Genomic DNA, 72,089 nt, shown 5'->3' with positions numbered 1-72,089 from the left:
ATATATATATATATATATATATATATATATATATATATATATATGGCGCATGGTGTTATTCTTCCAGTTCGAAGATGACAGTGAAATCATTAACTGGTTTTGTTTCTGTGAGTACACGAGTAGCTGATAAGGCCAGTTTCTGCTCTAAGCTGTCTACGGCACATTTGTCAGGAGATGCCACTTGGGTTTGCTTGATCAATAGGGGATATGCTATAGCTCTGAGGTTGACGTTGATCGTGCCTCTGCAATTTTCTTCCGTTCTAAGTCTGCTGCTTATGTATGGATAAGACTGCGGCAGGTAGAGCGATCCTGTGCGATATCTTCCCAAGATTCAGGGTCAGTGATGAAGTTTTTCAAGGATGACTAGAGGAAATCTAAGAAGCGTTTCTTCTGATCACCATGAAATGGCTTTTCCCTCTTTTAGCTCGCCTGAGATCTTCTTTGGAAGTTGCTTTTCTGACATCTTGATGACGTAGCCGGCTCATCCCATCCGTGATGTAACCCAGTTGAGAGTGGATACCCATAGTGCCTGCCCGTACATCTAGCTACACTGTTTGCTACATATCTTCGGATAACCAAATTAGGATGCTCAATAATCAAAAATAAAAATATGTGAATGTACTAAAATTCGAACAGACAAACATTCCGTTCAGATATAAGTATCAGATCTGTGGCACTATCGTAGGGACCGCTTGCAAGAAGAAAGCTACTGTGCGAAATATTGACCAAATCTAAATCCTTGACAGATAGCAGGGTAGGGGGATATGGACGGATAACTTGTTGTAGGCAGTCGTGGCACAGTGGAACTGCGGCTTGCTGGGATGGCTATAAAAAGTGTCCACACCACAAGTTACATATAATGAATGAATTAATACATGCAATGAACATCCGTAGCTGTAACTTGTTATGATGTTACGAATGTTCTTTAAAAGTAACCATTCAAATGGAAAATTCCACTATCCCTTGAATTCATCTAGTTTGCCACGTAAAACCATGATAAAGTCAGGTTGGCAAAGTCAGGTATACAAAATATATATATAGCCCTAAAAAAAAACGGACACAAAGCAAGCAAAAAATATATATTAAATTTACATAAACCTTCCTTCATAAAGAAAAAGAACTATTTATAGCATAAAACGTTCCTTTACATATTAGTAAAATATACATATGGTAGTATTATAATACAGACTACATAGGAAGATGTCTAATGTCAATATTGCATTCCTAAAACATCAAATTCCATTTCAACAGTATCTTAATTTTGGTTTTTCATTTTGTCAATGAAAGTATGGGATTTGCGATAACTGTTTACAATAATCGAAGAAGGTTGTTGTTGTAGGGTTTAACGCCATTTTTCAGCACACGATAGGCTATACATGGCGGCCAGTATTAATGGTGGAGGAAGAACCCGGGAAAACACCGGAAAGAACCACCGACCCTCGAGAAGCTACTGGCAAGCTTTCTCACATACCCACACTGGCTGAATCCGAGACTCGAACCTACGCAGACAGAGGTGAGATGGCAGTGATCCGTAACGGAGAGCGCTTTAGACCACTCGGCCACTCGGGGCCCCTAAATCGAAGAAGGAGTTGAACTAATATATACTTCAGAATGTTGCATGGCCAATATCAAATTCAAATATTCCTCCTCGATTGTAGAAATATTTATCTGGTGCCTTTTTGATTTTTTGTGGCTAAATAGCACATTGGATGATCCGCGCCATTTTCAACTCTTGACTCTTTACTCCAACAACTACTACATCACTTGCATCAACACACATTTTAAATAATTGACTGATATTTGGACCTAAAAGATGTGGTGGACTTGTAAGTATGACCTTTAATTTGCCAAAATTATTCCTTGCATTTGCCAGACCAATGAAATTTTGATTTATTATTGAACACATTTTGTACTGGCTCGGCAATTATGTGGAACTTTGAACAAAACTTCCGATGATATCCTGTCAAACAACAAAATCGCATAATTTGCTTTTTACTAACAAGCACTGGAAATTCAGAGATCACATTTAAATTAACTTGACCTTGTTCCATAATATCTCCTAAATATGTGACACAAGCACGGCAAAACTCACTATTAGGTTCATTAATTGTAATTTTGCATCACTGAGTCGACCAAATAATTTCCCAAATGATCTTTCCCGGTATCGTTGCCGATCATGGCGTCATTGATGTATGTGTCATGATTATCTAGTCCAGATGTTATCATGTTCATTAAATGCTGGAATGTTGACAGAATTTTTCACACCAAAAATAGTCACCTTATACTTATAAAGTCTGGATGCCGAAATGTCGTTTGCTCTTTTTCTCGGTGGAATTTTATATAAACCTTTTTCAAGATCAAACGTAGCAACATATTTTGCATTTCCAATTTTGTCAATGCAGTAATTCGTGGCATTGGAAATGAGTCCGTTTTGGTGTCACTGTTGGCTTTTCTATAGCCGATACACATGCGGTACGTATCATCTGGTTTAGGCACAATAACACATGTCGAACTCCATTTACTATCACTTGGTTCCATAAAGTCATTCTCCAGCAAATATTGTATTTCTTTCCTCAAGCATTCCTGAATGAGATGATTCGTGTTGTAAGAATGCTTTTCATAGGGGTAGAATCTACAATCTCAACGTCTGGATAGATTACATTTGTTCGTGGAGGAAAATCAGGAACCAAGTGCTGATATTCACTTTTATAGCTGCTTCAATTCACCCATTTCTTGTGATTGTAGATGGTCTACGTTTACTCATAATGACATCAATTTTCAATCTGTAACAAACGGGGACCTTTGTGCTTCTGTTTCGCTAATAGCCCTCTGAAACAACCAGATCTAACGATTTTGTGCTGGTTCGACAACGATTCTCTTTTGTCACCCTTATTACAATGGAGTTAATGAGTAGTAAAATGAAGATCACTCTGACGAATATCAATTGATTGTTTAATATTAGGAGCGAAATTGACCTCATCGAAAGACTGACCAATATATGTGACAGCTAAAAGAATAATTAACATATCAACATCATTCTCCAGAACTCTTTTGCATTAGCTCTAGTAACTGCATGAGCAGGATATAAATCAGGGACTTCACTCTCAAAAGGATTAACGTTTACCTCAAGGTTTGTCAGTTTCAAGTGGATTCTCCAAGAACGTATCTTCAGGAAGGTCAGTGCCTTGCAATAAACAAATAACCTCCTTAAGTAAAGAAGTCACTACTCCATTGTCGCATGTCCAGAGACCAGGATTTGCTGGCAAATTGATACAGTGGAGAGGAACATTAACAAAGTGGCACTCTATTCCCTTAACAAACACACTTTCACTAGAATACATCTCATATAAAGGCAAAGTAACTGAAAAGAACGACTCCGAGAAGCTCATGCGTCAGTTAATATTTTTTATAAAGATATGCTTGGCAGAACCACCAAGAAGTGATATAGAACCTTTCGACAAGAATGGTTCATTAGTCTCCAAAACAGAATAAGTCTGGGGTTTGTTTTACCCATCAAAAGTATTGCTGTCAATATAAGAGAGTGACCTTGACCTCGTTGAAATAAGAGCGTTTGGAATAGCCCTGTCTTTATTCTCGTGCTTATTGTTAACAGATATCAGTCAGAAATAACGAGTCCCATCCTTTATTAATAAGTGTACGTAGGAAGAGATAAGGATTGCTGCTCAGTATTATCAGATATTTCATTTCTAAACGTAGTGCCAGATTGAGATTTAGAAGTACTAGTATGAGCCTGTGACGATGTGTATAAAAGAACTGCTGAAAGGAAGACGTATTTACAAATGAAACTTTGTGAGTCAATGGAATAATTATCAGCTGTACGAGCAGCATTTAACAAAGTTTCCAACATTTGTTCATCAAGACAGGTCTTGACATCATTTTGGATGCGACTCTTGAAGTCCTTAATTGACTCGGTCTATCCAAGATTCTGGGAATCTTTATCAACCTTCTTGGCGGAGTTCCACATAGCAAATACTTGTTTTTCCCCTTGCAAATTCGAGACGGGTTTGTCCAGTTTCAGCATCAGATATAAACTCATAACCCTTCAAGATATATTCTTTAACAACATCATAATCAACACTTTATTGAATCGATATGAAGTGGAAACTTCACGAACTTGTAATAACAAAGTCCAATGTTCTCTTACCCATTTCAAGATTGCAATATTTTTATCACAGTGAGGAAAGTATTTATCTGCTTCTGTTTCTTAAAAACGGGGTACGAACCTAAAATTTCTGGTAATATAGAAACTTGATTTTGTGTGCAAAGGGAGGAAAGTGCCCCACTTTTAACTCCCTGAATCTAGATTGCATTTCTTTTTCTTCTTTCTCTCCCTCTGCAGTTCCCTGTCTTATCTCTGCGGCTGCATTTTTCTCCACTTTTCATGTTTCCAAATTTACCACTCCTGTGGTCTAAGTGGTTATAGCATCCGCCTTAGATGCAGGAGGTCGCGGGTTCGAACAGCGGCCTAGTCATACCAAAGAGTTATAAAAGTGGTACTAACACCTGTTTCGCTTGGCCATCGCCATTAAGAGGCCATTGTTAGGACTGTTCGGCCTAGTGCCAGGACAATGTGACTAGGTGGGATATTATGCGTTATGTCTGCGGCATGATATCATAGTACTATATATCACTATAAACTGCCATTGCAGGCGTCGTAGCGATATGACTAAAGTACTAAAGCTACATTAAAAATCCAAATCACACGAACACGTTTCCGAATCAGCAGTAATTCCTTTAATTTTCTATCAAAACCTAGAGGCAGGCTTACCAATCAAACCCAAAGTACTATCATCCAAAATTTCCTTTCTCACAAAATACTGAATCAAGATATTTTTAACTCATGTTTTGTTAAAGATGTTTTGGTTTTAAAAAGATCATAATGTATAGCATGCTCATAAAACTTGTCCTTTTGCATAGACTCCACCCCTCCCTCCGTATGTAGGACTTCAAATAAAGTTCACCACTTTAGAAGACAGAGTGAATGCTTGCTGGTTTCACGATAGATTTCTCAAGTGTGCGAAATTAAAAACTTTGCAAGAAAAGAAAACAAAAATTCCGAAACAACGTCAATTTAATTTTTTTTAAGTCACTTTGTAATATCTCTGAAATGCTTCAACGAAATATAGATCCCGGACGAACCATTGATTTCGGTTTCGACTATAGGAATTAGAATATGTAACAGAAAAGAAGCGAAACGAAATAAGTTTAGTAAAACCAGCACAAGATTCTTTTGTTTAGAATACAAATCGAGAATTCAAAAAAACACAGTATTGTAAATTAAATCCTGAATGTGAAGTATAACAGGGTATCCAGTAATGCTGTGATAATTTTCTAATAGCATTGCCAGTGGCATCCTTATTTGAATGTGATGCACAGCATAGCATACCGCAAAGCTGTGATAATTTTCTGCATGTATTGCCAATGGATTCCATATAATCAACAGTTTCTGATACTACTTGTTCAGTTAGCCTCGTTCTGGCAAACTCAAGCATGCATATAATTTGAGAGAAGTCAATTGATTCGATATGTATGCCCCATGTTCCCTCTCTGAGCCTCATTATAAGGTAACTATTATCTGTTATTGTGGTAGTTAGGGTCCGGAAGTAATCTATCATTGCCGACATTTTTTTTATAAGAACTGATTGGTTGCATGCACGAGTAATACTAAACTGTTCTTGTTTCGATATGCGAATAGCAAAGCAAGCCACAAGTTCTCATTTATTTCGTTTATAATCAGCAAACGTATTTATGCTTACTCATTCATACTGTCAAAGTTCACAAAGTGAATAGTGAATCCCAAATTTTCTTCCTCTCTTTGGACTTGAAATCATTGCTCATGCTCAAATAATTCGATTTGAATATTCATCATTTCGATTTAAATATTCATCATTTCGATTTGAATATTCATCATTTCGATTTAAATATTCATCATTTCGATTTTACTTACGTAATTTTGACGTTTACTTTATTATCATTGCTTATATTCAAATACGTATCACGTTTATATAAGTGCATAATTATCTTGTGAATTGTTTTCAAACGCACGCAATCCTTTCATGAAACTGTTTCAACAAAGGAGGCAAAGATAGAATAGCCTGAACTGGAGAATAGCTAATAATAACACACTTAAGATTCTAAGAGTTATTTCCCTTTGATCTATGTTTTAAATATCATCATGCAAACAAATTTCAGTTTCTTTTGTACTCTACTAATTGTTCATCATCGAAGAGTTTAGAACGTATGCAGTGTATTTAATAAATAAAGTTAAAAGTGTACTCGTTTTATTCTAGTTGTTTCTTTCAAACAAAAATTATTACTTTGAAACATTCATTTTGCAACTTCGGTACATGAAATGTAGCTTAACAAATTCTTCGAATCCCGAAATGTGTGTGTGTGATTTGGAGTTTTAACGTAGCTTTAACAATGTATCACGAAATGAAATTGTAATATGAATTTGGAAAATAATCAAAAGTGTACACTTACATTCATGCATCCAATGATAAAGTTTGAAGGTAATACAAGGTGGGTTTATTTTGATTTTGTGCATGACACTTTTGCCTCCAGCTCAATTAATTTTGGATATTAACTCAGTGGATTTTATTATCAACACAATGTCTTAGCGGTTCTTTCTAAATACTGTTTTGTCACAGCATCATCGATGTTACCAAGGTCTGCTAAGTTTACAATTTCATCTATACCTTCATATTGAAAGTTTGTTGCAATTCAGAAAATCATGGCTTCAAACCAACACTTCTATGTACATATTGATCTGACCTATTTTTACAATTTGTAAGCTCATCTTTTCTTGCAAATGTAGTATCATCCATATATATATATATATATATATATATATATATATATATATATATATATATATATATATATATATCTGTAACAGGACTATATGTTTTATATTTTATATATTCATGTTTTAATTAGGCAGAAGTAGGTATTTTAGTATTTTATGTAATTAATGTTCATTGATGAGTGTAATAAAGTCATCAGTTGCAGTTATTGTGTTATTCTCATTTTACACATATTTAGCCATTTAGGCAACGTTGAACCAGGATGACCTATTCGAGTTTTGTTCACTCTGAGCCATGAAACTACCCTGATTACTGTTCATGCTGGGTTGTTCTATAGTATGACAAGTGGTAAGTAACTTTCTGATTGGTTAGTTTGCTACTAATGCCGTCCATACACAAATATGGGGACAATATACAACATAAACACCACGAACAACACACGCTGAACTTTACTGACTCTGGCAGAGTCACTAATATAGCAAACAGATAAGCAAAATAAGGGGAAGAAAACTACCTCAAAGTTTATATAACGTTAGAGGGAGCCAGTAGTCTCCTAAGTTCTTGTGAGAAAATGGAAATCAGGCCCACTGCCAGCCTAGGCAAAGGGAAGATAGTACATTCTCTCCAAACCTCAAAGGGATAATCAAACCAATAACATTTGACGAACGAAACAAAGAGTAACCCTGCTAAATTATTTATACTATTTTATTAATTTTATAACACAAACATTTATAATACATTGGTGGGTGGACAGGGAGAACCCATAGCATACAACACTATTTGGAAAAAACCAGGGTGCCACTTCTATGTCCTAACCAACCATATGTGTTGGGATGGGGCTAAGAGGTGTTAAAACCTTTATAGGAGCAAATATCCAGCTGTATAGGTAATGAAATTTAAGTATTCTTTATTACTATTCGTTTTATGACAGAATTGTTTCATACTTTAGATGTTTTAGAATTTATTGTAAATTCTACACAGAGTCAATACCTAGGTTATACAACGCCATATTTGCGGGGCCCCGAGTGGCCGAGTGGTCTAAAGCGCTCTTCGTTACGGATCACTGCCATCTCACCTCTGTCTGCGGCGGTTCGAGTCTAAGATTCAGCCAATGTGGGTATGTGAGAAAAGCTTGCCAGTAGCTTCTCGAGGGTCGGTGGTTCTTTCCGGGGTTTTCCCGGGTTCTTCCTCCACCATTAATTCTGGCCGCCATGTATAGCCTATCGTGTGCTGAAAAATGGCGTTAAACCCCACAACAACAACAACAACAACAACGCCATATTAGAAATACTATAGTCTGGTTCGAGTTACCTATTTGTTGTAACTGAACGGACAAATTGAATTTAATTATACGCTGCATGCATTGAACGATTAATGTAATGAGTAACGAATTCGTGTGCGCGCATGCGCACCATATATCAATGCACAAGTACTTAACCGTGCCGTATGTACTACACGGTTCAGTTATAATTTTAGCTGCCTTATACATGGTTTAATGTAGAGTCACAGAACTCTGTGTGGTTTCTTGTGACGTGTACGCTGTGTCTGGTGACGTTTGCTCGGAAGAGTGTACTGGTGTTCTCAATGCGAGGGACCAAGGCTTCGCGACCATCGGGTCTGTGTTAAATGTGAGGGCTCTCGAGGGATCCTTCAACAGACTGAGAGGGGCAGACCATGCGTGGGCGCTTCTCTGACCGTTGACTAGAGCGAGTGGAACGGGAGTTACATCTTGGACGTCAAATAGGCGCCACGATAGTTATATATATTATGTGTTCCATGTTATTTTCACTATTGCTATCTGAGCAAATTTACATGCATTTCAGTATCGTCATATGATCGATACATTCAAATTTACATGCATTTCAATATCATTATATGAACGATACATTCAAATTTACATGCATGTCAATATCGTTATATGAACGATACATTCAAATTTACATGCATTTCAATATCGTCATATGATCGATACATTCAAATTTATATGCATTTCAATATCGTTATATGAACGATACATTCAAATTTACATGCATTTCAATATCGTTTTATGAACGATATTAAAATTTACATGCATTTCAATATCGTCATATGATCGATACATTCAAATTTACATGCATTTCAATATCATTATATGAACGATACATTCAAGACTTTGTTTATATTAGGTGTAGATCATATACTTTTATTTTGTTGATAGGTGATAGGACTTAATTCACGTTTGCTTGAAATTCCATTTGTTAAATTCGTGTTTGAGTTTTTTTTCGTTGAGTTAATTGTTGATAGTTCCATGTTAGGAACTTTATAATTTTCCTTATTTTTTTGTTTATAATGGTGTCAGATTTGTTAATATTTAATATGCGTTTATAAATAAAGATCTTATAAACACAGGTGCTTTGAGTGTCTTCAATAATCTAGTCCCAACCCGGCTTCATCTTGTGACAGTCATTCGTATTGAATGTACTGTAAACAGAATCAATGTATACATGCAGAACAATAATGCACTGATGACGGTATTATGACGGTATTACTTATAGTTGTAGTAAATTCATTTTTCTTGTATTTGCAGGTTGTAAGAAAGGAGGAGAAATGTATTTATCTCCATTTACCAACCTCGTGCACAATAAAACCCAATTTCTTATAACAAAATCTGGACTTGTATTTATTTTATGAGCAGAAGGCAAGAGCTGTAACATACCTATAAAGATATAAAGAAAGAGGATCCATAAATAAGTAAATAAATAAATTAAATAAATAAAAGAGCGAGATTAAAAGTGAACATCACTTTTCTTAGAGAGTCAATGCGGATGCGACGACGAATTGTTTGGCAAATTATTGTTTGCAGCTGTTCAACGACCCATGGAAGCGCATGTATATCAGTAAAATGTGTTGTCAAGTAAATCCTTTTGACTCCTCGATATATTTATGAATGGTATCGAAAATGAATGTTGACTTCATATGGAAGCGTTGAATATAAAGGCATTTGAAGTTAAATTAAATTATCATATGGTATGAGTTTCTGAAATTACTTCGATGTGTTATTCTTCCTACTTCATGAAAGAGAAAACCAGAAATAGGTGTCGTGTTCTTCTACCAATCCACATCTAGAGAGAGATGATTAGTAATATTTTTTTTTAAGTAAATGTTAATTAAGTGAACTGTAGTTTGTTCCAAGTCGGGCATGAATAATTTGAGATTTTCTTCTACCACAACAAACGTGTCAGATCATGAATGGCGCGATTATTTCACGTGATTTTGGAGTTATTAATGCCGAGCCTTAATTGATAATGTATACAAGTTTCCAATGGTTGAAGGAAGAAAGGTTGTTGTTGTTGTTAAACGCCATTTTTCAGCACACAATAGGCTATACATGGAGGCCAGTATTAATGGTGGAGGAAGAACCCGGGAAAACCCCGGAAAGAACCACCGACCCACGAGAAGCTGCTGGCAAGCTTTCTCACATAACCACATTGGCAGAATTCGAGACTCGAACCGGCGCAGACAGAAGTGAGATGGCAGTGATCCGTAACAGAGAGCGCTTTAGACCACTCGGCCAGTCGGGGCCCCAAGGAAGAAAGGAGTTGCGAAGACTTGTTCCATGTTGTGCTAATTTGATTGTGTTAACATTACGAAATCAGCTGGGGGAATCAGAGATCTGAGATAGGGAGCGCTTGAACCATTTGTCATTTTATACAAAATAATAAGTTTGTGTTCTTATGGATTCAAGATTTTACCATTCTATTTCGGTGTAGCGCTTCAAAAGATACTGTTTTTGCACCAACCACAATTCTGGCTGCCACATGTGTATTTTTTCGAGTTCTCTTTCCTATAGTAAGTTGCAGTTGTCCCAAACCACATTGCCATAATCCAGAATGGGTAGTATTGTTACGTGTTTAGGCTCTCATAAACAGAGCAAGAAAAAAAGTGAAGACAATAAGCTTTGTAAAATTTTAACAAATGTATTTCCCCAGAAAAACAAGGTTAAATGAGGAAAGGAACTTACGGTTTTGAGAATCAAATCCAAACATAATCCAAGAATTAAAAAGTTAAGAAGTCCTAGCAAGAAATTGTTCTAATGAACTTGAGTTCGAGTCCCAGCGAAAATCCGAAATGGAAGGCGATGATGTAATCTAGCCAGTTTTGTATTGACGTGACAACAGTTCTTTGTTGTACCACAGGAAATAAGTTTCCAGAGTTTGAATTTCGAATACAATTTCAATGAATGTCTTTGTCCAAGAATTCTGTATGAGCACTTAAATATTCCCAGGGAAAAGAATTGATCTTTTAGAATGCAAATAATTTGAAGAAAAATTAAAACGTAACTCCAACTGGTAACAAAAAACCCACCTTGATATCTAAGTGTTTAAAAGCCCAACTGACTAAATTCTCTATAGAAGGTTATAGACTAATTTAAGACGCAAAACAGATTCCCGTATGAGGGTCACGTGATCACATTCCAGAACAAGGTAGAAGCTTTAGATCACGTATACCCAGTACAGCCTCAATTTCACTCTTTAAATCACACATTACGAATAAATAAAAAAAAGGAAGTACTTACTCCAACTGTTACTAATTCTGTATCAATGTCAGGAACTATGCCAGCATATAGATAGGAAGTTCTATTATTAGGTAGTTAAGAAAACAAAAACAGTCAGGTCAAACTAATTTCTGGAAATTGTCAAATTCCAGTTAACAAAAATTACATTACTATAACATGTAATGGAATTTAAAAAAAACAAACAATTTACACCTAACAAATAGACAATTAAATCAAATATAAATTAAATCAAATATACACATTATTATAAGAGACGTGACTATAGTTTCTAAAGATTTCCTGTCAAATAGGAATTTGTTTATGCATTACAGTAATTCTTTACCATCGACAGATCTACAAGATGGCTGACAGATCATGGAAACCTAATACCACTCCACTGAATATTCAAGGAATTTTGGTGTAATAACGTACGCATGGCAATATTAAAGTAGTGTAAGTATAACTAATCTGTATAAGCAATTTGGAAATATGACCAAAACCAAAGGATTTCAGGTTCTACAAAATGGCCACCAAACAGACTAGATTGAACTATAACCACCGTCCACCGTATCTAAACAACAAATGACATATATGAATAATGACACAAACTCAGTGCATATTGCTAGTGTTGTAAACGTTTATGAATATGGACTAGTCATATATAAGGATTTGATATTGTTCTTTATCAACCCTGTTATAAATAAGCTGAAAACCAAGTTTTCAAAACCATGAAAACACATTTCAATGCCAGCCTCGGTGGTTCCCTACTGTGCGCATGGAGCTAGCTCATTGCGTCATTCCCTGACTTTTGTATGCCTGATATACCTGAAGATATGAGCTGCACACAAGCTATGCAAGGAAGCCATGGACAGAGTGACAATAGTTGTGCAGATGATGAATTGGACTATATCTAATATGTCTGACACTCATCAAGAGTTCCTTAGGGTCAAACATAAATATAGTCTCGCCGTGTAAACAGCTCCACATACGTCAGGTGTTTTAAAACATAAATTGGATTCTGAACTTAAATAAGTCTTAAAAATGGTACAAACTAAATAACGCAGGAGAATAACACCATGACAGCTACTTTGTTTATGATCACGTGTTATATTATCAGTAGACATAAACATGACTAGAAAACTCAAGCTAAAGTCATTTTTACGCCAACATTTACACTTAAGCACAACATTTGTTACCAAGCATGTAACAATTTCTAAAGCCTTGGATCTAAAGGATCCAGACAACAAAATCCACAGCGCCAGGCAAGTTGCACGTTCCATCATTCAAATCGTTACAATGATGGCTTAATCCAAAGTGATTGGTCCATGTGTATACATCAAAGAACAAGTGGGAACTTGAAGGCCCAAACTGAATAATTAAAACAACAATTACGTGCTAACAAATCTGCACAGTGATTGATTAATGTACAAGCAACCTCATGTGAAACAGCAATCTAGAGTGATCCCCAAACAACAATAGTGTCAGATGTTCAGAAATTGATTCCCCGATTATGCCTGCATTACGAACAACACCAATACGAGCCTCACACATACAACATAAACAATAGTACACTCCCTTCCCTCCGCTCAGACAAGTCTGTGGCTAATACCATAATCTGGGTTCCCACAGCTAAGATACATGTGACAACACCACCTCAACTAGCTCATACAAATGAGACATAAAAAAGTTAGCACCCCTTCCGCAAGGAGATGTGTCTGTGCTATGAACCAGAATCCATCAGAGGAAATCACAAGCCTGAAAATACTGGAATCTTACAATTGGCAGTTCAATTGTAGAAAATGAACATCCAGCTAAGGATGCAAGCCTCCATTTTCAAACATTATAAACTATATTTTCACTTATGTGGTCCGTCTGGTCATTTGACACAGGTATATGCCATCACATAAGAAAGAAACTGAGTATTTGGGTGCCATCAGTTTGGACACAAACAGAAAGTATGTGAAGCAACGTCTTATGCATGCCATGAAGCTGGCAAAGAGAATGCCAATGTTTAATTTATAAGATTAGACTCTAAATCCAAATGTGTGTGTGTGTGTGTGTGTTATGGAATATGGGCTCGTGTGTGCAGGCAAGGCGATGGGTGCCGTTTACCCGCGGACCTGGGATCGATATATGCGATTCATAATTTCTCTTCTGACTACCTAAAAGAAAACTTTTCACTGATTATTGAATCCACTACATATAAATTTCTTTGTGTGTGCGTGCGTGCGTGTGTGTGTGTGTTTGCGAGAGAGAGAGAGAGAGAGAGAGCGAAAGAGAAAGAGAGAGAGAGAGAACGAGCGAGCGAGAGAGAATGAGAGAGAGAGAGAGAGAACGTGAGAGAAAGACAGAACGTGAGAGAGAGAGAGAACGAGAGAGAGAAAGAGGAGAGAGAGAGAGAGAGAGAGAGAGGAAAGAAGAGAGAAAGAAGGGGAGAGAGAGAGAGAGAGAGTTGCATTTTCAAGGAGTATTATACACATTTTGGATATACTGGGCTGTTATTACTTCATATTTATATTTGTCTCCTTAAACCCGAAGATATTACGATAGAAGCTGACCGAAAGTTCAAATCCAAATCAGACATGTAGTCCAGCGTCACAATTTTTGACATTTGGAGATCAGCAGTTTTCTCGTTAACAAAGGGAATTTGCAAGCATATCTAATTTCATTTTTTTTTTTACATATTACCTTACACTATATAAATGTGTTGGTGTTCAAACATTAGTATAAGTGAACAAAAAAGAAAGTTAAAACATGGAGGACACACGGTACTAATTATACGGAAGAACTGTGAACCAGTCTATATTGGTGTATTTACGGGTTTGGTAATCCATAATTGGTTAATAATGAAAATTAAAATGTTAGTAAAAATATCTTTTGAGAGCTTATCCTATCTGTAATTTAAAAAAATATAGACAAAATTCTATTGATGCAATTTTAGTATTTTTACAGGCTTGACTTAGGAGTACTCAATAATGAAAGTAGCACCTGATTCATTTGGTGCAGAATAAATAACGTGTTTCATGCCCATGTAGATTAAAAATATGCCGCGGGTCATATGGTGTTCTCCACACAGAAGTTTGCACCAAGGATATTTGTGCATGGAGAAATGTAAGTCTGATCATCAGCACCCAGAAATTTTAAGTTATTGAATTCTGAATATGATGGTGTTTCCATATGTTTAATATGGGAGTTGAATTGGTACCGTGACTCCTGGACTCGGGGGTGCATTTTACAAAGCTGCTTGGAGTTATCTCCCCTAGAATGAGCATAGCTACGTTAATGTTTACATTGTGGTAAGGAGTGGGAACAAACGTGATTGTTGTGAGAAAAAAATCTGGCTACGGCACAGGCACTTGATTCTGGGGTAAACTAATGTGTACACTCACTATGAGTGTACACATTAGTTTACCCCAGAATCAAGTGCCTGTGGGCTACGATTATGCATGAAACACAATATATATGTTTCGATATTGTTTTAGGAAAAAGACCTTACCGAAACTATCATATTAGTTGAGTAAAAAAAAAAAATGATCCTGAGGTAAAAGAAAAAGTCCTGGTTGCAAAGAAAGTTCCAGCTTCCCCCCATGCTATGGTCGAAAATTAAATAACCAGTAGAGTTGTTTTTATCTGACCCTCATTTAGGTTGTATATATTTTTTTTTTCAATGACTTTCTTTGTCACTTCCTATTTAATGGTCCTACTATACACTGTATTAAGACTAGACCAACAAGTTGTTCTCTGCATTTTTTTCTTCTTCTGAAATTACAAGTGGTGGAGACCTACAGTCCTTGGCAATATTTGTGCAGGAGCATACATGTTTTCATCTCACAGTATATCTGGCTGATCACAGATATCTAATACATTTATTTTGACTCACCTTTGTATGAGAATGGTCAGTAAAATCTCATCTTCGAGTCATGGCATTAATCCTGCAGACACACTTTTCTAGTATTAATCCCTGCAAGAACAGAACACCTGTTTATCCATTGGTTATTGCCCAGAACACCTGTTTATCCATTGGTTATTGCCCAGAAGACATGTTTATCCATTGGTTATTGCCCAAAACACCTGTTTATCCATTGGTTATTGCTCAGAAATTTAAATTGCTGATGCATACTTGAAAGGCAGCATCAACCCAAGATAAGAGTATCATGAACTCTGTCCACAGAGTTTACTCCAGAATCAAGTGCCTGTGACTCTGCCTCAAGCATTAGTCATTTACTTGTTGATATAGTCTTTGCTGTCCAGATGGGTTCCATATGCTACATTTACCTTTGCTGCAAAAATGAACAAAGATAAAAAAATAAACACAATAAGTATATAAGAAATAGAAATGTTTGCTTGCCTCTGTGTGTATTGTAATGTTTATTTTTAAGTATAAATATCTGACTCGATTAACATAGTGGCAGTACAATGACAAAGAAGATTTAAACTTAAAATACTGGAAAATGTTTACTGTTGGAATAAAATCTTAATATTTTACCACAAATACAAATAAACTTAGTAAAGTTTCACTTAGTTTGGCCATCAAATTCGGCAGAAGAAAATAAATGACTCAGTGTTTTCAAGGTGGACAAAGAAGTAAAACCATTGACTAATGTCTTTTGATGGGGTTTTCAGAGTACCAAGGCCTTAATCCCATGTCAGAAAGCCTAATAAGAAGACCCATTGCAAGGGCATGAAGGCAACTAAGAATATTTAGCCCAGTTTGGGATAACGCACATTCACGAACTGGTTTGTATATACGCTGTTTAGGTATTTTATGTAGATAGAGAGAAACATAAATGAAAATTATTTGAAACTGTAATGGCATTTATCTATTCTCATTTCATTTTATTTGTTTAAACATTGAAACAAATAATAAATAAAAAATATTAAAAATAAATTTAAAAAATCTGAACTAGAAAAAGAATAGAACTATTGTGTTCGAATGTGCAAGTATATTATTTTGTGTAATACAATAATAATTACAGGGAATATCAGATATGAGATAAGAAACTTACTTATGGGCTACATTTATATGTTTGTACATAAATTTACATCTGCATTTATGGCATATGTACCAGAGATGTGCGAGGATGTGGGATTTTTAGGAAGTTGTGCACTTGGAGGATATGCTTGGTGATGCATGAGAACTCGTGCAGATTAGTTTAGAGTTGTGCCTAAAACAATGCTTTCCACAGTATGTAATGACTGCTCCGGTGGCCTAGTGGTCAGAGTATCCCCCTCAGATGTGGGAGGCCATGGGTTCAATCCCTAGCTGTGTCATACCAAAGACTTACAAAAATGATACTAACAGCTGCCTTGCTTGGTGCTCAGCATTACGAGGTTCATGTTAGGACTGGTCGGCCTGGTGTCTGGATAATGTGACTGGGTGGGACATCATGCTACATGTCTGTGGCATGTTGCCCCAGTGCTAGGCATCACTATAAACTGCCACACAGCATACATCATAGTGATATGACTGAAATATTGTTAAAGCTACGTTAAAAATCCAAATCACACACACACAGAGTTTACAGTTTTATTCAGCTGTTAACACTTAAGTATGAAAGAGGTTCTTGGTAGTTAATAATATTCATATGCAGATAAGGCAAATAGTAAGCTCAGAAAAAATGAACAAGATTTTTATTTCAATAGAGCTCTAACAGAGCGGAGAAGGAAGAAAGAGATGGATGTTAAAAAATCTTAAGGTAGATATTGAACTATGGCTATTTCCTCCTCCCCCTCCTGTTTTTGTCTACTCTTCCCTTATTTTTGTGACCTGGTGGAGGCTCCCCTCTTTAGATAAAATCCTGGCAACAGCTCTGTCACTGTCAGAAGATTACAATTCTGTTGAAAAAAGAGAATTTTGAATATTTACCATAATTTATTACATTTCTGAGTGAAAATAGACACATCAAAAAAAAAAAAAAGAATGAAAAAGAAATGAAAACTATATAGACAATAGAAACATTTCCATGTTTACCAAATTGGAATCAACATTCAGTATTTTCCAGTACATATATTTAGTTTAAAAAGTCTATGGACTGTCTTGAGTGGAGTGATAAATAAGCAATTTTCCACTGTTGGTCCATGTTTGTACAAATACCTTTGACTCAAACCTGTAATGGCTTCCCTCTGAAACACAGGCATACTTTCGACGTTAAACTTACAATGTGTCATTTTTAGGTCAATTGCCTCCATCATTTTTGGCACGGTTACACACTATTGGTTGGTATTGGTAAATCCAATAGATGTCACTAGGACAAAGCACTAAAATATCTGTTCAATCCGCCAAATTGTAGATAGGGTTATCATATCAGAATCTTGGCTAGCGATGATATATATAACCCACTGTACAGAAGAGAAATCAAGAACAAATTATGTCATCAGAGTCTTTCTGTCACATTACATCAGAGTCTTTCTGTCATATTACAGGTCTTGTTGCCATAAAACACCTGAGCTCTTGGAGCATGTTCCATGGAAAATCGTAACGCTTTGATACTTTTCTTCACCAGCCCTATACTGCCTGAGTGTAGCCCATGGATAATAATCCAAAATGAGGCCACATGCATTATTTGGATGGGTCCTTCAGCTGTGTTACATTATTCATGCATTAAGAAAGATTTTTCATGTTTGGAAGAAATATGATCTTAAATTTTTGTGAATAATTTTGTAATATTAATTTGAAATCTTGTTCTTTGTTCTCAGTAAAGTGTAATATTTATTACTTCCATTGTATGGGCTGGTGGGCTTCTCTCCTTTCTCTTTGATGCATTACATGTGAGATGATTATCAGCAATGTGGTAATAAAGGTATAAACACTAAAACATTTGAAATTATACAGATATGAATGCTAAAACTGTGCTGTTTAATCAAATATTACATTAACTTGCTTTTATTACAGATATCAATACTAAATATGCTGGAATTACAGATATCATCACATAAACTGCTGCTATTACAGATATCAGCACTGTTAGCTGTGCTGTCGTCAGTAGTGTGCAATCTTGTAACATAAAGAGAAAGCAATCTTGCTACATAAAAAAAAGCAATCTTGCAACATAAAAGCACCACATTCACCATGAAACAATATCTTGTACATTGTATTTATTTTTGTATTTTCATTGATGATAATAATAATAATAATAATAATATTATTATTATTATTATTATTATTATTAATATTATTATTATTATTAAGGTAATGGCAGCAGAATGAATTTGTTTCTTGATGGCAACATTAAAATAATGATGAATCATATAACATTAAAGCTTTTATTATAAGATTTTTTGAATTAGTTAATTTATTGTTGTTATTAATTATTACATTAAGTTGAAGAATGAATACTAATTAATTCACACTGTTCTTCTTAGAAAACAAACATTATAAGAAAAAGAGATTAGATAAGAAACATACATCACAGATATATAACCACATTCATATTGGTGGTTATAATAAAAATGTTTGATAATTACAGTCAATGGATATTTTGGTTAATATTATTATATATTATATTAAAAAATGAAACTTCTGTGTAACTTGTAAATAACATATTTTTTTTAAAACTTAATATTATATTACATAATTGAGAAGAGATATCTTAATATTATTCAATACAATGAACAATTTTGTAGTGTTGCCCATTCAGCGCTTGCAAGCGGAAATTTCTGTCCTATGTCCCTCAAATCGTGACCCCGTGCGCCCCCTCCTAGACGCACATTTCGTCAGGAAAACTTAATGAAAAAAATAACCTACGCACTTTTCATAGGTGGATGTCAGCCAGTGTCTCTTTTTCGCGCTAACAGTGTCCAGAGTCGCATATGGTGATACAGCTGTAAGAGAAAACTTAATTTATATTCTAACAGAAGGTATTTGGCAGTGAAAATATTTGAAGTTTGTGATGGTTGGCTGAATTGAATGTCAAGTGTTTGGTGACCGTTAGTATAACGTATTTTCGAGGTCTACGTTTCCCTAATGACGAAGAGGGTTTAAGTTTTTTTGAGATTGCCAGAAGTGACTAATGTATAGTGCATATATAAATAAATATTAATTTGTTAGTATCGAGAGAATGTAATTCAGAAAATATTGATATATATGATAATAAATGCTTGTAGATAATAAGTGTACACTAAGACTAGATTAGAGCGGAAGATCTGGAAGGGACAAATTCTACGGCCCAGATTATTTCAGGTTAACTACATACCGATTTCATGAATTACTTGATCACATGATGCAATTTTTCATAGCAATAATGTAAGTGTGGAAGTGCAATGCAGACTTAGTACTAATATTAGAACCCCTCCTTCGTGAATGAGGTACTTATATGAGCCTGTGTGTATTAGCGGAGTAGCGGGGTGTGATTCACACACAGCACTTTTTCAGCCTACTTTAAAAAAGTTTGAACATACGCAGAAAGAAGTTTGAAAGTCCTTTTATAATACCAGAATTGCTGCATATTATTGCAGAAGTATGTGGCAGATATTGTATACCTCCTTTATCCAATATTTTCTTTTGCTTTGTCTGCCTTATTAATTCAACTAATAACTACTCTGTTTACAGCCTTGCTTTCTTACATGCCATATAATGACATACAAGGACAAGGCTGCCCTATTTTGGAAACATGATGGCATGCATTAAACAGTGTATCATAGAATATCCAAATATGACATAGCAAGCCAATATTGGAGTTGGTGTTGTTGGTGTTGTTGTAGGGTTTAACGCCATATTTCAGCACACGAAAGGCTATACATGGCAGCCAGTATTAATGGTGGAGGAAGAACCCGGGAAAACCCCAGAAAGAACCACCGACCCACGAGAAGCTACTGGCAAGCTTTCTCACATACCCACATTAGCCGAATCCTAGACTCAAACCCACGCAGACAGAGGTGATATGGCAGTGATCCGTAACGGAGAGCGCTTTAGACCACTCGGCGCCAATATTGGAAAATGAATTACCCTGATAATTGCATGTTATCATCATGGTGGACAAAATATGGTAAACCAATTTAATCTAAGGTTATCATTAGCCAAAATTTATTTAAATAAACTCTAATTAGGTAGTATATTTTAATAATAGATTTAATTGTTCCTCTGTCTTTGTTATCCTATTTGCAACACTGTTTTAGTTGCCAGTATCCACCACCATGTTGACAAGTATTTACTTTGTATGATTATTTATGTGTTAATTCCAGAATGGAAGTATATCTTAGTATTATTTTATAATGTCAGTGCTCAAAGATATTTGTTTTCCTACACAGGCCAATGCTGATGACATTAAAGCGTTGACTCAAGTTCCACTAGCCATTGCTACAGTTTCCATGTGCCCAAAATTGCCCTCTTTTTTTTTTTCAAATATGAATAGAAATAAATGAAGTCATATTAAATTGACTTGCATGTTTATTCAGATTTTAAAATATTTCAAGTAAAGCAATGTTTTCCTCCAGGTCCTGATGTCGGCAATTGTTCATTTGCTCTAACATTGTCATCATTACTCATTGGATCAGCAGGGTTTATGTTCATTAGCATCAGAAGTGTGTCTGGCTTTATGTAATTTCTTCTTATGTTGCTCATAGGTGACAGTTAATATGTTTACCATTGTTGCATTGCATTGGTGGAAGTGTGAAAAAGTTTTACTTGAAACATCTTGAACAAACACATTGGCAGTTAAACAAGATTAAAAAATGTATCAAAATATTTACTCATGTGTTAATGTCTAAATAATTTTTTGGTCATTGTTTCCTTGTTATCTTGGTGGTGGTTATTAACCAAAGACTCTGACTGCTTAGTGGTTAGAGCATCCGCCTCAGATGTGGGAGGTCATGGGTTCAATCCCTGGCTGAGTCATACCAAAGACTTATAAAAATGGTACTAACAGCTGCCTCGCTTGGCGCTCAGCATTAAGAGGATTGTGTTAGGACTGGTCAACCTGGTGTCAGGATAATGTGACTGGGTGGGACATCATGCTAAATGTCTGTGGCATGATGCCCCAGTGCTAGACATCACTATAAACTGCTGACATTTTAGCAATATGCCTGAAAAATTGTTAAAGCAACGTTAAAAATCTAAATCACACACACTCACACACATCAAAGCCATCATGGAGCACATTGACACCTTTGTTATAATATCTAAAAAAAATACTGTATTTTGCCTAAACTCTCCAACAAGAAGATAATCAGTTGACAGCTTTTTGTGTATACATGTTAGATATTATTCAGTCACATTACTGCACCAGTTGCAATGACTGCTGGAACAGTTCTGTTACTCAGTAGTAATGCATGAATACTACATGTAAAAATATGGCTGTTTTCGTCAGGTGTTAAATAATATTCTGTACATTTTCAAAGAGGTAGGTTTTAGATTTACAAAACAGTATATGTGGTAGATGTCATAAAAATGGTATTTGTCCATGCTGTCAGTAGAATGACATCTAACTGGTTATAAGGGTTAAAAATTAGACTGTACCCAAGTGCACTAGTGACCCATATCTTTTGAGCAAAAAATTTATCTCCATGGCTTCCATAGAGAATAAATATGACTCAAGAAAATAAAGATAGAAAATGATATGCTTTACTGTGGACTTAATTGAACTTTTTCCAAACTTCGTGAATAGGTGTATGTGTGTGATTTCGATTTTTAACGTAGCTTTAACAGTTTTTCAGTCATATCGCTATGATGTCTGCAGTGTGGCAGTTTATAGTGATGTCCCACCCAGTCACATTATCCTGACACCAGGCCGACCAGTCCTAACACTAACTTTTTAATGCTGGGCGCCAAGCGAGGCAGCTATTTGTACCATTTTTGTAAGTCTTTGGTATGACTCGGTCGGGGATCGAACCCACGACCTCCTGCATCCGAGGCGGACGCTCTAACCACTGGGCCACCAGAGCGGTTACTGAATAGGATGTGTTTATAAGAGGACTTTTAAACTTCTTTCAGTATATGTAAAAGCTTTTTATAGTAGGCTGATAACTTGCCGACTTTGTTCGGCTTGGTAGAAAAGTATGCTGCGAATGATGTCATCCTTCAAAGCTGTATGTGAACGTAACTAAATGTGCCTCCTGACTACAGAGGCTTTTTATTTAATAGCACCTGTACCAGTAGTAGTAATTGCTGTTGTTGAATTCTTTTGTATATAAAACAGTTACTCAAGTCCTTAATAAGAGAATTAGGATTCACAGCCAACAGAAGCATCATCACTATCATTATTCATCAAACATATACATTTAGGCTTCAATATAATAATTATTTGTTTGATGGAACTAATTTTGAGTTTCATTGATACAAACCCTGATAATTGGAAGTTTTAAAAATTTTCTTTCATAGGGAATAGAAAAAATTGCAAAAACTAGAAGAGTGATGAAGATAGGAGGTTAGAACAACATGCACCAGAGTGTTAAAAGTGTCAAAAAATATTAATTTCGCAAAATGTTTTGCAGTGCTAAGGATGATGGCACAAAACCTTTGTTGTTGGACTCATTCTAGATTGACTTGTTGAATTGCTTTGTACAAATACACAACATTTATGCCTTACTCTAACTTTTTCTTTATTCTTTTTCAGGCTGTCGTATATGGTAATAGATTCTTGCTAACGGAGTGACCTCTCAATAGATAAACCACAGTTGAGATGGAAGTACACACAGATAAGGTTATGGATAAAGAGTACTCAAATTGGCTTAAAGTGACCTTGGCTTTACATTATATGAAATCAGGACTGCACACCTTCATACAGAATGAGGTTAATTGTCTACATCAGTCCCTCAGACAAAAAATATATGGAAGTCAAGGAGTGCCACTGCAACAGTGTTCTATGTGCTGTGCCAGCCTTGTGAAAAGGGACAAGTGCACTAGAGCTTGGACTTTAAATAACCAGTGTAAATCACACTGTAGTGTCTGGTTTGATGAATTGTTGGTGCTCCATGTCAATCAGGACTCTGAGAAAATATTCTGGAATAACTGCAACATCCCTTCCTGGCCATATGAATCATGGGAATGTGCCAAAGTTTTCATGCCAAAGGGACACCTGTATTCCAATGATGGCCTTGCAGAGTGTGATGCCCAGGCACTAATGATGCTAGTAGCTAACTGCAAACACTTCCACCAGAAAATTTCACCATCTGGACTGGATCTTATGCATGATGTGAGTTTAGAATCAGAAATGTTTTAATTTTTGCTGTACACAGTTTTGTCAGGAAACTTGACTGATGATTTAAAGTTAGAAATGTTACACTTATTACCTAAATTCAAGCCAGTGCTCTAGCAACATGTTATAGACCTCCACAGCAAACATCCATTTTAGATGTAATTGAGGAAATGTTACCCAAACTTAGATTTGATTATGAAATAATAATTCTTGGAGACATGCATATACATTTTCTCAAATGTATGTCTACTGTGTAGAAAATGCACATCAGTATTTTGACATTTTTTAAGTAGAAGCAAATTATTAATGAGCCATCTAGAATTTATATAAATCAACGACTATCTTATTTGACCACATTCTGTGTAATAGTCATGAAATAAATGTGTCGGGTACTATCAGTGTCACTTGATACAGTTGACCAGATTTTGATTTATTATACTAGAATAATTGGTAGAAACAAGGTTAACAAACATTATACTGTTAAAGCCAAGTCACTAAAAAAACTATAATAAAGTTTTTTCTTCATGAAATTATTGAGCATTGATGAGGCTGTTATGTTATCCTGTGTGTTACGACTATGAGGTCTTAAACCAAGTAAAAAAAAAGAGTAATCCAACAGGTTTAGTAAAATTCAACAAATAGCTTATTTCCCTAGAATTCAGTGAAAATTGAAAAGGAACTTTCACTATTGTGAATTAGCTCCCATATAGTCCTAAAAGACGAGTTCAAAAACTATAGATTGTTCCAAATGAATTCCACTAGTGTTCTGAATAAATTCCAGCTTCGAATGTGCTGATGTGCCAGTAGTCTTTCTGAATCACATTGATATAATCCCAAATGTCCTTGAATGAATTCACAATAATCCTAAAATAAGGTTTTATGGCAAAAAGTCAAGAAGCACTTAAGTCGTTTTATTCCAGTGAGTAAGTTAAATAAATAAATCCTTGCAGATTATAACTGAACACAACTAAAAGACTTGATTCATTAGACAGCTGTTGAAATATGAATCAGTGATTCTAATTTAAAAAATCTTTTATATAGACTGTCACTTGTCTCGTGACACGATGTAAATTTCCATCAAAAGTGTAAAAAAAAGATAGGTTTGTTTGTTTGTTTGTTTAATTTTAGTGAACAGCTTGGCAAAGATCAGGTAAACCATGGTTTGTTTTTCCTAAGGTAAAACCAATATCTTGAACTCAAATCCTAGTAAACATGTGTACAAATATCATTTTAAAGTATTAATCTTCAAAGATGAAAAAATTAGCTATATTAGCTATGTAATATGTTGCTTACAAATGATCATTACATTCTACAATCATGGACAAAAGTTAAACACTATATCTATATATATATATATATATATATATATATATATATAGATAGATAGGGAGAGAGAATTATAACTATGCACCAGACAGAATGGAAAGTGCTATCCCTAGATTCCTATAGAAGAATGCTTGATAATAGTAGGCAGAATTAATATTTTAATACAAATAATACTATCATACAGGTTAGAGAATTTTTAATTCGTACTCTATGGAGATTTGAACCTAGGTATGACTCGACCGTGATTCAAACCCGTGACCTCCCCTGTCTGAGGCAGATGCTGCAACTACTAGGCCACCAAAGCGGTCCAGTATTAATAATAATAATAATACATGCAATAATAATGATATAAATAATTAACACTGGTCAACAGTGAAATCATTACTGACTTGAAAAGGCCCTAATCTGTAGTATTTTGGTGTGCCGAACACGAATATAACCGTGAAAAATTTGTATTGGCTCTCGTTTTGAAGATATTCATATACCTTATTTTCTATGTTTCACTGTGTAAATTTCTCCAGTAGGACTGCAGCAACATCCGGAATAATGATGTAACATTGCATAATACCATCATGCTCACATCATCCACAGTTGATTGCATCATTTTCTGATGCAACGCAATACTAATGCCATGCGGCTGCTGAAGTAAGTTGACGTCAGCAGTGTACTATACATGTGTAGGCCTATTATACTAATGCCAGGCGGCTGCTGCAGCTGACGTAAGCAGTGTACTATATAAAGCCCAATCAGATAGGTTCAGCATTTAAAATATTTTAGACGTTGTGCGAGACAGTTCAAGCTACTGTTACATAAAACTTATTATTTTATCCATTTACGTACAATAAAGAACAGTAATGCCTCGAAAGTGTGTTAATACCGCGGACAATTTTTGCTATATTTGTGGGGAAGTGACATTTGCCAACCAGAAGAAAAGTATCAATTCTCAAGTGAAGAAGGCATATCATCTTTACTTCGGATGCAAGGTTGGTGACCAAGACAAGCCTTGGGCTCCGCATATATGCTGTGCTACATGTACAACACAGCTTTCACAGTGGTTGAATTGCAAAAGGTCATCAATGCCGTTTGCAGTCCCAATGGTGTGGAGAGAGCCAAGCAACCACCTAAATGACTGTTACTTCTGCTTGGTTCCTCCTCTTTCCGGCGGAATAACGAAGCGAAAGAAGTCGAGAATAGTCTACCCAAACATTCCGTCTGCATTGAGACCAGTTCCACATGGTGAGGGACTTCCTATTCCAGAACCTCCAGCAGAATATTCTCTTGATTCATCTGACGAAGACAAAGGTGAGTCGACCTGTTCTTCTCCTGGTCCATCAGCATGCAGTGATCCAGATTTTCACTGTGGTGCATCATCAACCCCACACAGAATAACACAGGAAGAACTAAATGACCTGATTCGTGATTTGGACTTATCAAAGAACAAGGCAGAATTGCTAGGATCAAGACTCCAACAATGGAATCTTCTGGAAGAAGATGTCACAATTACTGCATATCGAAAGCGCCACCAGCAATTGGAGCCTTTCTTCAGAAAGGAAAGTAATCTGATATTCTGTTCCGATATTGAGGGCCTCATGAATGCTTTAAAAATCACTCATGACCCACAAGAATGGAGACTATTTGTGGACTCTTCGAAACTGAGTCTCAAGGCTGTGCTTTTGCACAATGGAAACATTCTTCCATCTATTCCAGTAGCGTATGCTGTCCACATGAAAGAGACATACGATAACTTAAGGCAGCTACTGAATTCCATTGAGTATAACAAGTACAGCTGGCACCTCTGTGGTGATTTGAAGGTAGTTGCCCTTTTAATGGGACTGCAGCAAGGATATACAAAATACATGTGTTTCTTATGCGAGTGGGATAGCCGAGCAAGGGAAATGCACTACATGAGGAAGGAATGGACTCACAGGCAGAATGTAGCCATTGGAGAGAAGAATATCCAACACCCAGCTCTGGTTGAGGCTCAGAAAATCTTGCTACCACCCCTTTACATCAAACTAGGTTTGATGAAGAACTTCGTGAAAGCCATTGACCGGACTTTGCCAGCATTCCGATACCTGCATGAAAAATTCCCTCGACTCAGCGAAGCAAAGATTAAAGAGGGAGTTTTTGTGGGTCCTCAGATTCGAGAGCTTTTCAAAGATGACCGGTTCAACAACTTGCTGGAAGGTGACGCGAAACAAGCATGGAATGCTTTTCGCCTAGTTTCTACAAACTTCCTCGGAAATGTTAGGGCAGAAAACTATAAGGAACTAGTAGAAGACATGTTGATGAAGTATAAGAAACTTGGCTGCAATATGTCTCTAAAGATTCACTTCCTTCATTCCCATTTGGATTTCTTTCCTAGCAACTGTGGTATTGTTAGTGATGAACACGGCGAACGTTTTCATCAAGATATCGCAACAATGGAACAAAGATACCAGGGAAAATGGTCCACTACAATGCTGGCTGACTACTGCTGGACACTCCTCAGAGATGCTTCCGAACAGCTGTACAAGAGACAGGCGAAGAAATCTAAGATGTAGTCAATGACTTGATTTTTTATAGGTAGGCTATTACAGTTGACCTTTTACTATTGGAATGCATTTCGTTATGTAAACATTAATTTCTTGCAGATTACAAAAAAACTAGAGCCAATTTTGCAATTTGACTGTCATATTCGTGTTCAGCACATAAAAATTGATAAGAATTGACTAATTTTATTTCAGTAACATGACTTTTGTAAAAATTTGTTGTCCAGTGTAATTTATTATGTAAACGTACTGCCATGAGTGACCATCTGCAGTACATAACAGCGACCACAATTTTTGGGCAAAATACGAGGTCAACATTACTATGAATGACTGCATCACAAAACTTGATATAAACACCACTGACCACGAATTGATTTAAATCTTTTGTAAACATGAATGTTAACCACACTAAAGTACATGTTGCTAACTGCCATTGTGACCTTAATGCCTGGGACGAATGAGGTCATTGTCTTTTGTAAACATGAATGTTAACCACACTAAAGTACATGTCGCTAACCGTCATTGTGACCTTAATGCCTGGGACGAATGAGGTCATTATCTTCGTCTTTAATACTAGTAAGTGATAATAATCTTTTTATTTCATTGTCATTATTTAAAAAGTGGTGATAGTGATGACAGTGTCTTCAAATTAGGCTTAAAGTTAAAAGGAAGTGTTGGTTTAACATACGTGTTTGTGGTTTATGTGGAAAATCATACTCACATTAAAACAATATTAAACCCAGACAGTACCAGTCTTCAGCAGTTTTGGCAAGCAGTTGGCAATCTGAATCTACACAAAGACCGGAAACAATTTAAATTTCTTGGTGTACGAAGGCTACATGGGGTGAAACGATACACCTGTGCAGCGTATCGATATGATTCACAATACAGAGCCTGTGATACGATACATATCGATACACATATGAACTTGATTGTCTTGCCATCTTTGGAAGGTAGGTGGTGCCCCTTAATGTATGTTGACATACTGGTTGTATTTCCGTATGCAGATTATAGATAATAGTTATCATCTATATAGTTATCATCTCTCTCTCTCTCTCTCTCTCTCTCTCTCTCTCTCTATATATATATATATATATATATATATATATATATATATATATATATATATATATATATATATATTATATATATGCAAATCTTATCGATGACAAGAAAACATACAAAAAAACTTTCAAATAGACTACCTGTTGGTTGTCAGAGAGTTTTATTCAATGTTTTAAGCTATTTAATGGTGGCTCAATTTAACTCACTTCAGCCACCAGGTTCTTTGTTTTGCACTGCATGAATGCTTTGAAAACATCTTATTACTAATTTCATGTCTCATTTAAACTTGGAAAACATTCAAAAGAGAAGAAATAAAGCAATTTCCTTGTGCAAAGAAAACCTTATCTAGAGCAGATATGGGTATGGGAATGAGGATGAATGCCATCAAAATCTATCACACTGTACTTCCTGCAGATGCAAAAGACTACTGTGGCCACAGGTACTTTTAGTTGTTAGTGAAGAAGGAAAACTATTGACAACCATAAGTCCTATTCCAGATTTTAAATTTTTTTATACACAAGGTGATACATTTATAGGTTTAAAATCTTCCCCCTTGCTGATTCTGTGCTGATTTTATTTATTCCATTAGCACCTTCATTCACAGGTTAAATATCTGTGCATAAAAAGAGAAATTCCAAATTTGTTCCCCAAGTACAGTTTAAGGAGGGATGCTGTCAGGATTTTATCATAGGACGGACTTCACCCTTTGTCACTGAAAGAAGGGGAGAGTAGAGAAGAAGGAGGAGGAGGATGAAACAGCTCAGTATTTGCCTAACTTTTCGATATCAGTCTCTCTTTCTTCCTGATAACAGTATTAGTCTTTTAATTATTTTTGAGCATACTCTTTTCTTTATCTGTGTTTGAATATTTTTCAGCGCTTCCTTCTGAAAATCATATGCATAGCTAGCTTTATCAGCTTGAAGATGTTGGGGAACTGATCTTTGTAGCTGTTATTTACAATTTTTCAGAGCTCACAGATATTATCTTTTGGATATGTCTGCTCCAAAACAGGATTTTCCCTAACATAAACTTACTTTCTTGAATCTATAGTTTGCTGATTACCATGCCAGATTACTTATCTGTTCCATAATGTTGTATTAGGATTTTTAGTCCGTCAGTGCCGTAGTCTGCTATTCAAATAAATATCTTTACTTCTTAATTTCATTTTTTTTCATCATTATTTATTCAGTTTATCTTAACCCTCATATTAATACATGGTTTTGTAGCAGATGATCTGCAGGGCTAAATTGATTGATAAAAAAATGAAAATTGCATTCTACTTTTCAATTGTGTGTATTTTAATTAGGCTCAGTATTTCTGCCCTTTCTACATTTAATTTCAAAACACCACGGAAACAAGGCTTGACCGTTATGCCATCTAATTTTGTCTATCGAACAGTACATCTGACTTATATTTAACAACATTTTTGGACTCAGATTCACTCACTGGTATCTCCATTAACAATTTCCCAGCTCCAAGAATTCAGTATACTTCATAACTTTAAAAATTGCTGTCATCATCAGTATCACCAGCTAGTATTTGGCGAATGAAAGCATCATGAACCATGCCGGGAATCAGACATTTTGAGTTTACTAGATAGCTTGTTTTTTAAAGACTTATTTGTAAAACATCCTTCATGGAAGGTTCAGACTATGCCATAATGCTTATTCCAGGGCACAATGTGCCAGTCAAATTTAGCTTAACAACCAGTGATGTCATCCTAGAAGAATCCAGACGTGTAAACAGTAGTCTACCCGAAAAACATGTTGCGACAAGAATGGTTCAATAAAAATTTTATACTTCGTCGAGCACATGTTCATTTGCGGGGCTTTCAACAAATTTGCGGGAGTTCTCACGAATCACTGTTCTTCAAGTGTGTGAATTCCTACAAACTTTGTTTGATTTGCACAATCGCACATCCTGACATCATCTTTTGTTTAAGTACTACATATCAGTGACTTTTGTACGAAATTTGTTTTTTGTAGTACTTCCTGTTTGTCATGCAAGGAATAGGCTACATTAATTCCTGATTGTGTATGTGTGTGATTAGGATTTTTAACGTAGCTTTAACAATTTTTCAGTCATATTGCTACGATGTCTGCAGTGGCAGTTTATACCAGGGCCCAGCAACGTGGAATGAATTGCCCACAGAACTTAGACACAAAGACACAGTGATCACATTCAAGAGGGCTCTCAAAAGTCACTTATTTCGACTGCAAGAACAAACTTAAAGACCTAATAATGTTTCCTACCTTAAATATTCTCAGCATGTTTTTTAATGTTTTCTCATTTCATGGTGTCTGGTTTTGTAATCATATCATTATATGTTTTTTATCTTATAGGTGTTGTCTAATGTTGTAAAGCGCTTAGAGCTTCTAATGATTAGGCGCTATACAAAGTCCTCATTATTATTATTATTATAGTGATGTCTAGCACTGGGGCATCATGTCGCATACACATAGCATGATGTTCCACCCAGTCACATAATCCTGACACAAGGACGACCAGTCCTAACACTAACCTCTTAATGCTGAGTGTCAAGCTCAGTTAGTACCATTTTTGTAAGTCTCTGGTATGACTCAGCCGTGGTTCGAACCCACGAACCCGTGTAGCTTTCAAATCGACCTAAGACGACAAGATGAAATTGAACGTAGAAATTTTGTGTAAAAGTGGTTATTAAACGATGAGTAGAGTCCATCATTATACACGTGGAACATGTTTGGATCATATCCTATATGCTGAACGTGCTGTTGGGTTAAGACAATTAGCATGGAATGGGTGGGGGTAGGCAGGGTCAGATTATGAAACATGTCACTGAGTTAATTTGCAGTCAGCGAGCAACTATTCTCAATGGTCTGTTTTTATTTTACTCATAAAAATGAGTACCCTGGACTACAAAATGCTGTTTCATATGAATTCTATATTTAAAGAATAACAAGGCATACTAATAATAATTATTCATGGCTGCTGAAGACTGAAATAACTTACAGTAAGTATCGTTTGGTATAGATTCTTCATCTCTTGTATCAATATGTATATTGTTACAACAGAAGTATTGATATATCGATGAATTGTTTCACCCCTGTACTCAGTAGAGTTGTACTAGCATTGGCACATTCCAGTGCAGATTCTGAAAGACATTTTCAGTTTTGATTCTAATGGAAACTGCAATCCATTAACATCACATTTTTTGCTGAGTGTTAAAATCATCAGTGATGTGGATTGCCATGAGTATAATTGATGCAATGATCTCCATCAAAATGCTAAAAATGCTTATGGTACATATGAAAGTGTACATATAAGAAGAGTATAAATGGCAACAATTTACTGTGAAAAGACATTGAATGAGATGATGTTTGAAGTTTGTAATTGTTTGTCCATTTGACTGTTAAAAAAATTGGTTGATGAAAATCTTATCTTTTGAGGTCAAAACTCCCAACCATATTTTGGAAATCTCCAGATCTGACCTGACCTGTTTTTACTGTCACATGTATGTGAGTAGTACTCATATGTGACCTGTCTTTACTGTCGCATGTATGTGAGTAGCACTCATATGTAATCTGTCTTTCCTGTCATATGTATGTGAGTAGTACTCATGTGACCTGTCTTTTCTGTCATATGTATGTGAGTAGTACTCATATGTGACATGTCTTTCCTGTCACATGTATGTGAGTAGTACTCATATGTCCTGTCTTCATGTCACATGTGTGTGAGTAGTACTCATATGTGTCCTGTCTTCATGTCACATGTATGTGAGTAGTACCCTCATGTGACAGACCAGACCAATTTTTAGCCACTGCTCTCCAGTGGCAACTTCTGCTCTTTACATCTTGCTCTATTTTTTAAACACTGCTGCCAGTAAAGCTTTGAAACTTAACGTGTGTCTGCATCTTAAAGAGTTCTACCTTACATGACCAAATGTTGATCACTATTACCGTATGGCCATCTTTCAAATCTAAAATGGCAGCCTTTGCTCCTTTACAACAATACATCCAGGAAGCATCTTATCATGAAGACAATGGAGATGGGGAAGGAGTTGGTGTAGACACATAACTTTTCCTTTGTAGTAGAACAATATCTTACTTCATAAATGATGTTCTTCCCACTCTTTTGGGATTGAACTATGCCACAGAAATGTATATATGCAAAGAATGCCTTTACAAGGTTGATGTAAACATGGAATAAAGAATTTATCTTCAGAACATTGCACAGAAATTATGAATTTGATGCAACTGAATATCATTAAACACCAGTGCTTAAGAAAAGACATGTTAAACCAGATTTTACTATTACTACAGCTTTTTAAGGTATCAATAATTTCAGATTTCCACCATTATACGAAAAAGTGTGATGCATGCGTGTGAAATGAAACTGTCTGATGGAGACCGAGCAAATTTCATAAACCAGTTCATTCAGTTGTTAGAAGATCCTGTCAGTCTGAAGTCCATCAAGGATTGTGAAGCTGCTGTTAGCAACATTTATGAGGCAAGTTTATTCTGTGGTTCTTCACTGTTATATATTTTATATGATAGTTCAAGCAGCCCCCCCCCCCCAACTTTGTTAAACAATAGCTGTCATAATCTGTGATGTTAGATCTCTTTTTGTCATGATGCTTGCATTCGTAAATGAATGTAAATTGAGCTATTGTATGCCATTATAAGCTGTTCATTTACGGATTTATGCCAGGATCTGACCTAATTGTTTGCTCCATATTTTTCTTAATTTTTTTTTTTTTTTATGTTGTTATTTTTGGTCCCCCTCCATCAATGTAATTGTATTTATCGCCTTTAGGTTTTAGAATAGGCATTGCTAAATGCCAAATTTTGTGAACTCTATAGTGTTAACATTTATGATTAGATTGGAACCACATTTGCTGTGATGTTTCATTACAACAGTTGTTCATAAAAGCTAAGTGACGCGTGTATTCAGCACATACACTTTAAAGTTGTGGCCCTTGATCATCTTTGCATAGGGATTACTAATACACTGCCTTGTGAACACATGGCTTCCACATTATTCATTGGAAACAAAAATTGCCGTGAAGCTCCATCGAAACAAAAGTTTGGTCAGGCTTGATGACAAACACAATCTTTATGTTTCTTAGAGTTATTACACCAGATTGTCTTAGTAAAGGTTTTGATAATGCACATCCTTGTGAATCGCTGCATTTATGAACTCGGATGCATTAAATGATGGGCACATTGTATATGTATTTCTTATAAATATCTCCCTTGATCATCGTAGGTCGGTCATTGCAAAGGTACAACCTTGTGAGCACTCTAGTTTCCACATTTATCTTTAGATTACAGCCAGATTTCTAGTGTAAGTTCTTGTGAACAAGAGCCTGGAGGAATATGCTAATGGGCATCTGTTTTGCACATATTTCTTAGAGTTAAGGCCCTTGATCATCTTAATATTTGCATTATTCTAAATATACAATATTGTGAACACTCTAGCGGCCACATTTTGTTGTTTGATTTAAACCTACTTTGCTGTAAATCGTCACGTTAACAATAGCTCAGATAAGTTCAGTTATGATGTTTGGCTTGTATCTCTATTAGACTAATATGCATCTCACTGGTTTGTGAACTCTTGAGCAATCAGTTTTTCTTTGATTACAAATTGAATTAACTTAGCAGGAGTTTGATGAGTTTGATGATGACTGGATTTGTATAAACACGCCACATGGCAGAGCCTAGGATTATGTGAAGAAATCTCCCTGTCTCTTACCAATTTTGTTTCTGCACAAAAGATTGGGTTGTCTGCCATCTTGAATTTAACTTTGTGGATGATAATCTTGGGGTAAGGTTGAATGGGCATTCCACTTGGACCTGAATATTCTAGCTTTTGCTTTTTCAATTTGATTTCTTTCACATTGATCTTCATCTTATATTGTTCATACACTATAATTGATTTTGATGACATTTTACAAATTATTGGGTTTTGAACAACATGGATATTTAACTGACTTCAGAACATTACATCAGCAGTTACCATTTCTTGGCTTTTTTCTTTCAGCCAAAATTCTTCTTAGCAAAGATTTCATTTCAGCGTGACAGTGACTAGATTTCGACTCTTTTACAGCAGTATAGTCCTTGACTGACTTAGAATAGTGATGCATTTCAATGTATGATGAACACTCCTGAAATGTTTGTTTGCTCATCCAGATTAGCTTTGTATCAGTTTGGTCTTTGATGAAGTTGATTAACATTTTTCTAACTAGTTTCCACAGTTTAGGCTCTTGATTGATATATAGTATTTCATTGTATTCTCGAAAGAATCTTTCCATACTCATGACTTGAACTGGCATCCCTTTGGCCTATGTGTACTTTGCAAACACCCAATCATATTTCTGTTGAAATTTTGGACAAACTTTGTATCTTAGGTTATCAAAATCTTTTTAGCATTTAATTTACAGATCTGCTATCCAATACATGGGTGACCTATTTTCTGTCTTATTTAACATGATCTTATGTTGTTTTTCTTTGACCAGGAGAGCTTACACTGATAGTCTGTTGTCCATTGTCCTTCCTCTGTAAAGCTTACACTGATAGTCTGTTGTCCATTGTCCTTCCTCTGTAATTGAGTGCAAAACTGCTATTGCTACTCATCCTAAATTATGTCCGAGTGGTCTAAAGCACCCTCCGTTATGGATCACTGCCATCTCACCTCTGTCTGTGTGGGTTCAAGTCTTGGATTCGGCCAGTGTGGGTATGTAAGAAAGCTTGCCAATAGCTTCTCGAGGGTTGGTGGTTCTTTCCGGAGATTTTCCGGGTTCTTCCTCTGCCATTAATATTAGCTGCCATGTATAGTCTATTGTGTGCTGAAAAATGGCATTAAACCCTACAACAACAACAACATCCTAAATTACAAAGAGGAAAATAAGAAACCTTTCCATTCAGTGTCATCTTAGGTCAAGCTGGTACTCTAATAAATGCCTTTTCTAATGATGTTGTTCGTTATTCTTTATAAATTACATTTAGTTTCAAGTCATCTAACATTTGTAAGATCATTAAAATTATTCCAGTGGGTTTCAACAACCTTCACTTGTATGTGAAAACATTTGTGTATTTCATCACTGCTTTTTGTTGGTTTTGATTAGTCTGGATCCCTGCTTTATATACAACTATTGAGTGCGAAGTGGGGAGTCTGTGAAGCAGGGGACCAGACTAACTGTTGATACACCATGGAACAAAATTCCTTTTTAATAAAATCGCAAAACTTATATCGTGAAACAATCATCTTTGTATTATTTAGTTAGTGAAACACTGATGCCATGATTTCATTGCAAGCATTAGTAAAACTTCTTCTCATCTATGAGTTTATTTCAAAGTGACAGTTTAGGAAGTCTCTGAAGCTCACTTCTCTGCAATGATCCTATCTGTGAAACAATGCTCTATATTTCACTAAGTATTCATTTTGCTTGGTTGCCTTGCTATCTTGATTACATTTATGAATGAGTAGGTTAATTTAAGGTAGTTTAATTATACATGCACAGTATAACAGTGTTTGATTGATAAATTGTAATGAGTTCAATCATCATACGACTGTGGCCGCTAGATCGTAGTGCACGTAGAATTTGTATGCCTTTTAACTTTTCTTTTATTCAGCCTGCTTTATTTGATACAAAAGATGCAATTAATGTGGCAATACCAAGGATGTCAGCTTTTAATTCAGTACAACCATACAACAAATACTTTTGCAAGTCAGATATCAAAACATGGTCGGCACATAATTCACTTCATAGAAAAATGCTTGCGAACAAAGCTGTATGGTAGATTGACACATTTTGCATTTGAAAACAAGAGGGAACTCTTCATGCATTTAATTTATGATGACTACACTTAAGCTGAACTAAAAGATATAATTAAAACACAAATTTTAATTGATAAAAAAATGCATTTAATTGATATTTATTTGTTAAAGTGCTGCCTCAGGTAAGTGTAAGTGACCTTTACATTGATCAAAATTTGATTGAATATTGTTATTGACTAAGATGGTCTGTTGGAAAGAACACGTGACAAAATCATCTGACTTCTTATTGAAAGTTGATAATTTCATAATCTTGATTACAATTTCCAGGTCCTTTCTACCATTTTTGATGATTTGAATGATCGATCATTGCATTATTTACCAATTTTGAATTTGATTTTCGTCAAGTTCAATAAATAGAGGTAATTTTTTGCATTTTCTAGTTTTAAAAAAATGGGATCCATGCCTGACCCTGCATTATAAGTGGGTTTGCGAGTTATCACGGTTCGAGTTATCAGGGGAATGTATTTAGTCACTGAATTTGAAAGAAGACATATACTGGTGGTTTCTGCACAATGACTCTAGTTCTTCACCATCTTTAGTTATCAAACATTTGACAGTGGATTGCAAGTGGGGTACAAAAAGAACATTATTGATTTGGGAGTCAAAAGGTCATGGTCACTGTGGCTGAAAGAAAAACGTTTTTTTTGCTATAAGATTAATTAATAATTATAGACCTGGAACAGACTTTGTGGATGTCTTGTACTTGCAGTAAGGAAGAAGCCTGAAAATGTTGGGGTCATGAGGTAAGTGGTTAAGGTGAATCAAATGAATGAATAAAAAACATTTTTCTGTACCATTGATTTAGTTTCCTAAATGGAAGACTATTAAAAATGGTGCAGGTGTATAATGTGCTATTCATGATACTGGTTTGTATTCAGTAAGCATGTGAATATAGAGGCTGTTAATGTGATGATACAGACAAGTGTGAGTGGATTTTTATCAAATTTGAGTTTTGGATATATCAGAGGAATGTGTTGAATGATGCCATTTCAATAGTTGCAACTTGAGCTTTTGAATAGTAACGGCCTGTGCATACATATATTCCAAATGAGATAAATGTTATATTTTGACCAAACTTAGAATGTGGCTGTGTCTTGATGCTTTTTGAAAAGAGTTAAGTGATTTGCTGTCAGTGACCAGGTCAAAGACCACGATATTTGCATGCTGCATTTTAACTATCTTAACCTTTTTTGGTTTGAAAAAGAGCTAATTAGATATGTTGGTGTTTGTCAGGAATATCTGAGGTGGTTTTAATACTCCGCTGTGTACAAAAGAATAAAACAGACTTTCTTGGATTCCTACAAGATCTTTGTGGCTTGTAGAGTGTCCATCCTTTTGAGGGACTCTTATTACTGTTATCAAGTGAATATTGTTGTTTTTGTTGGATTTAATGCTATTTTTCAGCATAAAATAGGCTATACATGGCAGCCAGTATAACTGATGGAGGAAGAGCACTGACCCACAGGAAGTTATTGGCAAGCTTTCTCATGTACTCACATTGGCAGAGCCCAAGACTCAAGCCCACGCAGAGACGAGATGGCATTGATCTGTAATGGTGAGTGCTTTAGACCACTTGCCCACCCAGGGTCCATCAAGTGAATGTGCCACTTGTCCACCCAGGGTCCATCAAGTGAATGTGTCACTTGTCCACCCAGGGTCCATCAAGTGAATGCGCCACTTGTCCACCCAGGGTCCATCAAGTGAATGTGCCACTTGTCCACCCAGGGTCCATCAAGTGAATGCACCACTTGTCCACCCAGGGTCCATCAAGTGAATGTACCACTTGTCCACCCAGGGTCCATCAAGTGAATGTGCCACTTGTCCACCCAGGGTCCATCAAGTGAGTGCGCCACTTGTCCACCCAGGGTCCATCAAGTGAATGCACCACTTGTCCACCCAGGGTCCATCAAGTGAATGTGCCACTTGTCCACCCAGGGTCCATCAAGTGAATGTGCCACTTGGCCACCCAGGGTCCATCAAGTGAATGCACCACTTGGCCACCCCTTTTGGAGTCCATATAAAGGCTAATTTCATAGAGGAATTAGATTGAGTTTACATTGTTGGATATGTTTTACAAGAGCTTACATTGATATAATTAACTTTGTCAGTTATTCATTTAGCTACATGCTCAGACTGGTCTCTTTTCAGATTGATAATGCTCCAGTGGATGTCATCTTAAGTGCTGACCTACAGATGAAGGCCTTGAAGACAGCAATACATGAAATTCGACAAGAATTGGGAATGCAGGGGAAGAGTTCAGTGGATACTGTTAACTCCTTGAAAAAGGAATATAAACAACTTGGGGAACAGCTGTTAGGACCTAGAATGGGCAGCATTGAAAGAAATTTTAAAGGTAAAACAGCTCAGTAGAATGGATGTCAGAGTAAGATAAAATGCTGTGAAATGTTTGTTACTATTATAATATCTATTTTTTTATATTTTAATTGACAATAATGAGCCTATTAATTTGTGGGAAATAACTCATGTAAAAACAGGAATGTGATGGTACAATCTGACATCATTTTGCAGACAGAACTTGATACGGTAATCTTGTATGTCATAAATTGTTAGATTCATAGTAAAAACTTTGTTATGCACTGTTTTAGTTCAGTTAAGTGTAGAGCAATGTAAGTCAAAGAATTTAAAGAATCTATCATGATTGATTAAGAAATGGAAATCCTGGCTTGTTTCAGCTTGTCTTTGTATTGGATTACCAGGACATCCTGAGACATTCTAGGATATCCTGTGAACAAGAGTTCTTTAGTCTTGAGATATTCCAACCCTGGGTCTTCCTGGCTTTAAACATAATCATGACAAATTTTTCCGCATGTACCACTAAAAGAGGAATTTCTTGAAGTCATATGCAATATTTCTTCCACCATAAGCCCAGGACTAAAAAATGGTCAAATTGTACGTTGTGGTCTTATTGGCAAGGATCATCCTTCATAAATATTTGTCCACATTTTTACAGAATTTTGAGTGGATCTGTTAACATCGGATCATTTAGGTATTCTACCATATAAAGGTCTTGGCAAGTGGCTCAAAAACAATTACAGCATAAATTAATTTTCAAATACAGTGATAGAACAACAAAAAGAAATGTGCATAATTAATTTCCCTGTGGAAAATAAAAGCAATACACCATATTTATTTTTCTAATGGTGATGATTTTGACATAACATTTAATGGAATAAAGTGTATACAGTAAGTAAACTTATTATCAGTCATAAGTGAGAGGAATTCTTGAGGTACAGATGGTTTCTTATGTCATAAACATGATAAAAAGAACACTACTTAGCTATTACATAAGCAAGTCTAAACTTTTCTGTTCCGCACTGGAATTTAAGATGTCATTGGCGAGGCTAGAAAATGGCAACACCAGACAGGAAGACATTTTTAATTAGACATTTGAAGACATTTTGTAAGGAATATTAATTGCAGCGATTGTAGATGTGGATGGACTTGATCCAGACGTCTTCGTGGATTGGGCAAGACTAATGGGGTTGTGTCATGATGATTCTGCATATGGACACTTTGAATGTTATTTAGGCTGTTCTGGTGGGAACACCCTAAATAACATTCAGGCTGTTACCACCAGAAGTTGCACCTTATTACGTGTGAGCTTCAAATGTAAATAACATTTATGATTGCGTTGGTGGTAAAGTTAGGCAGTAAATAAAGTATATGGAAGTAAATTATATATTGCCAACATCAAGAATTATAGGTAGTTATAACTATTTTTAAATTTCTAGCTTTTCAAGTCATCTTTTTCATATCATTTAGCAGTATTAGATGTGAAAGGTCAGTTTTAGACTGAATAAAGTAGTGTTTTAGCCATAGCACGCACTCCTTAGGGTCACCAAACACAACATGTTTCTGAGTACTGATTTCTATATATATGCTGGGCGTAGGACATCAGTGTTCTGTCTTCTGACTGGGTACTGTTTTATGACCACTGGTCTAAGGGTAGCAGGTTGTAGGATTGGTTAAGTACCTCCCCCCTTTCTCAGTTTCCTATATTTTCATTCTATCCTCATTGGGAACTGCCTTCAAATCATCTGAACTTGTCTGAGGAAGTGATCACACCACAGATATTTCAGAAGTTTTGTTGGAGTACAACACAAACCTGTTGAAGGAAGCCCCTGTTGATGTGGAGATTTTATTCAGCATGTTAATCTTTACAGTAGCTTCCTTAGTTCTGAGAGGTCAACAATATAAGTTCCTGGCTGTTGCCACTGGTTTGCCTAAACTGGTGAAGATGTGCTGCAATCCTGAGAGGCAGTTAGGACTCCACCTAAGCATTCTAAACTGAGGTCCCAACAAAATGCCATTTTCTGCAATATGTATTAGTTGGAAGGGCCAGGGAAGGAATCATTCCCTCCCTCAGGAGGAGGTTGAACTCTCTTCTGCCAATTCCCCCGTCTCCAAATATCATCATAGGTTCCAGTATAGCCTTATTAGAGGACTGGTTGGAATTAATGGACAGTGCATGGATCCTTTTGACTATGATAGAAGCCTTCACTTCCAGGATCCTCTTTTTCTATCAAGGAATCCAATTTGGTTTCGCCACACTAAACTGGAATCCTCAATGGAAAATATAGATACTTCTAAAGAAGATTGCAGTTGAGAGGGTGAGAAGCGTTCAGCATGTGGGATTCTATTCCTAGGTCTAAAAGAAGGGGGAAATATTTATACTCATTCTTGATCTTTCCCTTGGTTAAGGAACTGACCTTAAGAGTTTCAGGATAGAGCTGTTTGCCTCAGTCAGACATGCTATCAGATTGAATGACAGATGTGGTTTCCATAGACCTCCAGGATGTTTGACTTCACTCTCCCATCCTCCTGTCCTAGATCAAATTCCTATGCCTTTGTCTAGGTCACGGTGTCTTTCAGTTTTGGGCTTTCTGTTTTAGCCAAAGTTCTGCTTCTAGAACCTTTATCAGGTTGATGGTATTAATAGCCTCTCACTTATTTGGGGTTCTTGTCATGAAGTAATTTGAAGACTGGTTGATACACAACATTCTCAGATGTGTCCTACTATGGGACGTGCCACTCTTGTGGAAGACAGTGGCTTGTCTAGGGTTAATACCAACCAAGAGAAGTCGAGGAAAGTTCATAGATCCTTCCTTCCCAGACAGGATCACAAATCACGCATATACTCTCACAAACAATACTGTTTGGAAAGACTTCATTGTCTGCTCATCTTTACCTCTTCTGGGGATCTTGAATGTGGGAGCAGATCTAGTTCCCCTAGGAAGACCTAATATGAAGCCTCTTCATTTTCGCTTCTGAAAACTGGAGACCTCATCGAGACCCCAAATCTGCCAAATTGTTTTTGGATTCTAATTTCATCACCATCATGCTTGGTGGCTAAATCATGACAGATGGCTTGCTGGAGATCTGATACATGTCCCAGAACCTTATTCTTTCTCTATACCAACAGCTCTGGTTCAGGCTGTTGTTCTTGTCTAGAGCCTGATCAGGTAGTCCTTCAGGGCTTGTGGTCTTGAGGAAAGGATTTTATTTATAAATCAACAGCCTCTATCTAGAGCCTGATCAGGTAGTCCTTCAGGGCTTATGGTCTTGAGGAAGGATTTTATTTATAAATCAACAGCCTCTATCTAGAGCCTGATCAGGTAGTCCTTCAGGGCTTATGGTCTTGAGGAAGGATTTTATTTATAAATCAACAGCCTCTATCTAGAGCCTGATCAGGTAGTCCTTCGTGGCTTGTGGTCTTGAGGAAGGATTTTACTTATAAATCAACAGCATATATGCAGACTGTTATCCTATCATTACAGAGTTATGTTGACTGCCAAAGACACCACTCGGCGACATATGTACCTCAGATGGCAAGGAGGCATTCATGCACCTTCTCTTTGTTTGGACTTTCACAAATGGAGAGCTTAAGTGGATATCACTCAGACCCCACCACATTCCAGACAAGTTATATCTAGATGGACAGCTAGTCCTTTTCAGTGAGGGCAGTGGTAGACTTGTTTGCAAAAGGGTTGAACAACAAAATACCACTTTCCATCTCCTGTTCCAGTTATTGTGCATGGGGCAGATGACACCTTCAACCTGAAGAGGAATCAACTGCATGTCTATGCCTTCCCATCTTTTGCAATAATCAGTCAAGTTCTCAAAAGAGTCGGGACTTCTGTGTCATGGTTTATTCTGATAACTCTGTGGCCAGAATTTACCAGATTAGAAGCCCACACAGAGTTTATGCTGATGAGCCTTCTGCTGACTCGGCAAAGAGGCCTTCTGCTGACTCGGCAAAGAGGATCTTCCTGCATAACAACCAATCTTCATTCCAGGATCATATCGACTGACCACTCAACTATGATCAATTTTTGAAAATGGTTGCAGATAGCATATGTCCAGTCAGAAGGCATTAAACCTCCAAGGTGGATAGCATTCTGATGAGTGGAAACATGATTTTCTTTCTTTTCAAAGAGAAAGACTGTAACTGCTATAGGGCAGCCATATCTTTAAGTTCTATATGGGTTTCACCATAGGATTTGATCCTAATCTTCTTGTACTAATCAAGTACTTTGAGAATTCAAAGACTGGTATCTTGTGTTGTTTGTTGTAGCCGGAGAAACCTTATGAACTTCTGAATGGTGAGATGTGATGTTTTTCATAGTCTTCTGAACTTTATGTATGGTAGAACCCTCAAGAACATTACCCTAAAGACGATTTTGCTTCTTTTCCTAGCATCAGTGATCCTTTATTCAAGTAAAACTGCTGTGCAAAATACTTGCCTGACAAAATTGCCCATATTTTATTCTCATTACTTCAGTGATATAAGATTTAACCAGTCATGAGACTTCTGAATGAATATTCTACATAAAAGTATAAATGCAGACATGTACACTTCTAAATACAGGTAGCAAGTATAAATGCAGACATGTACACTTCTAGGTACAGGTAGCAAGTATAAATGCAGACATGTACACTTCTAAGTACAGGTAGCAAACTTAACTCTTAAAATTTAGATCTTTCTGATTGTAGATCTTATTTCATTCACAGTTTTAATCCAATGACTGGCTTGTAAAATGCTAAAGCTATTGCTTCAGACACATTTGGTAATTGAACACTGTAGCAGTTCACTGAATACACATTGTAAATCAAGTCTGCTAGTACACACTGTGTTTCACACAGAAATAATCCTGAAATTACAAGTCCAGCTTATTTAAAGCCATGAATAATTTAGGTTCTCTAGTATGCTGCCTGTATTAAAAATGTGTCAGTCGGTCACATGTTTGGTTGACGTATAGAATGATGACATCCATATGGTATTATTGTTGAAACATACTAACAGTGTAATTTAATTAGCAGTGACTAAAGTTAAAGATTAATATTACATTACTGCTTGATTTGGCGTTGTTGGCTGTGTTGGTTCAGATGATGTGGCAGTCAAACATACACAGGGGATTCATTTTGAAATGTTGTTAATTTATGCTCATAGTAGATGACCTGTACATCCTCCATATTTTTCAATATATTATGTGGAAAAAATAGCAAATATGGAAATACAACTTTCAAGTGCCAAATTTGAATTTGTGTGAGGTAAATATATGGAAAGTTTGTATTTGGCAAGTAAGAAAATAAAAAGAGAAAAAGTAGGAGGAAATTAAAGTAGAAGCAGCCCACCTTAGTCATTGTGTAATAAATAGAAGGGTTGTGTGCAAAATGGTCTGTGACCATGCAAGTGTAGGGTGTCTGGGTCTTCTGACTGTAGTGTAGGCAACATCATGGCTTTGCCAGGTTCAGAAAATTAATTTGAATTAACCTTTTTTTAAAGATAAGAGCGGCTGAAGAAAATCACCCTCTTGCCATTTCTTTGCAAGACATGGTGCCTGTGAGTGCCTGGATAGAAAGTGTATGGAACACTTCCCCTCCCATGCGGGGCAGTCTTTTTGAGCATATCTTGCCCTTTACTGCTAACATTGCATCTTTCTAGTATCTTGGTAGGAGCCTGACTAGTCTTTTTTCTGGCCAGTTCTTGTGGATGATATTTGGGTCTTTCTCCCCAATTTAGTTGCACCTGCCAAATTGGATCCCATACAAGATTGTATTTATTTTAAGGGCATCTTAATGATCTTTCCTTATTTATCAAATTTTTATTCATTTATTCTTATTACTCACTGTCCTTCCTCCTCACTCAGATGTCCTTTCAGTCTTGCTTCAAGTCAGAGAAGACTGATATTCAGTCACAAAGTAATGTAAGGCATCAGATTAGTACAGCGTTTATTAATCATAAATATTAGCATGTCATTTTCCATTTATTGTGACTTCCCTCTCAGAATCCTCCAATTTTCCCTAGTTTTGAGACCAAATGCCTTTTAAAATCCTTGTAAGTATTTTAAAAAATAAGTTAGGAGGTCTGGGATCCTTACTTCCATGATTCGCTTTATTTAATATGTACCTGGAGAAATGTAAAAGACAAATATTCATTTGATTATATTATGTGAAAACTTGGTTATCAATTATGAAAAAAATATAATGAGGCAGAATGTATGGCTACGTGCATATTTCCTCCAGGTTTGTTGTACAAAAGGAGAACACTTAAGTTTTGTTAGTATTATGTGTTCAACATTTTGCATGACATTAAGACCTATTTACTTTACAGAAACATCGGTGGCCTGGAATTATACGGTAAATGAGCTCCTTAAAGCGTGGCAGCCAATTGAAGAATATCTTTTAGAAGAGCTTGCTCCCAAAACTCTTTTGACTTTCTTTGAGAAGGAAGGTCTGTTGTCTGCAGAAGAATGTAAAACCATGTGTCAGTTCAGTCGAAGTAAAGACGCGAAAGAGCTCCTACGAAGGATCAAGGCCAAGCTTCCTGGTGCATTTTTGTGTCTTCTTCATGCTTTGAATGAAACCGAGCAAGATGTAATCATGCATGGATTGACGCAGCAAATTGATGAGCTGCACAAACCAACGACTTATGATAAACAAACTACTGGTATGTTTATATTTGATGATAAATTGTAAACTCATGCACTTGTATTTATCTTCAAGTCAGTACAATAGTTACTAATGACCCTGATGGATGTCGCCCTTAATTACATCAGAACAGGGCAGAATCTTCCAGTTCAGTTATGTGATGTCCAAATACATTTTGAGGACCAAAAGATACTGCACAGTTTAGACATTAGTAATTCCACTTTCATTTTTTTATTATTGACAGTGGTACGTTATGCGAAGCACACTGTTCCACATTCTAAAAAGTCAGATTCTCGAAAGACTCAGAAATAAACCATGGCATATCACTATTGAGATTTGCATATTTTGAAAGAAGGATTGATATTCGTTAACGTACAGTGACCTCAGAGGTGTAAATAAATAATCATGAATGCCTAATGCATTATTGATTACCAGAGCTTACTTCATTATTTACATACATTACCTTGTTTAGATGATGAGATTCAAGGTCTGTAGATAATGTGTAAGACGTGAACTACCCATGGATAGACTTATTTCCCTGGCCATTCTTTCTACTTCTAGCTAGATGTAATCCTTATGACATTTTGGATATTGGAGGTGGTTTGAACACAAAAGGTGCCTATCATCGTTTGAAGCTATAGAAGGTCAAATAAATGAAACTAACCTTTAGGCTAAAATAAAGCTTAATGAGTATTACACAGCGATATTAAACGCAACAAACTGCTTTGCATGGTGAATTTACTTTTCCAAGACAGTCTGCTTTTTCAGCGAACTAAACATATGTAGCCATCACCAATGATCATTTTATCAGATATTCAGAAAAGCGATAAAGGATTTTAATGTCTCAAAATAGCATCAGTGTAAATATTGTTTTTAATATCAGTAATAATTTACCTGCTATTATTGCATTCCTCTATCTTTTCCTATCACTAGTGGCCAATCCAGATTGAAAATTTCCTCTTTCGGTTAGTGTTTGAATTTCTAGAAGAAAGTGGAACATGATACCAGTCTAATGCCATATGGATTTCCATCATTCAGAATGTCTTCTTTTCCGTGGACTTTGTATAGTTCCTACTTGCTTCTGGGCACTTGCCATTTTTTTTCATTGGATGTATCCTTTGTCAGTCATGTACATTGTTTTGTATTTCATATTTTCCCGAGTCCTTGTGTAAATTACATTTATTTATATACTTTTCGTTATTTTTTTAAGGGTTTTTGTTACCACTGTAATGATGCAGCAGCTTCATTTTTTATGTCCCATCTTAGCAACTTTAGTTCACTTAAGTATTAGCTGCCCCTGTTTTGTTCTGGTTTATTGTTGTATTTCCTTTCAGTCTTTCAGCATATCACAAGGTGCATTTAAATGTGGCTGGATTGGATAATTTTCACCCCACATACTTGGTGTGCACTGTGTGTGAAATGAATGGATACATGTCCTTGTTTAGTCTTTATATGATGTGATGTGGGGCTCAGCTGAAAGCTGCCACTCCTATTGGGGCAGGAAGGGTCCTGCTTGATTCCCTGCACTGGTAGAGCCTTTCCATTCTCTGGGTGGATCTTTGCATGTTCAGTTGTAGGGAGTCACCAGCTCCCATAATGGAGGGGTCTGGAACTCTTTCTGGGTACAAAATCTTCTGTAAAAGAGGCATGACTGACACTTCCTGACATAAACGAAGCATTGTTTTCTCTTTGCTCATGTGGACCTGCTTACAGATGTAGGTGATCTTGTATGTTGGATTCCCCCATCGGGTCTTCATTGTCTGATTAATCATTGGCTGGTGACACCTCATTAGACACTTGTCACCAGTTCATGGATACATGACAGTGTACTGGGAACTGAATTCCAATCACCAGTCATTGGTAAGGCATCAAGTACTTGTTTTCAGGTGTCAATCACCATAACTCTGTAAGACTTTTCCACCTTCATAGAGATGGTGTTTTGGAAACATCAGAAGTGTTGTTGGAGCACAGCAAAACTTTTTGAGGCTTGCTCAGTTGATATGGAGATGTTTTTCAGGTGGCAAATCCCAACAGTGGCCTACAAGATTTAACAGATCAGCAACACTTTCACATGATCCAGGGTCCGATTAAACTGGAGAAGAAATGCCACCACTGTAAAAATGTTGATTGGTCCTCTTCCTAAATATTTTAAACAGGGTCCCCAGAAGAACCATCAGACATATTTTGAGGTGGCCAGAATGGCAAGGAGGGTGTCATCAGATTAATCTACCTCCAAGGAATGAGGCATTCAGTCCTAGAGAGCCACACCCTTTCCTTCCAAGACCCCCTTTTGCCTACATCCTGATAGGTGCCAGACTGACCCTTATTTCAGAGGGTTGGTCATGCCTCATGGACAATTCCTGGGTCATCTACAAGGGGGTCCGCATTTGGTTCCACCTTTTCTAACTGGTATTCCTAACAGTAGAGGAGGTGTACATCTTTCTGAGGAAGTGTGCAGCATCTGGAATCCAGGATTTTATTCCTGGAATATCCTGGTTTAAAAAGTGGGGGAAGATGTTCACTCGCTATTATTTGTCTCCTGTTAAGGTTTCTTAAGGATGAGTGTTTCAGGGTGGAGACATATGCCTCAGTCAGGAATGCCATAATGTTATAGGACTGGTGGTCTTCATAAGAGTTCCAGGATGCTTTACTTCACATCCCCATCTACGCAACCCACAGGAATTTCCATAAGTTTTTTCAGGGCCAGGAGATCTTCATATTTGGGCTCTTCCCTTTGTCCATGTCCCGGTTTCCAAAGCTTTAATCATGGTGGTCCTCATCATCCAGTACTTTGATGACTGGTTGATGCATAATGTGCTGTGTCCTTCAGAGTGATCTGTTACTTTTCTTGTAAAAGATGGTGATTGTTCTGTCACTAATCTCCAACCAAGAGAGGTCAGATCTGAACCTTTCTCAGAATTTTATTTATGTAGGAATGATATTGTACAGCAGGATCTCACATCTCTCTATCATCTCTGAACAGATATCTGTTGACCTCTACCTGATGCTCTGCTGGGGACTTTTAATGTCACACTGAACTTAGTATCCCCATGAAGACTTCATTTTCAGCTTCTCCAGCTAGTAAAATTGAAACCACACCACACATTGACCCTCTTTATGCTTGGATCCTTATGTGATAGAAAATTATCACCATCTGAGTTGGTGGTACAATCAGAACTGATTTCTGACAGAGTCCAGATAATTGTCTAGGATGTTATTGCATCATATTTGCCATGTGCAATACATTGGTCATGGCATACCTCAGATGTCAAGGAGGTAACTCATACACAGTTCCTTTATTTGAATGTCTGGTATGTTATTCATTAAAACAGCTTCCTTGAAGATCATCCTGCGTCCAACACATTCTTGGCAAGAAGAATATCCTGGAAGACAAGGTCAGCTGTTCTTCACCAAGAATGGTCTCTTGGACTAGTTGGCAGCAGAGACACTAGCTACGATGTCGTAGCCTCAACTTGATTTATTGTGGTTGAGGCTACAAACTGATCCCATATCATGTAATGGAGCAAAAAAAATTCATCACTAAAGTCAGAAAAACAAACAGTGTAGAAATCTACTACATGAGTATAATCATGTTGTGAAAGAAGTTTGGCTTATTTTGAATTTATTAAGCCCTTACACGATAAAATAAATTGGCATGGTTACACTAACCTCACCGTGTCCGCCATGAAAGACAACACAAGACTCTCACCCTGAGCCCTGTTCTAAATAAGGCTTGCCAGACCATTTTTGGATATTCTACGCCATGTTATTAATTGTTGAATGACATAATGTGCGAAGACGGAGAATGGATACTTGCATTAATTGCAGAAACCAGCTTTTGTTGAGAAAAGGCAAAGTTACTGACTTTTCAAATCCAGTGGGTAGCAGGACAAATACATCCTTTTTATCAAACAAGTGTCGAATAATGTCTTCTTTATGGAATTTCAAAGTTACCAATAAACCGTATTTACTTTTAATGTGCAGAATTTCCGACTCAAACTGCTCCATATTTTTACTACAATCTGTTTACGTTTACAAAGAAGGCCTCAAGGATGAGAATGGAAGTAGTCATTATGTGGCGGACGATCTGAACAAAAATATCGGATAAGAAAGGTAAACAAGATTTTACAGCTATTTCTACAATGATTTTCGACACTGCCAGTATTAAATAAGAGGACTACTCAATTTATTTCATTATATGCAAGGAACATGTTCAAAATGGTTGATTTTATGCTAAAATGCGTCGGGGGTGAATCACACCCAGCTTGCTCTATTGACATACATAGGTTCATGTTAGTACCCCATCCACAAGATAGGAGATGGGGTACTAATATTAGTACTACATAGACCCTTTTTCAGCTGAGGGAGAATTCAACAAGTGGACTTGTTTGTTTAAAGGCTGAACAGGTAGTAGTGGGCACCTTAAAATCTGAATTTGGGTCGTATACACCCACATTTTTACACCTTATAATCCCTTAGGTTTTTCATTGTCAGGATCTCAATGTCACACTTTTCCAGAAATCCTAATATCATTCAATGCCTAAGATTCCGTTAATTTTCACATTTGTCACTTAGGTACTTCATATTCGAGTTGTATTTCATCATTTCTGCTCTTGGTCTTAATCCTGTGTTTGTTAATTTCTTGTCAATTCATCTTTTAATGCATTGCATCTATGTCCATTTTCATTGATTTTTATGGTTTTTAGTACATCACTATCAAAGCTGTGCTTCTTGTGGTTCATTTCTCCGATAGTCATTGTCAGAATATGTATTTCTTACCCTTTTATTGCTCTGTTTCATAGCTGGATTTACGAACTTCTTTTTTAGTGTTCATAATGCTTCAAAATACTGGCAAATGTTTGCGTAAAATAGCGGCATGGAACATTCACACCACCTGTTTTGCATGCATGGCATATGTACACACAGATGGTCGCCCCATTTGTTGTTTGAGGTTTGGGTCCAGGTAGATGGCGGTGGACTCGCAGGGCTGGCAAGAAGGGTTCTGCCTCTTCCTTTTCTCAAGAGGTACTTCTGGGCATATGAAAGTCACCTGCAGCTTGGGCACACACAGGTGTACAGAAGTTGCCTGTTTCGGTGGGGGATTTGTTTGGATTTAAGAAGTCTACAGCTGCTGCTAAGGGGAGATCACTGAGGGAGGGATCTTCTGTACTTAAAATTGTATGGAAGCCATGAGCTCCAAAAGCTAGCTCCAGCTTCCAGATTGATGGGAAGAGGGGTCATCATCATGTGTTAGTAGACGTTGATTTGAAGCAACATTCAATTACATCAAACCCACTAAACTTGACCTTGGTTATTGTGAAAACCCATGTATATTGAGCGTTTTGGTCTTGTCTGAAAAATCCTTGCCTTGACCTCTGTTAAGTCCATGATCTCATTATGTTGGGCGTAAGTTTTAATCTGAAGTAACACATGGACTTGCTTAATTTGATGAAGTGTGTCTTTTACTTACCAGCTCAGAAATTTTAAAAGAAATGATACAACATTTCAGCTACTAGCTGTACCTCATACCAGCAAGGATGGAAAGAAGAAAAGACTAAATTTTACTGGTAAAAATGCTAATCAGCCAATCTCATCAATGCATGGTTTATCACTTGTATAGGGCATGGAAAATTATGTCATAAACAATACATTAGAGTAAGAAAATGAAATTTAATTTCTGACCTTTATTGGATCTGCATTCATAATGGACAGTGTCATAAGTCAGCACAATGATAATATAGCATAGTAAATATCATCTTATCTGTAACTCCGTAAATTACAAGATCAACCTCATTAAATGTGGTAAAAATACCTAATTCGTATCACATGATATATTTAAATTGAATCTGGTACTTTTAGTTATATTTAACGATGCTGACCTTAAAATTTTACTGAGTTAGACAGATTGGATAAAATTCATGATGCTGTGTGGAACAAACTATAGTGGAATCCCATTCCAATATTGTCTCCGTCAGTCACCAACTTATTCCATACAAAATTAACAATTTATTTTAAGAGTTCACATCTAAAAAAACAATAGGTTGAATGTTTCCGTGCTTGGTGTGAGTGTAAGCCTTTAACTTCAGCATTGCTAGATCACACAACTTAGTCATCTATAAACAGAAACTGGTAAAGTTCCAAACCAAGCCAGTCCCCCAGTATCAAAAACCCATGTGACTATTAATTTTTTTTAAACAAGAGTAAATAAAAGCACCAATGGAAAAAAAAAGTAAACCAGAGCACCCTGTATTTTTCTTTTTAAAATGAACTTGTCAATTATTGTGCCATGGTTACAGATTCTTCAGTGCAAATGGAATGAAGTAGAAAGTGACTGCTAGGAATAATATCTATGAAAGAGACAGAAAGAGAAGTGCTTTCATTTATATTTTATTTAATAAATATAAAAGCCTTTCTATCCTTCAAAGGGAGATAATCTGACTCTCCTTTTGATGCATTGTTGTTGAAGGTCACTGATCAAAGCCTGGAGAAATATGTGACTACAAATGAATAGCATAAGTCAGCTTCTTACATAATTTGATGTTGAGACAGGTAATTTTAAAGACTTAAAACATGTTTTACAGTTGTCTGTATTTTAATACCGACAGCGTCATCTTTTTCTGGTACAGAGCCAAATTTTATTGTTAAAAACCGGCATATACAGGTTTAACTGTACCGCTGATGATGAGCAAAATCTATAGATTCTCATGTACAATTTTGGTCAGTTACGTTTTGCTACTGGTCACAAGTCAACATTAACGGAAGAAAATACTTTAAATAAAGTACAGTTCCTTCATATGCATAATGATTGTACTGCAGTAGGTTTGTCAGCTAAACCCTGCTATTTTGGGACCCAGTTATATCAACGATTTTTTGACTCCCGATGTAATTGAGGTAACTGGGTTTGACTAATAAGAATTGAGTCCCCAAACTAAACTAATGGTCTACATCTTCAGATGAGTCATTGAATGGTGATTGGGCACTGGGCACTCTGTATACAGGACATTCAGCACCACATAGTGAGTAAGAAGACAGTGAAGTTCTGTCACTTGACACTGGGTCACCAGGTGTTGGATACCACTTGTCCAGTATTTTTCTCTAGTCACTGTCATTGAAGTTTTGTAACCAGTCAACATGTATCCAACACTATCACTAGGTACTAGGCATTGGACACCAGAATAGGGTCTTGTGACTGACAGAGGTTATCAATTATCAGTAACTAGGTAACAGGCTTTGCATCACAAGGTAGCAGTTGCTGAGCACCAGTCACTTGGAGTTAGGTCTTGTGACAGCTGAAAAGGACACTGGACACATGGGAACTGGGTCACCAAGTACTGGGCTCTGGGTTTGGACACTGGACACATGGGAACTGGGTCACCAGGCTTTGGGTTTGGACATGGATCACTGGGCGGTATCTCATGTGACATACACCTACTTCCTATTACAGGGAAAGAGAACCAAAGAGATAGAACTGTTTATATTTGTAGATGCAGACAGGTTCTCAGAACAAGCTATTACACCTGGATCTTCTCAATAATTGGGGTCACCTTTTGTTGTCCCACTTTATGTGTGTGTGTGTGTGTGATTTGGTTTTTTAACGTAGCGTTAACAATTTAGTCATATCGCTACGATGTCTGCAGTGTGGCAGCTTATAGTGATCCCTAGCACTGGGACATCATATTGCAGACATGTAACATGATGTCCACCCAGTCACATTATCTTGACACCAGGTCAACCAGTCCTAACACTAGCCTCTTAATGCTGAGCGCCAAGCGAGGCAGCTGTTATTACCATTTTTAAAGTCTCTGATATGACTCAGCCAGGTATCGAAGCCACGACCTCCAGCATTTGAGGCAGACGCTCTAAGGACTAGGCCACCGGAGCGGTCCCACTTACTGTGAGTAAAGAGGAAGAGATTGTGACTTTAAATAAGGTAGCAGATGAAGTTTTACCATCGTCTTCCTACTTCTGTTTTTCTGTCCTATATAATCTTGGGACACTTTGATGCTGTACACTTTGGAGAGGCTGTCTGTGGTGCAGCCCATGTTGGACCAAGTGTTGCTCTTTTACTTTGGGAAGGGAAGGGAACTGGCTCAGAAAGTGACTAAAGATCAAGAAAGGGCCTGACAGCGGCAGGGGTGGTCTCACCCACCTGACCTTTTAAGTAGAGGCAGACCGAAATTCGGTTTCGGCGCCGAAAGTTGGCAAATGGCCTCTTTCAGCATAGTTTCTGTTTTGGCCAAAGCCAAAAAGTTAGCTTTCGGTTTGCTTTCGGCCGAAACTGATATTGACTTTCGGTCATCAGCCGAAGATCTATTTTAACTTTCAGAATGCAACGCTAGTGCTGCGTCTCTTACTCTGCTTGTCGGCCGGTCAGTCGGCGCTAGGCAATTATAGGCACTGTTGCATTTCAGTCTACTCACGTGTTGAATACAGAGATTTCGAAGTCTGAAAATATTGATAATTTCAGTTAGTTAAACTGTAGTGAATTAATCTGTGTGAAGTAGAAAATTGAAGTTAATAATAAACGGAATAGTTAACCACCGCAAAGAATGTCGAAAAATGCAGTGAGGGATTACTTCACAAAAATCGATTCTGATGCAAGCAAGGCGCAGTGCAAAGAATGCAACAAACTGTTATCACTTGGCAGTGATAAACCAAGACTTCAGACAGTTTCAGGCTTGAAAGGTCATCTGGCCAGCTGCCACAAGGAGCTCCATGGTACGTATCTCAAGAGGTCCATGAACGACGGAGCAGAGCGTGCCTCGAAAAAGATGATGATGGAAGAGAAAGCGACTAAACATGCATTACCAAATTTTGTGCAGACATCCTTGACATCAATGGTCGAGAGCAGAATGGTCTGGCCTGATCACCACGTTGCAGTTCAGAGAATTGATAAGTGCATCATGGACTTGATCGTTGTTGACATGTTACCCTACTCAGTTGTTGAAGTGTAGCAATGCATCATGACCCAGGCCTATTTAATAAATCTTGTGTTCGGCAACTTCGGTTTATCTTTCGATTTCGGCCGAAGGTGTAGTCAAACTTGCGGTTTCGGCTTCGGTTTCGGCCGAAAGTCAATTTATAACTTTTGGTCTGGTTTCGTTTTCGGCCGAAACCAGAAATTTAGTTTCGGTCGGCCTCTACTTTTAAGACTCCTGCTTTGGATTTGTGTGCCTCCTTGGTGGGGATTTCAGCATGGACATGCATCTGTCTTCCTGTCAAGGCTTTCAATGTGCTGGAACTGAAGACATTGACACCAATTAGCATAGTTTCACATGCCAACCGTTTTTGTCGACTTGTTGGTGCACAATGCAGCCATCTTTAAAATCTTGTAATTGCATCTCTACTTTAATAGAAAATCATATTGAAGTGGGCTTTTAATCGAATACTTTTTAATATATCCTGTTTGTCTTAAAAGAAAATGGTGTCGATCTGATGTCTAATTTGATGACAATAGCAGTCATCTTGAAAATCCTGTTATTACTACTACTACTCCTGAATGGAACGTCATATCTTAAAGATATCGTTATCTCTGATGGATGCTGTAGCGACATGGCATTTTCACCAGTTCACTTCTTATGATACCTAATTGGTCATAAATGAAAATGATACCCATATACCATGGCAACGGTCTTAAAATCTTCTTGTCAATTACGAATCCTGATCATATTGTCATGGATTTTTCACTAAAAGACTTCTAATCATGTGTACTTTGTCCCAAATGAAAACGGTGCTGAGTTGACAGGTGCACCACTGCAGTTAATGTAAATCTCTTGTTACAGCTGAAGGGCATCAGATGTTGTTTCAGTACTTGTCTGTTAAAAGGAAATTCTTTTTGCCAGTATAGCATCAGTCCCTTCATTGGGCACTTGTTTCTGTGTGTAGCATGCTATCACTTGCTCATATTATTGAATACTAATAATAAGACCCAGGTCCTTCAGGGATCTAAATTATGCAGTAATAACTATGTTTGAAAAACAGGAATATCTGCCAAAATAAAACGTGTTCTGTTATTTGCCTTCATTATATGATATTTTACATGGTCTGAATCAGGTTGGGGTTTGGTCTGAATCAGGCAGGGTTTTGGTCTAAATCAGGCTGGAGTTTGGTCTAAATCAGGCAGGGGTTTGGTCTAAATCAGGCTGGAGTTTGGTCTGAATCAGGCTGAGGTTTGGTCTAAATCAGGCAGGGGTTTGGTCTAAATCAGGCAGGGGTTTGGTCTAAATTAGGATGGAGTTTGGTCTAAATCATGCTGGGGTTTGGTTAAAATCAGGCAGGGGTTTGGTCTAAATCAGACTGGGGTTTGGTCTAAGTGGGTGCTCACCAGTTAATATGTACTTTTGAGAGAGTGATGTATGTAAGGTGAAGTAGTTTGCATTTAAAACATGCACAGTGGAGTGAATGTTGGCATACCTATATGCTACATTAATGTAATGTGGATGAAATTTCTTCGAATATTGTACTTTTGGAAATTTTACATGATTTAAGCACACTGCTGACTAAAATGACTGCTCCCTTGTGTTAAAAAATCAGCCTGAATTAGTCAAAAGTACACTATACATAGCAGCTATTAAAATAGGGAAAATGAATTTTGCCAGAGTAGACAATACCAGCTTCTGAAAGTGCAATGAATGAATTACCAAATATATAAAATGTAAAAAAGTTATTGGCTCTTTTTTTTGTACAATTTACCTCTGAAGTTCAGTAAGTGAAAATGACCAAGTAGAGCTAGCACTTTTTTGAAAGGTGTACATCTGAAGTAAAGCCAAGCTGTATACTCTATAACCCATAGTACACCCATCAATCATACACCAAAATAAAGGGAATTAAAGGTTCTTTGAATTATACCTAAGATATACAAGGTCTTTTTTAAATAGCCAGTATAATCAGTGAGGAAAGCCGGGGAAATTTTTTTTCTTTAAAATCCTAACCCTATGCAAAATATGAAACTGTAGAGCGCCACCTAAATCAGGCTGGGGTTTGGTCTAAATCAGGCTGGAGTTTGGTCTAAATCAGACTGGGGTTTGGTCTAAATCAGGCAGGGGTTTGGTCTAAATCAGCCTGTAAGTCAACTTGGAAGACTTCTCCAGTGTGATGTCTTGTTACCACCACCCTATTTCTCCCATAGGTTGGAAGACTCAAGGAGGCAGGAGTGTCTGATATCTTCCCTTGCAAGTTTTATCTTGCTCACCGCCTGTCTAGTCCAAGTAAGCTCTTACTGCGTAGTGTAATGCAAGGTAACTCTTGGTGCCATTTTTAAAAAAATAATGCAATGAAAGATGCTTTCTGGTAGTCTTGCTCCACTTTCTCATTGTACATATTTATTCATGGTACATGAGAGTAAGACTGCTTTGGATGAGTCCAATAAATTTTCAGACTAACCTTCAGTTAGCAATAGAACATCCTACTGTCAAGAATGGTAAGTTCACTTGATTGCTCATCTTAGGCCATACGACTCCCACTGGGCTGGCAATTTACAATAGAGTAATAGAAGGTACTGTACTAGTGCTATTCAAATGTATCTTTTTGTGAGGTAAAATGAATTTCAATTACGTAGTACTGACTGATGGTATTGCACAATTCCCTCCTTCCTCTCCTGCTGTGATGTTTTTCAGTTTCAGTCCCAGGAGAACTATATTCTAATTGTAAGGTGTGAGACTGAAGTAATGTTATCTTTGATTATAGGCCTCCAATTGCTAATTGGATAAATGAATGATGTCCTTTGACATGGGAGATAAAAGATATAGTAATGCATTAATAGCCGTTGGGCATTACACAGGCATTACACAATTGAAATCTGTTTTACACACGACAAAAAAGCTATATTTCAAAGAGTTTTTAATGATTCAGATTATGTTTCAGAACCAGTACCAAATATGGCCTACTATACCCTGAAGCTGGAGCTGTTAAAAGATGGAAACACAGTGCATGACACGGAGACGAAAACTAGAGGTTACTTTGACAGAGGTCGTATAGTTTTTCATTATGACATGAGATCAGAAAGTCTGAAGTCAGAACGTGGAAGTGTTATTGTATATCTTCGACCACTCAGCAAGTGTACAAAAGAGACGCTAGCATTTTTCTGTCAGCATGGCGGGATGAAAAACTTTGTGCTAGATTTATTAAAGAAAAAGGACATATTTGAATCTCTTCCTGAGGGTGAAATTACCATATCCATAAAAGTCCATTGTTATGACAAAAACTCGATGCCTGAAGGTATTGCCAATACTAAAAATATGTCTATAGTCATGAATTTAACATTAGAACATTGGTGGGATTAGACCTCTGACATTGGTCTCATATATCAGTACAGGTGACAAAGCTGAGAAAATTATTTTTGAAAATCATTACTGCAAATATAATGTGCAGTAACTTAAATTTATTTTTGTTTCTTTTACGCCTTTTCATATTGATCATTTTATGCATCAATCATCATGGACAAATTAAGATTAAACATTCAGCATTGGTTATAATTAGGTTCGAGTATATTGTTGCTTTGATGCCTTTTAACTAATCATGGCAAATAAAGAGAACTGTTGGTTTTAATGTTAAAAGTGTTGTTCAGCATTTTTGTCTTCATTCAACTAATGAATTGTCTTTTGTCACTTTGAAGATGTTCCATAATCCATGTATTTCTGAATTAACTTGTATGAAACTTCTTAACCCCTTTGTATACAAACATGATCAAATTAAATTCTAGAAATCATTTCTTTTTTAACTTTTATATGAAATAATATATTTTCATCGTGTGATTTATATTTAGTTGCAGATGGACAGCACATTGATGTTACACCGAGTGTTGAAAAAGATCTTCTGAGGCTGCCTGATAGTTTCACGGACACAGATGACCCACAAGTGATTAGACAAAATCTGTTACTTCAGTATGGTTACTTACTGGAAGAAATTGAGCCACTGCAATTCCAGGACACGTTTGTAGCCGAAGGAATCTGGGACAGAAGTTTTTTCAAAAACCTCAAAACAATTAATAGAAGAAGAGCAAGGGCAGCTGACTTCCTCAGTAACGTTTTGGAAAAAGGCAACGCAGCACTTGCAGCTCTTGTGCTTGCTTTAAAGAACAGTGGAAGTGATGATCTAGCTAACAGTCTTTGTGTTATCCCGGAGAGTTCAGCACAATTTAGCATTGAAGGTCATAATGATTCTAAATTTTTAATATACATGTAAACACAGAAATATTTTTATATGGGAGTCAAAGTAGAAACATTTTATTTTAGGTTGATTTTCTCATTTTCTGCTAGTTTGATTTAGGATATCCATTTAGTAAATTCTGTTTCCATCCCAAATGGAATTTGGCATTCTCTTATACATAGTCAGGAGACGTGGCACAGAGGATAATTAGGGGCTGTAGAAGATAATGTTTACAGTCCCAGCTTCAAAGCCAATGAATCAAATCTCATGGAACATATTTGTCTGATACAAGAGTTATAAATATTAAATTTTTTTTGTGTACAAGACTACATGTCAAAAAAGCATCATGACATGGTATTGGTTATGATGGATTCCAGTCCTGGATGCCTACTTCCAGTCTTGCACAGTTGGTGATATACACGGAAAATGCATAACTGCGCTCCAACATGGATTGACTACTAGTCTTTGTTCAGTCTCAGACACAATCTGTTTTGCCTGTTCTGAAAGTGCACCACTTGCAGAAGACTCTTCTTGCACACTTTGTTTGCAAAGATCACACTCAATAGCACAGTCTTGTTTCCTTAAGACAGCAATATCAAGAGAAGTCTGAGTCTTCTGTGCATTGATCTATCTAAAACTACACATAATGTCATCTCTTGCCCAAATACCAAACCTGGTACACTCAGAAACCAGATTTAGTTCCACCTTTTAGCATACAGATTCTCCTTATACATGAGCAGAAAAATGTTTTGTATTCTCTAATTCTCAAATAACCTTTCTCTGCCCCTCTTCATAGTAAATTTCATGAAATCTGGTTCTCCCATCTTTAGACCTGCATCCTTGGATAGAGACATGTTTGAGACGAGGTTTATAGCCCCATCTCGGGACAATTAATGGATGAAGCCACACTTTCATCGCATAAATTACAGCCATAATCAGATAATTATTTATATTCAAACATCTCCAAAAATTTCTTCATATTTTCAAATTACTTTTCCATCCTGAAATTTTCAACCCAGATAATAACATTCATCATTCCACTTTCACTTTGTTTGCAAGCGAACAACTTGTGTTACTCTCACTTTACCCACATTTCTGTTTTCCAGTTGCTAATCCTAGTCCATACTTCATTCATACTGAAGCTGCTTCATACATGTTAGGAGACTAGAGTCAGTACCTTGTTTGGTTAGGGAAATTCACCTCCATCTTCCTTGTACATATTCATCTGATGTATTATAAATTGGGTAATGAATAGACGAAAGTAATCAATGTGTAACTCCATTGGTCACAGACCATAAGAGCTTATGGGATGGCTTACTGTCCATCGTCCATCATCCAACATATGTCCATCTAATAGCACATGTAATCACTGCTCCCTAAACTACTTGGAGGATTGCATATGCAGTCATCTCGGGGTCTAGTTGGTCTGAATGAAAATGGTGCTGCTCAAACATCCAGTAAAGCTGTCGTAGCAGCCGGCTTAACAATCTTGTTATTGCTTTTTCTCCTGAATGGATGGTTATATCAACATGTCGGTTTTCACTAAAAGCTTTCTTACATAGTCCTAAAAGATAATATCTTGATTTGAAAACAATGTTAGTGCTATGTCTTCAGAACAGAAAGTCATATAGACTGGTGGTTTTCTCCAGAAGACTTGCTAAGTCTTATTTATCCGAAATGTAAATGGGGCCAAACATCCAATATGGAAGGTACAGTGGCATCTTGAATATGTTATTCCTGCTTCTCCTAAATGATTATATTGGCATGGGGTTTTCACAGAAAGACTTCTTACAATGTCTTGCTAGTCATAAATGGAAATCTGACATAAGTATGGCCACCATGGCAGCCATCTTGAAATTCTAATGTTGTTTGCTACACCCTCTGAATAGGTAATCATGTTCTGTCAATTTATGGTTCAAAAGGTTGACGGTCAAGGCCGCTTTGAGAGAAAGTAGAAATATGTTTTCTGAAGAATATCTTTAGTTTTCTTCCATCAACACTTACCATACTTTGAGGATGGCTTGCACTTGGATTAAGGAAACCCAATTGTTATTGGTGTCAAAGGTCAAGGTCCCTCACTTGAAGAAGAAAATTTGGAGTTCGCTATCTGTGTTGACCAGTGCTTGTGGATGGCTCGCAAATATGAACATAGAAGAATGATGTCAGGTTAGGGCTTTAATGTTCAAAGGTCAAGAACACTGTGATCGAAATATAAAGATAGTTTCTGCATAATAACATTTATATGTAAAATATTTGGACCAAACATTGCTGAGAGCCTGCACTAGGGTATGGAATGAGCCTCTTGACTTTAAAAGGACCAAGGTTAAGATCACTGCAACTGAATGGAGATAAGGGGTATCTGCACAAAAATTAATGTTACCACCATAGGGGATTATTAATCATGGGGCAGGCATATAATCTGTCATTCATGGTACTCTTTTTTTGAAGGTAACATGGTCTTCTTCGGTATTGCCTTCCTAATTAAATGTGGGCTCTGGAGCAGTACTTTTGGTCATGAAACAAGATATATAACAATACTTTATACAATACATACCATGATAGGAGTCAGTGCAATACATGTTGTGATACAGGAGTGATCATACAGTACCTATCATGATATAGACTTCTACCTCGATCATACATTTTTGCGTATAATGTCTGTTCTTGTGTTGATATTGTAAGCTTATAGCAATATTACATATATTCCATGAATCTAACATTTGTCTGATAATGCATATGGCATTGCTACTAACATGTGGTTTTGAAACCTGAACTCTGAACTATTTCCAGACAGCTGACGGATTTCAAAACTGGTCAGCAGTTATCCAATCTTTACAGATGCAACTCACTATTACTTTATTTCATCCATCATTCATCTTTAATTTATCAGTTTTCTTATTTAGTCATTTATTATTTTGATCTTGACAATTTGTTTCCTCCACTTCTCAAACAGCTAAATCTATCAATTATTTTCCTCTTTTGACCTACTAGTTATTGTCCAAAAACAATACATTCATTCCCACTATTCACTCTATCATCAGAATGAATACTCTATCGATACAGTGAATACTCTGTCAATACAATGAATGCTCTATCAATACAATATATAATCTATCAATACAATGAATACTCTATCAACAGAATGAATACTCTATCAATACAATGAATACTCTATCAATACAATGAATGCTCTATCACTACAATGTATAATCTATCAATACAATGTATAATCTATCAGAATGAATCTATCAGCATGATGAATATTACATCAATACACTGAACACTATCAATAGAATGAATATAATATCAATACAGTGAATATGCTATGAACGGAATGAATACCCAATCAATACATTAATTACTCTTTCAACAGAATGAATACTTTTTCAATACAATGAATACTCTATCAACAGAATGAATATTTAAATACAATGAATACTCTATCAACAGAATGAATATTTAAATACAATGAATACTCTATCAACAGAATGAATATTTAAATACAATGAATTCTCTATCAAGAAGATTTGGATTTTAAGGCAGATACAGATGAATATAAGATGTCTTCTGCCCATTTCACTTAAGAGCATTCGGGATTGTAAGTTTTTTGTATTGGCATCATATGTATAAGTTATTGTTATACCTTAATTGGTAAGAAAAAATAGAAATTTTCAGTGTATGATTTTCGGATCATTTTACATAAACATGTCAAAAAAAGGATTCTGGTGTTTTGTCACTGAAATTGCTGTTTTTTGTGTTGTGTAGAGGAACCAGTATGATAACTAAAATCTAGTAGATGGATAATAATAAGCAAAAGAATTGAGCTGAAATCTTTAATGGTTCTAGTTTGGAAATATAAAACTCTGAATTTTCCACCCATCTTATATATATCATGGTACATAACCTTAAAGAGCTACAAAAATGATGTCTTGTGACCATTACAATACCAAATATGTCTTGTGACCATTACAATACCAAATATGTATTGTGACCATTACAATACCAAATATGTCTTGTGACCATTACAATACCAAATATGTCTTGTGACCATTACAATACCAAATATGTCTTGTGACCATTACAATACCAAATATGTATTGAGACACTCCTGCAGTAGTACATTTATTGATGCAGAAATATCAAGATGGTGATATATTATAATAATCCCTGTAGTTACAAACCAGTAGAGCATGCATCATTACATGGATGACGTGTTTTTGATACCAATCCATGTTTGCAAGGGGAAACTACTCTTGTCTAACTGCCTTTTTAAAAGAAGACTTACGAGCGCCACTGTTGCTAATCTAATCAAATACAGTTTTAGTGCCTTTTTGGGGGTGGGGGTGGTGAGATGCCTAAATCTGTGAGATAATGGACATGCCCAATGATAGTATGATCTGGTTATATTTTATCATTAAAAAATTTGTGTATTTAGTAAAATAGAAATCATCAGTTATGATTTATTTTCAGATATGTTTAGTAAATACAAAGTTGAACATTTATGAAAGAACATTTTAAAGTCTGCATCACTTTAATAGACTTTATTGTTTATTATAGGTCCACTAGATGGCTCGATTGAAGTTGTTACAGAGGAATTGACCACTGATGATCAAGACCATACGGTTTGGTCATGCCGCTTGAATGTTGCAGTCAGAAAGAATAAAGATGGTAATATAAACCTTTCTGTTTATTACTTTTCAACAAGAGTGATTGCTTGAGAGTAAGCACATAAAATGAGACAGGAATGTTATTTCCCTTTAATCGGAATTGTATGCAGGTGATTTAATTTATGACGGGTTTTTATTATGATATAAGTACGCTTTTCATCTTAGCAGTGTTCATTCCAGAAATGGAAATGTGTGTTCCATTGGCCTCTGCAAGAAAAACAAATAGAGTAATAAAAAAAAAGAATTTGTAAAAATTTGTTATGCTTTCCTCTTTATGCATGAAAATGCAAACATACTACCACAGGTACTTGCATTGTAGTTTTAAGTTTTCTTCTGAAATAAATATTTACTTGTCCAACTCTTGTCCTACCTTATGTACTTTGCATCCGTCTTTGTCGAGTCCTGTCATTTTGGTGGAGCTCGAATCAGATTTTGATTTTAGCTTTATCTTCTGTATGACTGTAAATTTTCACTTTTGGCAATAATTTACAAAGATAATTTCTAAGCAGCAAAATGACTATTGTATCTTTCATTAGATTTTAATTAATTGAAGTGCAGATTGAGTAACAATCGATTAATGGTTATTCATATACACTTTTTAATACATTGTGGCTGCAGAGTCATGTAACTTGATGTACTCGGAGCATTACAATAAATACTATACCGTTCTGAGAAAAAGAAACGAAGCATTGTAATCTGGCCATACCACTGTTGGCCATTTTCTTATCATGGAATATATGTAGAATAGTTGATCTCTGCAACATGTGCTCCAGCATAAAGTGTATCCAGATTTGTCTTCGAAAAAAACCAACCCTTTTTGTATTAAAATTATCAGATATTGTATTGCTACCTGTACTTAAAGAAATTTTCTAATCTGCACATACTTAAATCAGTGTTTCCTGATGGTGTTTGTTTGATGGTGTTTGTTTAGCTAAGTGCTGTTGTTCATGTGTATATAAAGGTATATGTACAATATGTTAGTACATGTTGTAAACATTCTGAAACTTAGTTTTGGTTGCAGGAATTCAACACCTGATATTATTACTTTGCTGTCTTTTTTTATGGTGCTAGTTCCCAAGTCTAAGACAAATGCTCTCTCAAGTTAATAATTAGAGTCTTGAACAAGTGAAAGATAGTCCTACTCTGATGCCTTCAGCACTTCTGCCATGCACAATATCCTCTCTTTTCTTTCTATGTTTCTCACTTTTCAAACATCTCTGGGTACCATATATACCCACAAAAGTGCAAATTGCACAGACCCAAATCTGCCAATGCATAATGTGCCATCAGATCTGGTTCTGTGTAGATTGTTAGGAGTAATCCATAGAACAAACGATATAGACACTAATCTGTAGGTGCATTATGATACTGCAGATCAGGATCTTGGTTGTTTTTAATTTGACTCGACTTATAAGTGAATTTATAAGGTACTCGATAAGCTGTGTTATTTAAAGTGGTTTTAGCTCTACCTGTCATTGACCAGAAGAATTGAATGGATGTTCTGATGTCCATGTGTCATGTGTTTGTTGTCACAAGTTTACTTTTGCTGCTGGGGCCCCGAGTGTTCTAAAACATTCTCCATTAGGGATCACTGCCATCTCACCTCTGTCTGCGTGGGTTCGAGTCTCAGATTCGGCCAATGTGGGTATGTGAGAAAGCTTGCCAGTAGCTTCTTGTGGGTCGGTGGTTCTTTACGGGGGTTTTCTCAGGTTCTTCCTCCACCATTAATACTGGCTGCCATGTATAGCCTATCGTGTGCTGAAAAATGGCGTAAAACACTACAACAACAACTATTGCTGCGTCTCCTAAACCGCAATGAGGACTGCAAAGAAAATTGACTCACACAATCATCCCATTGTCGAGCTGATCCGTAAAAAATAATGGTGACTCTGGGACGTACAAAATGGCTAGCACGGTAGCCATGATGGAGGGTCTGGTTATCACTACTCCTGAACAGAAAGTCATATTGACATGGGCAATTCACTAGATGACTTCTTATGATATTTATTTGATTTTATTTGAAAATGGTACTGACCTGATGTCCAATATGGCCCCCACAGTGGTTATCTTCAAAATCATATTATCACTAATCCTTCTGAATGGATGGCCATATCAACATGGGGTTTTCACAGAATGACTTATTATATTGTCTGGTTGGTCCTAAATGAAACTAGTGCTGTTTGTCATCCAACATGGCCATTATAGTGATGATTTTGAAAACCTTGCTATTGCTACTCCTGTATGGATGGTCATATCAACATGGGTTGTCACTGAAAACTTAACAGGTGTCTAGTTGGATCTAAATGAATAATGGTGGTGGTCTGATATTGTATGAAATGACCTCTATAGCAGCCATCTTACAAGTCTTTTTATTGCTATTGTTCCTGAATGAAGGTAATGTTGCCAGGGGGTATTTGCCATAAGACCTTTTATGAAGTCTAGATGTTCCTAAATAAAAATGACACTGCTTGCACATCCACTCTGATTGCCACAATAGCTTGCTTTGAAACCTAGTTATTGACAGCATGGTCATATCACAATGCAATTTTTACTCAGTGACTTCTTATAATGTCTGGTTGGTCCTGTAAGAATATTGTGCTACTCAAACATCCAGTATGGGCACCACAGTGGACATCTTGTAAATTGTATCCCTACTCTTGAATGAATGTCATCTAAACATGTTGTGTCACTGAAAGACTTGTATGATGTCTGTTTGGTACAAAAATGCAAATGGTGCCAGTCTGAAATCCAATATGGCTCTCACAATGTCCACTTTGACAATCTTTTCATGACCACTTCACCAGGATGGTTGGTCATAACGTTAGTGTGGATTCACCAAAAGATTTCTTTAGGTGTCTTGTTTTTCACAAATGGAAATAATACCAATCTGGTTTCCAATATGGCCAACATGGTAGCCATCTTGAAATTCTAAATGCTGTTACTCTTCCAAGACAGAAAGTGATATCAATATAATGTTTCCAAAAATAAGATGAAAAGCCCCAGGACTTCTCATCATACTCCCTTCCCTCCCAGGCAATAACCCCTGAGAATTTACCTCCTTGGACAATAAACCCCTGGACAAATGCTCTCTGGACTCGGTGGTCATCATCTAATTTCTGCCATTTCTGTGGTGCAGATACTATTGTTTAGAATTGTCACTGCACAATGCATTGATCATTTATCAACAACAATGTAAATATTAAACCACATTGTTTGGTATAATTCTGGATTATTCATTGATTTGGTGGACATGACTGTTTCTGATGGGCCCCTACTAGCCTGAGCCAGATACCCTGTACCTTTTGTTATCATCAGTAATTAAATCAGTGCTTTGGGTCACTACACCATTGTAGTTCCATGTGCACAAAGGCTTTTGACAATAGTCACACTGAGGGCTGGCATAGGCATGTCCCAAGTAACATGGGTTGCTGTCATCCTAATATCTGGAAATTTTTATTCATCACACAGAAAGAATAGTACAAGAAGTCATCATGCAGATGCTTTCTGGGTACTACTGACCCCCCAGTAAAGCAATGTGCTGATTGCAGTGCACTGCATATATATATATATATATATATATATATATATATATATATATATATATATATATATATATAATAATAATAATAATAATAAGCTTATGTATGAAGCTGTTTGAAGACCTTTTACCAGTAGCTTTTAAACATGTCATATTGAATATCAGCACTGAACCTAAATATTTTACCTTTTCCTGTTTAGATGTATTTGAAATAGCTTGTATATCAGCTGATACGAGTTTTGATGTGTTGTTTTAGTCCTAGGTATTATTGTCATGGGGGCTTTTGTCCCAAAGGGAGGGTATTTTCTGAGGAGGTTATTGTCTGGGACATTTTTGTCCAGGGTGTTTTGTCCAAAATCCCAGGTTTCCACTAGAAGACTTCTTAGGATGTCTTGTTGGTCCAGAATCATATATTTTTGGTCCTAAATGAAAATGGCTAGTGGTTAATCTGTGAGTTGACAGGTGCTATTCCTTCAGTTGAAATATCTTCACACACTCTCAGCCCTACACTTGCATCATGTTTTCATATGTGTCAACCTTGATGGATTTTACCAAGAAAGCTGACAAGGAGATTTTGGTTTGGGAAACATATAAATCATTTTCATGATGCAGTTTTGTGGTCATGCTATTGCAGGATTTTATAAAGGAGTCTGTTTTTATTCTAAGAAATTAAGGAGAGTTTGAGAGCTTTTCTGTATCCCATGGCTGGTCAAAAGACTCTAGTCAAATTTAATTAAACTTCATTAATTCACTTTGCCCTTTTTATCAGAGTGATTATTGTCTTGATTGTTCAGATTAGTCAGTTTCCATCATTTGATTTATTTTTCAGTTAGTATCGATGACAAACCTGTTGTTGTAGAAGGAGGAGCTGAACAGGAGGACGAGAAAGTGGAGCAACCTTCAGCAACTTCCACCTAGCCTGAAGAAAGGCCATTTGAAAGAGTCAAAAGGAAAGGGAACATCTTTAGGAGAAAGTGAATTTAGTGTCTTGATGCTTGATGTAAAAAGTAAAAAAGGCTTAGATGAAATGGGGGGGGGGGTTCCTAGAAATAAAAAATTGGAGATATGTGTGCGCAAGGGATTTGCACCTTAATCTGAAAGGAATGGGGATATGTATTTAAATACAGCAGGAATTTAATGAATATATAAAGGTAGGGCTTAAAAATATGGTTAATTTTAGCATATTCAGTTGAAGTTTCAGTGCAGAGTTATTAGAAATTAGCTAACATTCCACGATTGCACACTAAAATGGATGACAGGCAAATCTGCTTATTTCAACTGCCTTTCCAACTGCACAATTTATTGGAGTCATCTGAGGTTGGAGACGATCATCCATTCTTTCACTTGACTATGTATTGAATGGTATGATTTGAGTGTTGAGGAGAAAGACTAAATTATAGTTGGTAGATATTGATCAATGTCCTAAGTTTCTTCACTAATTCTAAGCATTTTTGACTGCGTTTAAAAGGATTCCAGTGTTTGATGGCTTGAGACAAGAGTTTGTTTGTGTAAGTAAACATTCTTATAACTTGACTAGACTTTCATATAGAATAGTACGTTTTAATAACTTTTTGAACTTGATAAAATAATATATACAGGGCAAGTAGAAGAGTTTTTCCAAAAGTCTTTATGATGTCAGGTTTGTCCTAAATGAAATTGGTGCTAATCTGATGTCCAATATGGCTGCCACGGTGGCAGTTTTAAAATCTTCTTATCACTACTACCTTTGAGTATATAGACATATCAAGATGGGATTGTCACTTAAAGACTTGTTATGATGTCTAGTTGGGCCTAAATTAAAATGGTGCTGATCTGGGTTCCAATATTCCTACAATGGTAGCCATTTTGAAAACCATGTTATTGTTATTCCTCCTGAAGGAATGGAAATAGTGTCATGGAGTTTGCACCAGAAGACTTATTATAAACGTCGAGTTGGTCTTAATGGAAATAGGTGCAAGTTGCACATCCAATATGGCCACCTGGCCATCTTGAAAATCTTGTTATTGTGACTCCTCCTGAATCAGTGATATCAAAATGGGGATTTTACTAAATGACTTTTTATGAGGTCTTGTTGGCCCCGAAATGAAAATAGCACTCCAATATGGGCACCTGAATGGCCATCTTGAAAATAGCACTCCAATATGGCCACCTGAATGGCCATCTTGAAAATAGCACTCCAATATGGGCACCACAATGGCCATCTTGAAAATAGCACTCCAATATGGCCACCTGAATGGCCATCTTGAAAATAGCACTCCAATATGGTCACCTGAATGGCCATCTTGAAAATAGCACTCCAATATGGCCACCTGAATGGCCATCTTGAAAATAGCACTCCAATATGGGCACCTGAATGGCCATCTTGAAAATAGCACTCCAATATGGGCACCTGAATGGCCATCTTAAAAATAGCGCTCCAATATGGCCACCTGAATGGCCATCTTGAAAATAGCACTCCAATATGGGCACCACAATGGCCATCTTGAAAATAGCACTCCAATATGGCCACCTGAATGGCCATCTTGAAAATAGCACTCAATATGGGCACCACAATGGCCATCTTGAAAATAGCACTCCAATATGGTCACCTGAATGGCCATCTTGAAAATAGCACTCCAATATGGCCACCTGAATGGCCATCTTGAAAATAGCACTCCAATATGGGCACCACAATGGCCATCTTGAAAATCTAGCATTACTCCTGAATGAAAGGTCATGTCAGCATTGACTTTCCACTGAAAGACTTCATAGGATGTATAGTGGGTCCTGGACTAAAATGGTCCCAATCTAACTTCCAATATGGCTGCCACACTGACCATCTTGAAAATATCACTATGGCTACTGATATATGGCTGGTCATATTAGTATTGTGCTTTTGCCTAAAGACTTACTATGATGCCTAGTTGATCCTAAATGGACATGGGGGGCAATCTGATATCCATTATGGCAGCCATCTTGAAAACCTTGTTACTGTTGTTACTTTTCCAAAATAGGTTATTTCAAAATGACATTTCCACCAGAATACTTATGTCATATTGGTCTTTAATGAAAATGGTGCATTTATGACACCCACAGCAGCTGATTTGAAAATAGTGTTACTGCTGAAGAATATCAGAGATGGCTTCAACACTCTGCAGTTCAAAAGAAGAATGAGCTTGTCTTGAATTCATGTAAATCCTTTCAGCCCTTAGAGTGTTATTCTTGTTGAATAACTCTTGTGTATTTTTTATTTATTTGTTATTTGCAAGGATGTTCCATTTTGCATTACTTATTGAATTTATTAATGTTGTAATTACCTTCCTTTTCAAATCATAGAAATTTTGTCAGAACAACTGGGAACCAACAAGTGTTGTGGTGGGGCATCTTCTTTTACATGATACTTGGAGTACATTTTGCAATTAATTATTTTTGAACACTATTTGTAAGACTATCCAACTCATATTTCTCGGCATCTGTAAAACCTACACCTCTAACCCTGAAATACTTGTTATTGATCTCGGGTAATGTATCTACCTTTCATTCCTTCACACACGAAATAACTAAAGGACTTTTTTCCCTACATGATGCACAAAAAAAGTCCTGAACAAGAGCAGTCTGTTAATGCACAAATGACATGCAGGCTGCTCATTTTAAGCTCCAGTGTGGATTTTCTTATAAGTGCTTTAGGAGAGTTTGAGAACTTCCTGATTGTGAATTTAGTTCGTCTTGAATCAGCTTAATGTGAATTAAAGTGGTAGGCTTAGATGAAACAGCCTTTTTTGGGATAGGGATTGCCTCTTCTGTTAAAAAATGTGACTAATTTCCTAAATACAGGAAAGATTTTATGAACATGCAATGGATGGGTTTGATAATATCATAGCCTATGTTAGCATATTTAATTGATTTTCACTGTAGTTTTTATCAATTTGCGAATAAAATCATTTTAAAACTTGATCCTACTTTCATATAGAATTTGAGGTTCTGAAAGTATTTTTTGTTGACTCCTATTTCATGTATTAAAGTTGTATTTTAAGGGCAAGTAGTATTTGTTCCCACCCCCACTCCCAAGCATGGGAGACATATTGATTTTATATTGTTCATCTGTCACCCACCCCCAGCCCCCAAGCATGGGAGACATATTGATTTTATATTGTTCATCTGTTACACATTCTTGTAAATAACATGGCTCAGAAACTGTTGGGCCAAAACAAACCCAATTCGATATTTAGATACCATCAATGCATCAATAGACCTGAATTGGCTCCAGTGATTGTGACCTTATTTCTAAATTTTTTACAGATTTGTATTTTTACAAACTTATGTTTAAGCTATTTAAGCAGCAATTAGGTTAAGTAGGCATATTTGTATGTATATGTAGACAATCTGATTAAATTATTTTTGTGAGTTTTCCTGTTTTTTTTAAATATAGATTTTGATTTCCTTGAACTTGTTCCATTTTGTTTCACAAACAATACTTTTCAATCACTTTTAGGGAAGAAGTAACTTGGCATGGACAAAAGAAAGTTGCATTGCTAGATAGATGAGCTGATGTTCACAGTACAATTTAGTTGATATGTAATCAATTTTCTTTTTGAGGTTTTTACTACATCTATCTTGAGATGATGTTGAAACTTGACGCCAGAATTTTTTTTTTTTATATTTGAATATGTGCATGCCATAATGTCATCATAACAATTTATGTGTGTGCAACTTGTCCAACAACATTTAATTAATTGTCCAGAAACTTGGTATATGTGATGGACATGGAGCTGAACATATTTTGTCAGAATAATTAACATCATTTAATTGCTTTGTCATCAATAATATCTTCAGTTGGTATTATACATGTAAGCTTAGGTATATGTTCATTATAAACTCTCATCTCTTCGATATTTAATACAGTCCTTTTCATTATATGTGTTTAAGGTTTTGTTAATCCACATAATAAAAATCAACTATTGGTAAAAGGCTTGGCATTTTGTGTTTATTTGCATGAAATTTATGGAGTTATTTAATGTTTTGTGATAATAAAATTTACATAGTTCCAACTTGACTTTGATAACAAGTAGTTTGGACTTAATAGCAGCACTGTGGTAGCCATTTTTATTTTGTTGTACCGGTTGTAGACCAAGAAAGCTTGTGAGAATGTCTTTGTCCAGCATGTAGTTGGTCCTAAATGAAATTGTTAAACTGACATCTAACTGGCCATCTTGAAAATCTTCTTGTTGCTACTTCATCTATATGGCTTGTCGTATCAACATGGGGTTTCTACCAGAAGACATCTTATGATGTCTGCTTGTTCCTAATTGAAAATTGTACAGGGCAGGTGTCTGGTATGGCTGTCACAGATGCCATCTTGAAAATCTCCTGAATTAAAAGTGATATTGCCATGCGATTTTCAGCAGAAGACTTCTTATGTCTGTTTGGTGCTTGATGAAATTGGTGCTGCTAGCACATCCAGTGTGGCCAATACAGTGGCCTGCATGAAAGTATTCTTATTGCTGATGATCTTGTCAGTATAGGGTTATACTAAACAGTTTCTTAAAATGTCTAGTTGGTCCTAAAGAAGAATCATGCT

At 36.5% G+C, this 72,089-nt stretch overlaps 2 protein-coding genes across 5 annotated transcripts; one reads left to right on the top strand and one right to left on the bottom strand.

Annotated features, from left to right (window-relative positions):
- The first annotated feature begins 14,385 nt into the window (after positions 1-14,385).
- LOC149777916 (uncharacterized) lies at positions 14,386-71,479 on the top strand. Of its 4 annotated transcripts, none has more exons than XM_089939012.1 (9): positions 14,386-14,472; positions 22,911-23,489; positions 32,738-32,899; positions 38,378-38,582; positions 44,865-45,200; positions 57,044-57,397; positions 57,945-58,328; positions 62,885-62,995; positions 67,362-71,479. In XM_089939012.1, the coding sequence occupies exons 2-9, from the start codon at positions 22,977-22,979 to the stop codon at positions 67,448-67,450; spliced, it is 2,154 nt and encodes a 717-aa protein (XP_089795138.1). In that variant the 5' UTR covers positions 14,386-14,472; positions 22,911-22,976; the 3' UTR covers positions 67,451-71,479. The 4 variants fall into 4 exon arrangements, with proteins under 4 accessions (XP_089795138.1, XP_089795139.1, XP_089795136.1 ...); XM_089939013.1 differs by lacking the exon at positions 14,386-14,472 and adding an exon at positions 14,640-14,657; XM_089939010.1 differs by lacking the exon at positions 14,386-14,472 and adding an exon at positions 19,053-19,184.
- LOC149777917 (uncharacterized) lies at positions 68,562-69,249 on the bottom strand. Its single transcript, XM_089940535.1, has 2 exons — positions 69,121-69,249; positions 68,562-69,041 (listed from the first exon to the last, which is right to left on the bottom strand). Exons 1-2 carry the CDS (start codon positions 69,247-69,249, stop codon positions 68,562-68,564), a joined length of 609 nt encoding a protein of 202 aa, XP_089796661.1.
- Positions 71,480-72,089: the final 610 nt, after the last annotated feature.

The sequence above is a fragment of the Sinohyriopsis cumingii genome, chromosome 17, assembly GCF_028554795.1.
Source record: "Sinohyriopsis cumingii isolate HCF-2022 chromosome 17, ASM2855479v2, whole genome shotgun sequence".
Classification (NCBI taxonomy): Eukaryota; Metazoa; Mollusca; class Bivalvia; order Unionida; family Unionidae; genus Sinohyriopsis; species Sinohyriopsis cumingii.
The sequence above is the reverse complement of the archived record's forward strand: the minus strand, read 5'-3'. Positions and strand labels throughout refer to the sequence as shown.

Excerpts from the sequence above, each read along its gene's own strand:
- LOC149777916 (XM_089939012.1), top strand. The coding sequence starts at position 22,977 with ATGGAAGTACACACAGATAAGGTTATGGATAAAGAGTACTCAAATTGG. Across the intron at positions 45,201-57,043 it reads TTATGATAAACAAACTACTG|AACCAGTACCAAATATGGCC; the intron begins GTATGTTTATAT and ends ATTATGTTTCAG. Across the intron at positions 62,996-67,361 it reads AGTCAGAAAGAATAAAGATG|TTAGTATCGATGACAAACCT; the intron begins GTAATATAAACC and ends TTTATTTTTCAG.
- LOC149777917 (XM_089940535.1), bottom strand. The coding sequence starts at position 69,249 with ATGACCTTTCATTCAGGAGTAATGCTAGATTTTCAAGATGGCCATTGT. Across the intron at positions 69,042-69,120 it reads TTTTCAAGATGGCCATTCAG|GTGGCCATATTGGAGTGCTA; the intron begins GTGACCATATTG and ends ATGGCCATTCAG.